The 67501-nt window shown below is 41.6% G+C and overlaps 3 protein-coding genes across 8 annotated transcripts in view; 2 read left to right on the top strand and 1 right to left on the bottom strand.

The window, feature by feature from the left end:
• The first annotated feature begins 7088 nt into the window (after window positions 1-7088).
• frmd4ba (FERM domain containing 4Ba) lies at window positions 7089-52152 on the top strand. 6 transcript variants are annotated; one of them, XM_035151265.2, is made up of 24 exons: window positions 7089-7390; window positions 27176-27241; window positions 27363-27457; window positions 27680-27772; window positions 28097-28181; window positions 29492-29548; window positions 29882-29904; window positions 35228-35311; window positions 36065-36130; window positions 36651-36708; window positions 37271-37357; window positions 42552-42628; window positions 43148-43286; window positions 44430-44571; window positions 44687-44820; window positions 44901-45017; window positions 45381-45609; window positions 46138-46194; window positions 46300-46435; window positions 47027-47191; window positions 47284-48032; window positions 48137-48272; window positions 48583-48831; window positions 51030-52152. In XM_035151265.2, coding segments are annotated over exons 2-24 (3045 nt in total). In that variant the 5' UTR covers window positions 7089-7390; the 3' UTR covers window positions 51031-52152. The 6 variants fall into 6 exon arrangements, with proteins under 6 accessions (XP_035007156.1, XP_035007153.1, XP_035007150.1 ...); XM_035151262.1 differs by lacking the exon at window positions 7089-7390 and adding an exon at window positions 22961-23300 and having other exon boundaries at window positions 48583-48821; XM_035151259.1 differs by lacking the exon at window positions 7089-7390 and adding an exon at window positions 22961-23300.
• A 4317-nt stretch (window positions 52153-56469) lies between these two features.
• arl6ip5a (ADP-ribosylation factor-like 6 interacting protein 5a) lies at window positions 56470-60371 on the bottom strand. Its single transcript, XM_035151258.2, has 3 exons — window positions 60108-60371; window positions 57149-57366; window positions 56470-56798 (listed from the first exon to the last, which is right to left on the bottom strand). Exons 1-3 carry the CDS (start codon window positions 60332-60334, stop codon window positions 56623-56625), a joined length of 621 nt encoding a protein of 206 aa, XP_035007149.1. The 5' UTR covers window positions 60335-60371; the 3' UTR covers window positions 56470-56622.
• Window positions 60372-66230: 5859 nt separating this feature from the next.
• Window positions 66231-67501, top strand: part of trnt1 (tRNA nucleotidyl transferase, CCA-adding, 1) — a 6018-nt gene continuing 4747 nt past the window's right edge. Inside the window, exons 1-3 of the mRNA XM_035152825.2 lie at window positions 66231-66368; window positions 66521-66650; window positions 67189-67382. Coding sequence (XP_035008716.1) covers window positions 66521-66650; window positions 67189-67382 — 324 coding nt within the window. The 5' untranslated portion in view covers window positions 66231-66368. The remainder of the gene's footprint in view (window positions 66369-66520; window positions 66651-67188; window positions 67383-67501) is intronic.

Raw genomic sequence — 67501 nt, 5'->3', positions numbered from 1 at the left:
TAAAGACAAATGTTTAAAAAGATAATATTCACGTGAAAATTAATTGTATGAAAAAAATGCCCTCAGTGTAAAGAGACACTTTTTTTCTAAAATTACTTTTCTTATTTTTACTTTCCCTTTGCCTCACTGTTTTGTTGTATTTGCCGGCACATAAAGCACTTATAGTCAACTTATGTTACTGTCAGGTTTGTTTATAACTAATTTTTGACGTCACTGAGGCCGTAGTTTTTAATTTTTAATTTTATTTTCCTTTTTTCCTCACAAATAAAAGGTTCTGCTGTTTCCTTTGTCTATTGAATGAGCATGAAATGTAGAATAGATGTCAGTTATATTTTGACACGCTGCATGTTTTTGTAATTTAATATGGATGAGTCACATGATTGCTATTCACTCTGCATATGTATACTGTATATGACAGAGAAGATGTGAAGATGTCAAACATGCAACATCTTATTAGGGTCATTGTAGGGTGAATAAAACATTCATAAATATATATATATATATAAATAGCAGCTGGTGAGAGGGTATTTTTCCAAGTTATAAATTCATAGAAAAAGTACATATACACATATTCTCTGTGATTATCAAGTCATAAATTTGTTGTTATGCCTTGAGAACAAATCAAATATTAAATTATTTTGATTAGCTTCACTATTTGTGATTGCTGTGAATCCCATTGGTTTTCCCATGGATCGAACTCATAACACCAAAGATATAACTGTCCAATTCACTTAATGTACGACCTGTGGAGAGAAAAAACTCCCTCTGTTGCATCGTAGGCTCCTAGTTCCAGCTTCCACTGAAGCTATCATCTCATCCAGACCAGCTTGTTGTTCTCTTGTGAATAGGCCTACTTCACAACAATATCTCTTCAAAGTCTGGATTCTTTGTGAGTCTGGACTAAAATCACGAGTATTCCCTTATTACTAAATCTGTTTTTAAAGTATAATTTGATAAGGTCATCTCCTGCAGGCATAATAAACAGCGAGCGGCAGCGTGTGTGTTGAGGTTGAACTAACTTTGCAAAGTGAAGCAATGTTCCTTGTCAAAGGAAAAACATAATTTTGATGAGGGCCATGATTTTGGTGAACACAAATCCACAGGTACACACAAGTAACATAAACTATGATATTAACAGGTACGTGATTTGGTATATTTCACTCATTCCAGTAATACAGGTTTTATTGCTGCTGTATGAATGGTTTGAGTGCACGACAAAGTGTGAGCCACATTACAGTTGACAGACTACCATGAAGCTGCAGGGCATCTCTGCAGTGCCTGGCTTGAAGCCATGTGATCAAGTTAAAGTCTGTGTGTGGCTTCTTGGCCGCTCCACAGAAAACTTCCTTTGTGTAAAGAAACACAAACACATATCGTGTTGGGATTTCTTTAACAACACAGTCAGTAAGACTTTTGTGGCTTTTTCAAGATTGCTATTGCAGTAGCTGAAAAAGTTCACCAGACGGCGCTAAAGACAAATGAAAAGCCAGAGGACCATCAGAGTTAACTCAATTCATATGTTTATTTAATTAAAATAAGGATCAACTGTGATTTATCTTTTCTCATTTAATAATAATTGCCAGTAAAATTGTTTAACCTATTTTTTTTCTCCATTTCGTGTATGGAGCAAAAACTGTTGACCTAAATTTTCTGGAAGAAAAAAGATACCTGAGATATTGAGTCTTTTTACCCTCTCCTATTGCTCTTGAATAATGTTAAGATGGCTGAAATGGTAAAACAAAGAATTTTTCAGAATTAGTTATGAGGGAGAAAAATAGCTACAACTTTGTGAAACTCTCCTCTCTGCAGTAAAAACAGGGACTGGTCAACATAGTGGTACTACAAGAGCTCCTAATGGCAGTTTCACTCATCACTGACCACACACTGTGAGTGAAATATAGCTCATTACATTTTAGATTTATGTAAAAAATATATAGTGTCTCATGTAACAAAGGAAAAAGCCAATTAAATGTGTACAGGCAAATTCTATTTATTATCCTGTAAATTTTTTTTCGATAAATATAAAACATGTCATAAAAATAAAAAGGGTATCATTCTCCTTTTCAAAAAAAGGCTGATAAAGGTTAAAGCATATTAGATATTTTGTCAGAGCTGTAGTCTTCTGGTTGATTTTTACAAGTCCTTTCCAGCTGATAATCCTGAAAACTCTTTCGACTCTCACGGTATTATCACATTATGTTTTTAGGTAAATACTTAAAAGGGAAATCAAAATCATGAGACTTATATGCTGGGAAATTACAATCTTAGTACAACAGTACATGGTCAATGTGTTAGAATTGGCCAACTGTCAAATTCATACTTTACACTAGAGCACATACCTCCACCGAGGCCCAAAAGGCCCCTTAAATCCAATTAAGCTGCACCAAATTGCACACATTCATAGATATCAGTCTTCTAAATATGTCGGTTTTTTTCATCAAAATCCATGAATTATTCCCTGGGAACACAGTGAAAATGTTGAAAAATACAATGTTAAAGAAAATGTGAAATAAACATCTGGATCTATACAGACATGTAATGGGTTCTTCCCTGACCCATTCTGCATCTTTCCACCAAGTTCTGTGATGATCCATTCTGTTATTTTGTATAGAAAATGTTTTGGGCATTTTGCCAGAAAGTTGATGTGTCCTAGGAAACTAGGAAAGTACTCTGGTCTCTTTTCCTCATTCTCTGCACATAATCAGACAATATGTACCAGGATCAATCACTGTGGGCCACTGCATCAGTGGGCCATTGGACTGCAAAAAAAACATGACATTTTAATTGTCCCTCGCTGTTTACCAGGGTTCACATGAGAGTGTTCACTGGCCAATCACAACTAAGTTTCAACCCTCACACTGAGCAACCATTAGGTTGAACAAATCTGAACTCAGCATCGGACAGTTGTTGACATGTAGCCAGACCTGCATGGGTTGGGAGATAAAGTTTTCCCTCACAGGTTGTTAGACCGACGATGATCACATCCTGTCTGGTCACATCCAGTCAGAGAGACAGGGAGGATGTAGCGGTGACAGGAGATGAGGTCGAGCCACACGAGGGAAAAGGAGAGAAGCTTGAACAGCAGCAACAAAAACTGAGCTGGATGACAGAGTGGAGGAATATAGTGACTCAGATTTAGAGCAAAATCATACTTTCTACCTCTTAATACGCCTAAAATGACTCGACATTGCCTCTTGGGGCACAAAGTGGTATTACGAGATGTGTCTGGCCAGTATGACATCAATATAAATGAAAAAAGAAATGCAAAAATTATTAATAAATACATTAGCCAATGGGAAGAAAATAATACAGTTTGCAAAGACCTTTTCCACACTTACATTTATTAATTTATTTCTGTAATTTAAAATGTATATAGTAGTCTTTATTAGGCAGCAAATAAATAAATTAATTAATGAATTAATGTATGAATGCAGATATAGGGTTATGGTCTGTTTCATCACAAGTTGTATTTATTTTTTCATTTATTTCTGCATTTAATTATTTATTTCTGCATTTATTTATCTGTCTATCTCTATTTTTATACTTACTTGTTTTTTGTCCTTCATAGGCTATGGCTAGCTGGTTAGCATGCTAACTTCAGTAGATATAAAACAGAAAAGATAGATATGAAAAGATGTGTAGTCAATTATAGGAAAATATGCAAATGATTTAGCAAATCCATAGTTTCCACCCCTACAATGAAGGGTTGAGTAAGTATTGTGCAGTGATTATTTGTTTCACATTTACATAGAAAAAGGCTTGTGGGATGTATCAATAATATTTTACATATCAACACATTCTCAGGTTTGAAAGAAAATGTGGGGGAGGAATAAGGAGCAGTGAATTGAACTTCTGAATCCATTCACCCTGACCTGGAAAATACTAAAGACCCGGTGAAATGACCAAGCTATCAAGAAGAATAAAGGCTGGTCGCACAACAGCTGACCTGCTTACAGGTCTGATGAGAGGATGAGCTGAGATGGAGGGGTCAGTGCTCACTTATTGTTAATGGTACTTATTGTCATCCATCCTTTGTTTATCCCAACTAATCATGAATGCGTGGAGGTTGCTTCAGGAGGAAGAATGAAAGTTGGCAAGAGCTCACGTCTGTCAAAGCACAAAAGTGGATGACATTAGGAGCCCATCAAGGTCAAAGCTGATGGTGTGGGGTAGAGTTAATCTGTCTTGGATGGGGGGTGGGGTGGGGTGGGAGAGATATGCAACCAAAGACTGAGAAGAGAGGATGCACATTGACAATGGGCCAGCGACTGCAGGACAGTGTGTGTGTGTGTGAGGGGCCGCTCTCAGGAGGATCAACCTCTCCATGTTAACATCTGTTCCACGAGAACAACATAATCCCCTTGTCCTTAAATTTCATAGTTTCCTCCCTCCGCACAGGCTGGTTGCGTTCTTTGTTCTCTTCTCAGTTGTTTAACTTAAGATTTAAACCTGAGGTGTCATGTTAATAATGATTAAGTGAGGGCACTATATGACTTCTGAGATATAAAACATCTCATCTGAAGCATCTTGGAGATACATAAATAAAGGTTTGCTTCATTAGGATCTTGGCTGGAGTTTTTTTTTGTGCTTATTTTTCTGTGCTGTTTTAATGTTTGATTCCATCATATAAACCAAATCTCAGCGTTTGCTACACACATTTCATTCTTTAAAGTCACCAAGTCATGCAATTCTGTCTTTGTATTATGATAATGAGAGTATAGCTTAAATGAAGTGTCATCAGAACAATAGCGTGTGGGCTAATCTCATTGGGAGCTAAGGCAAGGCAGAGATTGGAGGGGATGAGGTGGGTGGGTGGGGGGTACTTGGTGCACACATGGCACTGGGGTGAGCCTAATCACGGCCTCGCAGAAATCCTCACAAATGGGGAGGGGGATGGGGGCCGTCCCTGCGGTGACTCATTTAGTCTTTGAAGAAAGCATTTTCCCTCCTGTAACACAACCGGCCTTTGCCTCGACACAAAGACTCATCTTTTGTGTGTCTTTTATATTCTTTCTTTTTCTGCTCTGTGTGTATGCACAGCTGAGATAGACGAGGGAGTGTCACCCCGTAGACCACCTGACACTTGGTTCAACCGGTTTTATAATAAACTGGACAGTTTTCATCCCTCCCATTTCCTTAGCCCCTGCAGTTTTTGTGGGCCTTTCCATTGTTCAGCCTGCCACCGAGCCACAACAGGGTGGCACTCCTTTCCTTCCCCTCACACTGGAGTCATAGGAAAATCTCCGAGATGTGACATGTAATGTTCCAACAAACCTGTGCACTATCATCATCATGTCCATTTTCTATTATTTCTACTTCAAAGTACAAATAATAGCTAATAACTCCGGACTTTTCTGAGAACTTTTTAAATATTTAGTTAAGTAAAATCAGATAGATAAGGGATCGGGTCCACTGATTGTATTATTTGTAGCTCACAGCAAGATTGCTGTTGGCTTTTAAAGTCACAGTAATGGTACATTGACCATAGACTCACAGGAGGTCTATTTGGCTAGAGATGTAAAGGACATGGGATAATACTGCAATTCAACCAACCCATCACTAACATACTGTTGCCATAGTAATTTGATAAATTAATGTATTTCCAAAGACATATAGCAGACTCAGAGCAACAAAAGTCTACATATACAGTCATATGTTTCTGGTCAACTGGTTAATTAATTCCAGTGTTCAACCTCCCTTCAGCAGTGTACTGGCTTTAGCTGCTAAATACTCTGCTGTGTTTAGCAGCCTGTAAATCATTTTATCTATATGCTGTTTGGTGCTAGTGTAAGTAACGCACAGTGGGTTTGTTGGGGATTGACTTGAAGCTAGTGCTTGACATGACACCGATAGAGAGAAATGAGACTTTCCAAAAACATTAAAGCTGCTGCCCAGACAATATCAAAATGAGAGATGCAAAAATGCTTCAGTGAGCTGAGGGGAACTCCAGTTTTTCATTTTTTTAAGGGTTTGACACTATATATAGCACACTCATTGTTTACTAACTGTGAAAACACTGTAAAGCTTGTTCTGTAAGAGGGTTTATGGCTGATTTTGGGCAACTAGGCCACCTTCTCGAACCAATATTATCTTCTTATGTAATGGACCTCAGGGCAGTGCTGCTACTGCTGGCAATTCAATGTAGCCTACATACAGCAACTGTCAAATGAGGAGCACATCAGACGTGCTCAGGCAAAAACCACACAGTTGGACCAAGCTATATATTTGCATTGGAGTATTTGTGTAAACAAATTTCCCCCCTGATCCACACATAATAATCCACACGTGAGCTAAGGTTGTTTGTTGAAATGCTTACAGAACATTGTATGAAATATAAATGTAAAACTATAACACACAAAAACTGCCCCTTAAGGTTTCATCCACCAGGAGGTTTGTTTGGTTGGTTGGTTGGTTTGGTTGGTTGGTTTGATTTGGTTGGTTTGATTGGTTGCCTGGTTGGTTGGTTGGCCAGTTGGTTGGTTGGTTGGTTGGTAGTAATAGTAAATATGAATGCATACAAACAAAAACAATGTACCAGGGATATGTTATTATCAATATATGGCATAATTATGTTATTATTACCAGGAATTTCCCTCAAACCTTTGAAGGTAGCTAGGTTATTTGTTGTTAATGTGGAAGCAGAGTCCCAGAGATGTTGTAATTCAACTTAAAATAACACAAAAATATTGAATGTATCACATGTCCAAAAAGAACCAACTTCAGCACTAGGGATATATATATATATATATATATATATATATATATAATACACATACACAGTGTGAAGCTGATAAGATGAATAGTTTGTGAGATATGTGTTCCACAGACAGATTGTGGAATAAGTAGTAGATAGACATTGGCCATTGCCACTTTTCTCGGGCATTTTCCTTTTTTTAGGACATTTTCACAACTCATGAATCTTGATGGGAAAAAAATCACACATATTTAGGGAACTGATAACGATGAGTGAGTGAAGCTTGATTGAATGTATGCGCTCTGCTTGAGAGCAATGCTAGTTCAGTTCAGGTCTCTGCTCAGCTGTACAGCAGGGAGAGCTCCTCCAGTGGCCAAACACGGCGCACGGAGGCAGCAGCAGCAGCAGGGGGAGATCCATCTGTCCCATCCCGAATCTGTGGAAGGTAGACGAGAGGAGAGGAGAGGAGGCGGGGACCCGGACCGGACTGACGCTCAGTGCCGACCAGGCAGCAGCAGCTTCCCTCGCTTGACTTTCCATCTGAGCCCTGCAGAAGCAACTCTCCATTCATTGTAACAAAAAGCAGCTCTGGTGCTGTGGGGGACAGAGGCGGATTTATGTGAACACCGGCGGAGACGCTCTGCGGACAGACAATAAAAGTGGGAACAATCAGATCACAACAGAAGACAACAAAAGGTGAGAACCGTTTCATTAGATTCCTAAGTGCCTTTTTATTTCTAAAAGTAAAACAAACAATAACAATAATATAATGGTGCGATCACCTGTAAACAGCCTCTCCAGTTTGTTTTGTTATCATGCATTAACAATAACGTGCGCTTTTTGCTCTCATTCGCTATTTTAGAGCGCATTTGGGTTCATTTGGAGCTATAAATGCGCTATTTTACGCACAATCCCCGCATAGAAACATCATGAGTAACATCATCACATCAGTTAGAAAGTGCATGCATGTGTTTAAGTATCAATTAATCCCAGCCAACCCTAAACTCAACATGGAGCCACACAGTATTTTATTTAAGCTGAGTGAATGTCAGCTGGTTTTTGAGCTGTTGACATGTCAACATGAGTGGGGGACCCTGCTTGTCAGAAAGGTGTAGTGGAGTTGCTCAGGACAGATTTAACACAGTAACCTGGAGTGTGGTCTCTTCAGTGATACCTATAATGCACCTTCAAGAGCATGTATTGTAGTGTACTTTATTTGTTAAAGTTAAAAACACACACACACTCTTCATTCTCTCTGGGTCTGTGGTCAGCTGGTGTGCTGTCCTCTGTGTGAATATCCTGTTTCCTGGACCAGACATACAATGGGCAGGCAGGCATGTGATATCCTGTGTGGGTCTTGTGTCACCTCACACCATGAAAAAACCCACAACAACAGGGGAAGGACTACATTTGAACAGATCTCCTAAATGTCAGGCATATTTAAAAAGTCCTGTGATCTTCAGTGTCACTCATTTGTTGTCACACAGCAGGTCTGACATGAGGAAACCCAGTGACAGGACGTGAGTGATAACAAAGGCACAGAGTGACTACACTGAATTTGTGCCTCACGAGAGAAACATGTGCTGCCTCTTTCTCTCTCTGTGACACACACACACACACGCGCACACACACAAAGTGCAAAGGCAGCGCCGCTTTGTGTTGACTTTAGTCCAGGATGTTCAGCTGCTTTTTAATGGGGTCAGCGCTTCTGATTCAATAAAGCTATTAACCGTCACAGAATTTTCTAACGCCGCTGTTCGGCACAAATAGGAGTATATTTGCCAATCAGGGGCCATTAACAGACCTTATCTGTGTCTTTGCAAGTGTAAACAAGATTTAAACAGCACATCCAGTCCACCTGGGGAGTGGGACCTCATGTGATGGTGCGTTCCCACCACACTCATCCGAGGCCCTGTTTTGTGTAAAAAGTGGTTCATCAGCATTTTTCTTTCTTTTTCCCACACGTCTTCATTATAACGCTCTGTGCACAGATTTGAATGACAGCCTTTGCGGTTAGGTTACGTGATACTGTTGTCATGCAGGCTCGTATAATTCAACACTTCTGCTAGAAAACAAGTTCCTGCCTGACTGGTTCTGACAACAGATTATCCCCACGCTGAAAGATCCCAGTCAGAGTCATGGCACGTGACAGGTGGGAATGTAAATGGGAATGTTTGCAAGTTAAATCCAGGCATTGTGCTGCCTTTATTTCCAGGTGACAGCATGAGTTAAATACAGTATGCCTAATATGAAGAAAACAAACTGTCAACGTCTGGTTGGTGTTTCATGGGTGGAAAGACGTCAGTCTGTCTAGAATTTGCATGAGTAAAGCACAATAACACTGCATCCTATAATACTGTTTATTTTTAAAGACTTACTTCAGGGCATAATAGGACAGAGAAGAACTCAGGAGTGAGGTGGATTGTCCCTTCAAAGACTCCTAACCTATTGTTAGCTATAAAATAGCTTAGCATTTTGGCTAAATATAGCATTCAGGAAATCTAGCATTTTAGCTACAAAATTTGCTTACCATAGACTGCACAGATGGACAATGACTGCCCCCAAAAAGTGAAGAGTCTTGATCATCGCCTGGTGGCTGGCTGCAGTATAGCTCATAAACCTCAACTCATACATGTTAGTGGATGGGACATGGACCAACCTAAAAAGTCAAAGTTCACGTTTATTATATTTTTTCAAGATGGTTTCTGTTCTTTTAGGTAGATCTTATCATGTCCAAGTGCTCACTTTTCTGGTAAGTTTGGCTTCAATTAATTGTCTAATGATATTAAAAGGGGGTGAAATGTCCTGATTGACATTTGAGACTGACTCGCAATTGGTCGAGCCTGTGTATCGGTGGGATAGTGACAGGAAGTGGACACACATCGAACATCCTTATAAACAGTTTATGTTGCTAACCAATTCAGGACTGTGCGTTTCATGGCAATGCCTAAAGCATTGCTAACATTAGCCACCACAAGCTAGTGACATACCAGACTGTAAGGCCTTAACAGCAAAAGCTCTGAGTATATGAAACTGATACACAACACATAACATTTTCATAGTCTCACTTTACTCAGCGAAGTCAAAATATGTCACATTACTTAATGGACATGTGATTGGGCAAAGCAAAAAAAGCAGCGGGGCAGTGTGCTTAGCTGATGTCACATTTAGAAAAACATGGATGTTGTGGATTAGCACTTTAATATAGCTATGGTAAACAGGTTTGCTGCTGGAGGCCTAATTCAGGGACAGACACTGGAGTGTTTTCTAGTAAATGTGTTTGTGGGTCAACAGTAATCTATAGGCTTTACAGTGCAAATCAATTTAGATCCCAAAGGGAGAGGGGACATCAGCGTAGAGAGGCGTTAGTGAGAATGATTTAGTCCATTAAAAAAATGTTCTTCCCCAAATCAGTCCTGCCACGTTTGCTGTAAATGCCCTCAATGCTGCTCGAGCCTGTAACATAATCACTGAAAACATGGCTCACTCTGAAAGTTGTGTCAACAGGAATCTGTGCCTCGGCTGTGGACCAGCTCAGCAGGCACTACATCTCTTTTCCTTGTTTCATGTCTGCTTTGTCCCGTCAGACAGGACATCCTGAGTAAAACAAAGAGTCTAGACCTTAGTTTCACATTGAAACCGCAAGAAATTGTGAAACATCCCACATTTACGGTTCCTGCTTACAGGAAATATTGCGCGCAAAGAGGTTGCGGGCGACAAAAAATATATATATATTTTTGATTTCTGAGGGATTTGGGTCCTTTAATGTGGTAATGTAAAATTTTCGCTGTTTATTTCCCTTCAGAATAAAGCAGAAAACACTGACAGCAGCCCTGGAGAGTGCCTCTCGGCTGTTTTGGAATTCCTCTGGGAGCCAGTTTGTCATTTAAATGAATGCGACTGCATTAAAACAAGCCCCAATCTGTTTAAGGACAGGCACTGGCCAGGTTGTGGACAAATCCCCCTCAAAGTGCAGCGCTTAAGCTCACGTCCTTATGAATTATTTAAAGAATGGACACTAGGATAGATTTATAGGTTACCCATGTATTTCCGTGGCTATTGACTTCACTGCACTTCAGAGTGAAAGCCCCCTGTCTCTGGGGGATGTTAGTGGGAAATGAATCACCATTCCAAAGGTGCACGGTTTGCACGAGTACAACAACCAACAGAAATTAGGGGAAACAGTCGGTCGGTGATACATCATTATTTCCCCCCCATGAAGACCACTGTTTTAATGAGAAATCTGGACAGAAAGCAACTGTTTTAACTATGTTTCACTCTCTAGTGGCAGTAGAGTCGGTGAAGTGAGAAAATTAACCTGCAACTATTTTGATAATTAATTGATCATTTAATACAAATTTCCAGCACAAAAGGTTTGATAGTTGCAAATTCTAAGATGTTACATTTCCTGCCCAACATTTAAATAGATTGAATTCACTGGTTTTTTTTACAATTAGTTTTCAAACCTTGTTTTATAGACAAAGAAATCGAGTCATCAATTAAGAAGATAATTGGCAGATGAAGCGCTAATCATCATTCAATACATTTTAAGTTGCCCCACAGTAAAATTATGTTAGTAAGTGAGAATATTTTATTTTCCTCATAGATATCTCTGTCTATTTTTGCAAGCATTAGCAAAAACAGCCTTATGAAAGACTTTAAGGACGGAAATGGTTCCTGTTTGGTCCTTGTTTACATCACATTGCATCTCAATCGTTGCTATGATGCCTTTTGCTTTGTGTATATTCTGTAAAGCACCTGTTATGGGTTTTCACGTGCCACAGTCACAACACACTGTGTAGTGCTGCTTTCAGACATGCACTAAAGTCAGGGCATTTTACCGAGTGGCTGTATGTGAGAATGCAAATGTCTGAGTCACTTGCTCCCATAATTTTCCAGAACCTTTCCTCCCAGCCCCCAAGTAAAATGTGCAGAAACATTTAGAAATTGTGAGCCCATACATGTCTTTGTTCACCTAGCTCTAAGTATTCCTCACACACTCAAAATCTTGTAGGCCTACACTGCTGCACAGGTGGGCAGGTGAGATGTAGCCAGGAGGGTCTTCCTCCTTATGGCAATGGAGGGGGCCTTAAACCCAACGGATTCGTGCAGCGTTACATTCCAAAGAGGAATATTCCTCCTCTCTGTCTGTGTTTACCTCCTCCTCCTCCTCCTCCTCATGCGTCTCTCAGACTGGGATGTAATTGCTGTTAGGCTGAGAAAAATGAAAATAACAACAAAGAAAAGGCTTCTACCACCTTCCTCTCCGTCTGTGCTGCTGTTGGCTTGCCTGGGAGGTTTTTGAAGAGAATGAGTGGTGGGTGGCGGTGGGTATGGGGTAGTCCTCCCCGTAATTATGCTGCTTGTGTGACTCTCTCCATCCATCCATCCATCCATCCATCCATGCCTCTTTTGTGATCACTCTCCATTTCTTCCCATTTTCCTCTTAAATACACAATGCAGAGATCACATGAACTCTCTTTCACCTAAATGCATACAACCACACACACACACACACACACACACACACACACACACACACACACACACACACACACACACACACACACACACACACAGCTCTGAGGTGAGGATGTTGAGAGGATGTTTGAAAGCCTGAACGATAATGACCAGAATGAGACTCCAATCACCATGAGTGTGTATGAGGTAGAGGAGGGGGGAGGTGGACGGAGAGGACCTGAGCTGCTATTATTATCCTCTCAGGCGCAAACAGAGGTACATGGTGTCGAGTTTAGAAAAAAAAACACACACACACACACACACAAACAAAAACAACCAATGCTCCTACAGCAGATGTACCCCAAGCCTTGGATCTACAGTGATCAATACTGCTCAATGCTTAAAAAACCCCATGTGAGTGTTTCACATGTTCAGTGCCAGAAGGGGTGGGGGCACGGCAAAGAGACACACAGGAGACTTGAATATGGGAAAAGACTGAATATGTGATGCTTTGGATTTCACCAGCCCCCCACAAAGTAATTTCCTGTTGAGCGGTTGTGCTAGATTTTTCCTTTTTTTTTTCAAACCTTTCCTCGTGCATTCATTTATTTTGGGTTCTATTGTCTGTTAAATTTGTAGTTTTGGAGCCATGGTGGTGCAGCGTGCTAGACAATGGAGATGGAGGATGTATAGGTGCTGCACCCATTAGAGCTTAGCATTCATCATTAATGGAGTGTTATGTGAGACTCCTCTTTTACAGGGTTAATACTGGCAACCAATACCCCCCACCTCTCTTACACATACACACAGACACACACATACACACCAAATCCCAGGCACCACTCACCCTCCAACTCACATCCCCTGCAGTTTAGAAAGAAAGAAATCATCCAGCTGCAGTCACCTTCACCGCTGCAGCTCGGCATGAGGAGGATGAAGGGGAGGGGGAGGAGGGGAGAGGCGAGGGAAGTCATCACCTGCGCCATAGACCAAAACCGAGCACCCTGCTGGTCCACTCAGACAGGCCAGGCTGAGCTCTGTGACAGGGACAGAGGGCAGCGGTGAGAGACGTGTTAGCAGTAAATACGGAGAAGATGTAGGTGCGTGGTGATTAAGTGACGAGGAAACCATGTTGATATAAACCCAGTAACTCAATAGTAGCTGCCTTTGATTTAAGGCCTTTTCAAAGGTCCATTGTGTTGCTAAGAGGCTCAGCTACTTCCTTTTCAAACATGTGTGTTGTCCCATCTGAGCATGTGTACATCTTTTCCACTACTATACTCTACTGCAGCAGCACATCTCATATAGCTAGATTTGCTCATATTTACAAAAGCATGCAACAATGTGTTGTGTTGTCTATCAGCAACATTAGCTTCTTCAGTTATAGTCTGTGGGCAGAAGTGAGTGATGTCAGGACAGTGTTTGGTGAGCCTGTGGCCTGGTAGAAAGTTGATCCTCTGTTAGTGTGCAGAGCACAGTTGTAACAGGTGTCAAGCACAGTGGGAGGAAAGATGATAGTGTATCCCCAGGGGAGGGCAGTGGTTGTTAGACTGGGGGAAATGAAAGGTGGTGTAAGCATGTGTGCTAATACATTTATGTACAGCGTACATCTGTCTGACAGTAGGGCTGAAAGGATAAGTTCATTATTGGTTTAACAAAGATTGACATTTGACTAATCAATGAAGTCAGTTCTCAGGCAAATTGCCAAACTTATATTTTATAAGTTTACTGCTTTTTTTCTGTTTGAATGAATTGTTCCTTGAATATATCTGGTTTTTGGACTGCTGGAGAGACAAAACTAATAATTTTTAGAACTGGGCCTTGGAAAATTAAGGTTTTTTTAAATGTCCTAACTTTTAAGGACTAAATGACTGGTAGATTAATTAAAGAGAGTCATCAATAAATTTGTTCATATTGAGAATATATGTAGATTATCACATTGTCACATAAAAATCAAAATTTAGAGGAATTTTACATGTTGCTGAAAAGTAGCCTAATAATTATTTCAGTTGTTATGTAAATCTCTATTGAACTCGGTTAAGCCTCATCGCTGCACTGTGTTCGACATAATGTGCCACATCTGTTGATAAGCATGGAACCCTGTTAATTTATTTAGCTCTCCAGATGACTGATGATCTGTGTCCATGGAAAAAAATGAAATTACAGGCATTCCCTGGTAATACTAAAAACACCCATACAGCTTTTACAGTACATGGGATACTGATCTGAAGAGAAAGCTGTCTATTGCAAGGCTGCCACTATAAAAATAGGAGAATCAGTAATTGCGTGGCAGAAAAGGAAATGTTTCACTCTCAGTAAATAACAGTAGTTTCAGTTTTCTAGCTGGGGCTACTTCTCTGTACAATGTACACTCTTGAAATCTGAACTGCAGAGGTAAAGAGAAAACACTAAAAAAGCAGAAGTGAGCTCATGTCATAAAGTTAGACTTCTTTACTTTATATTACATTTTTATCTTAAACTGTAAACACAATATGTCAGTCAGTAATACGGCATGTTAATAGTAATATGACACGAATATAAACATGTTAGCAATTATTTGCCCGAACATTCAGGAGACATTGGAAGACATGTTTCTAAGTCCAACATTCACATTTCTTTTACCTCTGCTCTGGTCTCCTCAGACTCCTGTTATAATCGTTTTGCTTGGAGTGTCCACTTTTTAAACTCCCAGACGGTCTCTGCCACCTGCCGTCCAGGTGGTATAGTGTGTTTCAGGGATTTTGTTTTGCTTTTTGCTGGATTTTCTGGCAAATTGAAATGATCAGATCAACTAATCAGAGCTGCGGGAAAAAAAACTAATCAGTAAAGTTGTGTGCCTAAAAACAAAAGCAATTAGCTGAAAAATTCTATAATGATACGTTACGTCAGATGAAAATTCTCTTTTGGTCATCATTGCAATCCATGCATTTCATTCATCATATATTAACTTGGCCTATTGGCATTTTGACGTTTTGGTATATCTGATCTGGGTGTAACTTTTACATGGTGCCTCTTTTGCCGTCCCTTCAAATATTTGGCTTCCGCCACTGAGTTTTTTTTCTCTCCACAGTAACTCTGAGGATATTTGCTCGGTTAAAAAATGTATTTGTCCGTGTGATGGGGTAATGAGACATGTTTTCCTTCTGCAGTGTAGCAGCTGTTTCAGAATATCCGATGAGTTAAAATTATTGAATAAGACATAGCAGCAAACCTGGAACAGATGCCCAGCTCTGAGGCTCTTTGCTCCACAGGCTCCACCTTCTTATAAGTCCCCATTTGACTCTGAGTGAAGGCCTCCTCTCTTCAAATCAAAGCACCTCTTGAAATCGCTCTGACAGAGCTGGAACCTTTAAGAGCTTTTAGCCCATTGAGAGCTTTTGTATTTATACATCAGGATGAAAAAAGACATATTTTCGATTTGATACTGAAAGACAGCAGCAGTATTCCTTTACGACCACTGGCTTTGTGACGCCTGTTTGAGCCACACAGGTTCTGCTTTCTGTCTGCACACTGGATGTTAGCATGCAGAGAGCGGTTTTCTGCATTCGGTATGTCTGAATCAGTTGTGTTCTACCAGGCACGTGTTGTCTGGCCAAATAAAGCCATGTAACTGATCTGATTATCTAGTTAGTTATGTGGATCTAGAGTGATAAACCAAACTGTACATCATTTTAATGCAGATATCAGCCGCCAGAAATCAGCCTTTTGTTGCCACAAATGGATTTAGACTCGTAAATAAATGTTCATAAGAGTTAATGGCACCACATGCTGCACAATTTCAGATTAAACTCGGAGCTTGGAGTAGAACCGTTGCTCTTTCATGTTGAAAGCGGACTGTTGAGGATTATTATACTGTACATTATAGGGGTCCGATTTCTCCAGATCTAAAACCAGATAACAATCGTCACTGGGCAACATGTCAGATATGAAGTGAAGATCCACTAATAGGATGTTAAAAAATGTTGGTGAAGCAAACAGATAGTATTCGGTTATTATCCATGGTAACAGTTTTGCTAGAATTGGTCTTTTTTTAGCTAAAGGTTGAGGTTTCGGATGCACGGCTCTTTAACTACGATATTAAAAAGCTTATTATGAACTATGACCTTTTCCTGCTTCTCCACATGCTTCCCCTTGAGCATTTTTCACAATTACGGATGGAAACTGAACACGTAATTGTCTTAACTCATTTATATGTTTCCTACATGGCCAATAATTCTTGTATGTTCACAGAGCAAGGCCTGGTGTAATTCCCAGCGTAGCTCTGAGCTGATGAAGACAGCTTTGTGCACATCCACAGTGTGAACTATAAGTTAACTGGTTGTTTGTTGCCTGACAGATCATTAATAAAAGTCATAGAATATAATCATGTGGATGCTTTTTAACATGTCAGAAACCCTTTTCATATCTATTTGTTCTTCCTGAAAATATGTAAATTAAATGTTTATATCATATTTATATGAATTATACAATTTTTTACACATCTCAAAAGCCAAACCATGTTAAATTACTCTGTATTTTTTCTTCCGTGCAATAATTGAACCCCTTCCATCGCCTTGAGGCTCATAACAGCCCCTCACTTGTAGTGTGCACCCCCCCCACTCCCCCTCATCTTTGTTGCTCTCTCTTTGTTTCATTTCGACGCCTGTGGAGATGTCCACAGTGGCCATTCATGTTTTCCATAGCTTGACTATGATATTGAAAACTAATAACACAGGCGCTTTATGCTTCTTCTGAGAAATGTCTGGGCAAATCTAGAGACCCTCAATCCCTCAGGGCAAGATTTTATAGCGGCAGCCAGTGCGGGGCTGCTGACTGACACCGCAGCCTCTGCCTCCCACACGCTTACCCCGGTCTGACCTCCTCCTCTTCGTAGCATCTGGGTTATACACACACATGGTTTGTCACAGCCTGTGGCCTCCAGGGTGGCCCTGAGCGCCGTCCCATGCAGCAAGAGGAGCTGGCCCCAAATCCCCAGACACAGCCTGACAAGCCGATAGGTGGATGGTGGCAGCATGAAGCCCTGAGCCCTCTTTCCCTGCCTTCTTTTTCTTTCTGTTTTTTTCCATACCCCCTGCCTGGCCACACAAAGCTGGGCTTGACTGCGCCACCTAAACTCACACAAAAAGCTTTTCTGTCTCTCCATTCATTTGCCAAATGGAGCTTTATCACATGGTGTTAATTGGCTGTAATTAAAATGTCTTGTGGTTGCTTAAACAGAGGCAGTGACAATTTCAGTCATGAAGGATAATGGCCGCCTCTCACTTACTGGGATGATTGTGAAATCTGAAGGCCTGAGGGCAGACGTACAGTTTATTTCATTGCAGTTCTTCTTGTTGTAATTTACGGATGGAACATAAAGAAAAGCAAGCTGTATGTTAAGTGGAGAAGAAACAACTCAAAGATAAAGAAAGAACAAATTAATTGATTATATGATTTTCATTTCACTCATATTGTGTGTGAGATATGAAGATGCAAAGCCCATTAAAAAGTGGGGCATACTCTATGCATGACCAGAGATGTCCCTCTTTCATGTTTTATGAACGTGATCTCTTCATGTATGATGCATGACGACAAATTGCCCTCATATCAAGTGTCATGATTTCTGACAGCTGTGTCCACCTGCTCCATTTCTAACCGAGACTGACGGTCATGAAGCTACATGAGCGTGTGGGCAGGGTCCTGTGAGGCCAGGACATTATAAGTTAACCATTCAGCATGTGTGAGTGGGCCGGGCATACTGCATACTGCATACTGCATGTGTCAGCTGCAGACTCAGTATGTGGCATAGCTCGTCATCTGCAGGCCCATGTGGAGGACAGCTGTTTGCCTGCTCCGCTCCGGGTCCGTCACATCCACAAGGAGGCCTTCCCCTTTTAGACAATTAATCTACCACTTACTGTACACGGTAATTGCTATCCCGTGTTGAAATGAGCCGGGGGACGGGGAGCCTTGACGAGCTTGGCAGCGCGGCTGCCCCCATCATGCCCTGCCGTGTATTCTCAACAGATTCAAGCCTATTAATACTGAACTTCTGGGACTGAGCCGAGCAGGGGGCTAAATTGCAACAGCCTGTCTGTCTGGATTCTTATTAAACTTTCGATCTAGCCATCACCAATGAGATGAGGCCCTTATCTTAGGAGAAAGGGCATGACATTGGCATAAAGGTAATAGGAAAGCCCTCCAGACAGCATAATTTACCACACAATTTCCAGGACTAAATGTATTTCCTCTCTTTATTCCTCAGGGCTTTGGTGCCATGCAATTTCCCCATCTGCTGGTCTCAAAGGGGCATTGCAGCATGAAGAGTAAATATGTCAGCCTCTGCTGTCGCACTTCCACTACAATCGATTGTTCTCGGCTTGAGGGACAAAGTGTAACGACAGCTTGAAAAGAGTGAGCCTTAAAGTGAACAGAGTCTTGTGTGCAGCACATGACATGTGTAGAGAAATGGACACCAGAGTGACATCAGAGAGGGTGACGGTGTGAGGTCATGGTGTGTGCGTCTGTGGTGCCAGGCTGGAGATAGGGAGAGGCGGGGACTGTTAGACAACAGTTATGCTGACGTTGTTAGGTTAACCAGGCAAGAGGAAGTTGCTGGTGAAAAGATGTTATCTCAGAGGGAAAATAGAATGATATTTTACCCTTTGAAATAGAAAAAAACATCTGTTTGGCTCAAGAGTTGACTGCATGTGATTCTGACCCTGTCATATTGACCTCATTGTGAGGTTATTGAGTTGATTATTTAGTAAGAGTTTGTAGCTGCTATAATCAATATTTTTTAAGTATCAACAGATCACATTACCTAATGCAAATGGACGTTTCACTTCAGTCTGCAGTTCCTTGCAGCTATATAGAGCATTTTAGCACCTTTCAGCTCAATGTTTTGGTTTTAACAACCATGTGTTTTGTTTCACTCTCATCATCTCAGCATCATTTCCAGTTACGCCAGCAAGGGGCTTTTTAAGAAGAAGCACTAATAAACCCTCTGTCGTACATTCCCAACACCAGAGCCTAAGTTAGAGACTCTAGCTAGTGAACACGATGGAGCGTTTAGCTGCTAAAGAGCCAGATGTTTCCAATGAGAGCTGGTAGAAACCATATGAAGACTAAAATACATGTTCATTTGGGAAGCTAACCTAGTGAATGGAAACACTCCAAATGAATGCTACTGTTGCTGCCATACACTGTAGATAAAGATGGACGACAGGACTGCTCCTCAAAAGTGAAGCCAAAGTGTCTCTATCGCTACCTGGTGGCTGACTGAAGTATGGATCACAAATCCTGCCAATTTTATCACACTGATGTATGTTCAAGTGTTAATACCTCCCGTAAGTTTTTTTAATTAGTTATTTTAAAACTCAGGCTGACTCAGGATTGGTCAAGTTTCGCGACTGCACAGACTCTGGCTCCAGAGTTCAATTCTGGGATTTTTTTGCTTCCTTTCTGGATAGAGGCAGGAAGTGGAGACACATCATCCATATTTATATACAGTCTATGGTTGCTTCACGTCTGCTGGATGTGTAAATAATATACTGTTTGCTCACATTAGGTGTATAAACATCATAAAGTGATAATATGTCAGATGTCGTGTTTACAGCTTGTTCCACTGTCTCCAAATGGCCAAAATAATCTCTGTATGCATGTTAGTGCTATACATATATTATCCATATTATTAATGAAAGCTACTACTGAGATATATGTTCGGATTAGATCAGGCTGCTTATTGTATATCGCTCCGATTGTACAACTCGCAGACAGTTAATTCCCACTTTCCCCTGGGACGCCCCCTAGACTCCCACAGATTGATTCTCACTGAGGTCGTTGCCTCTTCCTACATGTTCACCTCAGCGAACCCCCAGCGTAGGGTGTGGAAATCAACTGGGATTATTAGTTGCCTGCAGGCGTTCCACATGTGTTTGTGTGTGTGTGTGTTTGTGAGTTTTCACAAATGTGTATGTGTGTGGCTCCCAGTAGACACAATGCCTGCATGCTTTTACATTGAAAAATAACCACTGCTGACTGGTGCTCCATAGTAAGTAGTGGTTATGATCTGGTAGGCTACTGAATATTAAATTAGAGCACAATTTATTGTTAATTCATGTTTTAGTTTTACAATATTTTAAGAAAGATGGCAACTTGTTTTCTGAAGTAAGTGGAAAGTTAACGTCTTTGTACCTCTGAAATATGTGCCACGCATGCCTCAGTAGCCCTGTACCCTGTGTACTATAACAATACGTGGACCAGAACACGCTGCTCTCCTTTATACACGTGGCGATCATGTGTGTGTGAACAGCGGCTTGTGTCCACCATATGCTTGGCTGTCCTGCCCGCTGTCATTCCAGACAGCCGTGCATGGCCTCACATGCCTGTCCATATTTATCATGGTAAGCTGGTCACGGTGCATCTATAAACCTCCAAATGGGTCTCAGATGATGAATCCTGCCCTCCAGAAATAGAACCTTCTGGTTCATGCATTGGTGGATTACAACGTCCGTAGTATGTAATCCTGTTAGGACCCATGGAAATGAGAGGAGAGCAATTGAATTTTCTCCCTCGTGTCATTATTGTATTATTTTTATGTTGATCTAAATTTCATCCCAACCACCTCAGTATGTGTCAAGTAGCTGTGATTGTCTAAAGAGCATATTAGAAAATTGACAGCTGACCACAAAGAGCCTGCTATTTATTTCCCACTGTCATCTTTTCTTGCCAAGAATAGAACTCTTTTTGAAATCATTATGGTTTTTCCAATTTTCAAAACATAGCGTCTTGAAATAAGGATATATGTATTCTGTTAACAACAATAAACCAACCCCACCCCACCCACAGTCCAGGGTCTTACAAATACAACAATAGTAATAACAAAGAAGAGAGTTACAGACATTAACATACAAGTATGCATATATACATATATACATGCAGCTAAAATAAAATAAAAAATATCTAAGTATTATTTAGGGGAAATTATAATAATAGTTATGATCCATAAGTTAATAAGCTCTACAGTCAGAGTAATGCAGTCCTACCCAAGCATCACAATATGAGCATTATCAGTTTCAGTCAACCAATTTATATGTGTAACAGCAACAGATTAATTCCTATTTAATTAATTTAACAAATTTCTAGTACAATCCACTCACAGCAATTTCTGCACAGCACTTCCTGGATGAAATCTTTTGTTGGTAAGTGATAAATATGAATTTTAATTCAGCTGTTGGTAATATTAGTATATAAACTGGAAGCACAGGGAAACACTATAACCTGGCTCTGTCCAATCAATATCCCTGAATGCTCAACTCATACTGTAGTGTAAACAGTGTGGATCTTTTTGTGCCAGAATGAAGACGTACATTAACACAAGCCCCTGAGAATTGCACATAATCCCATTTTCTATAAAAGCCCATTGTCACAGCTGCCTGCCGCTGCTCATGCTTAGTATAGCCAGTTCACTGCCTGTATACATGCAGTAAATGACATGATTATAGCCAACATGTGTGTTTCAGACACATTCATGCAACTGCACACGTTGACTGACACATGCCTGACTGATAATAAGGCCAATTTCTTTTGATTATTTGTTTTTGTAGCCCAGGTTGACTGGATGGATGGATGGATGGATGGATGGATGGATGGATGGATGGATGGATGGATGGATGGGTGGAGAGACAGACAGACAGACAGACATCCACACAGATAGATAAAAACATAGAGGTGCAACATTCTATGCCCTTAAACTTTGACTAGAGTGAGGAACAACTACCAAAAAACCTTTTAACAGGGATAAAAAAGGAAGTGCAATCGATATCGCATGTAACACAGCACATAAACAAAATAACATTCATGAGAAAAGCTGAGCTGCCTCACTGGCCTCAACAGTAGATGAGGCAGAAAACAGCATTGCTCATTTACTCTATATGCTTTGTTTTTTAATTTTATTATTATTATTCCTGTAGATGTGGAGGTCATAGTGTTCCTGCTCTGCTCTGAGACAATTATGTTGATCATGTTCAATGAAACAGCTCCGTGTTGACAGAGGACACTTGAGCATTCTGGGAGACCAGGGTCACATAAACAAACAGCGTGATATTGTTTCCAGCTGAACTGCAACACATCGCTGCTGAGAGCTGCTCAACTCATCTGTTCTTCTGCTTTTCTTTTTTTCTCCTTTGTTTATCTGAGTCAGGTGTACGGCCTGTGTGTGCAGCTGTACGAGGGAAGACGTCTGGCCGTGAGACACAGGCACACTTAAGTCCACATATTTAATTTTTACATCAAAAACTTTCTTCAGAGGTTTTCCCACGCAGTTTCACTTTTAGTTTTGCAGACAAACACAACCAATTATCTTTAGTGTTCCTGTATAATATAGAGGGTGGAGATGTCTGGCCTCCTCAGGAAATTGCTCCCACATCCCAGACAAAGTGTCACACCATTCCCACACCCCTTTTTTCCGACAATGGAATTACAATACTTGCTGAAATAATAATAAAAATGATAAAAGATGAACTCATTCGCCTTAGCGTAGCAAAATTATATTACAATGGAGGAAAAGAAACCTGCCAAACAAAACATTTTCACCACTGTGAGTCACAGAGCTGTGTATTTCTGACTTTAGAGGTTGAGTGGCCAGCCGGAGCTTGTTTCTGTGTTTGTATACAAGAGTGTTTATGTGGAGGGGAGTTGGAGCCTCTGCAGCAGGGGCCTCGTGGTTCTGTCCTGCCCTCCCCTCGTGCACACTATGAGGCAGTGTTTTGGACCCAGGCCCAGGACCGAGCCTGAGGCATGCCGCTCTGCTCCAGCCTCTCCACAGCGCCGACTCTCACTGACATTACATCAGCTGGGTAGACATAGTAGACGTTTGTGCATGTGTAGATGCTGCTTTCAGCTTGTTGCTCTGAAGCAAAACAAAGTGGTCTGCAGATCATCTCGTCTCCTGGCTCTGAATCTGTGAGGTGTCATCAGTAGCAGTAGAAAAGAGCCCTCAGCCATGGCCGTGCGCATCATACGTGGAATGGAGGACCTGGTGGCATCGGGCAGCCAGCTCGTCTGGGGCCTGGCACATCAGACCTTGAGGAGGTGGTACAACCGTGGGGTGATGCCATGCAGACGCTTCCTAGAAGCCTGGTTCAGGATTGGGAAATGCTACCAGGTATGGCAGCTCTTTTAGCAGCGGAAGCATAAATGCTTTAATTAAAAAGGAGTTTTATTGATCGCTTTCTCGACAGCAAGTGTGATTAATTCCTGGATGGCAGATGGATTTCTTTGGTTGAATTGTTGTGTGTGTGGCTTATATTAACTATAATCTCACAGGAACTTTGCGCCGTGTGAGGTGAGTGGGTATTTTCTCTCACTTGGCTCATTTGCTTATGCTCGTGTTTATTTGTGCGACTGTGAGGAGGCTCAAGCTGCCTCTTAGTGAGTCACAAAGCCTGTTTTTTAACAAGGGTCTCTCTCCCTGCACATGTGGCAGCCATTAGAAAGCAGCATGACCGGCTGTTTGATCTCACTGTCTGGTCGAGGAGGAGAACTTTCAGAGTTGGTCTTTGAAATGAATTGTTGCTGGAACACCTGTGTGCTGTCTGTTGGGTGAACGCATCCTCCAGATAAGGTATTTAGAGTCAGTCAGCATTTAGTACTTCATGTTCCAGGATGTTAGGGTTAACAGTTATTTGTAAAGATTCTCTGTTTCACTCAGATCACAGTCTTCTGAGTCACATCAGCCGACACAGTGGTCCCTCTGTGACACCTTTTCAAAGTGCATAAAAACACCTGGCACTCACGTGTTCTCTCTAACAGATTCCACAGAATAACAAGTATCAGAGCCTTTGAATTTTTAAGCAATATACCAGGATGCTGTTTCTTCCCCTCAGAGTATTCAAGCTTATTTATAACAAGTCGAGTGAAAACCCTGCCTCACATTTACACTTTAAGTACTTATTACACGGAAAATAGAACATTGTTGAATTCCCTCAATTCGTAAAACAAAAATGAATTAAGGTTTTTTTTGTAATTATCCCACATCAATTTGTGTAATATAAACTGTTACATTCAGTAGAACAAACTTTATTAATTTGTGTGCTACCAATTGATGCAATTTTTTAAGTTGGTCCAACAACTTATTTCAGTGTATGGTAAATTGTGTTATTATGTAATTGTATCTGATTCAATATGGTGTGGAAGCTAATTGTAACAATGTAGTTTATTTTTTTCTATATAAACTGATGATATGTTTTTGATAAAAGTCTTGATTTGAAAAGTAACGTGTGATAAAACGTTTACTTAAGAAGTATGATGAATTATGAATCGAATCTGTTAAGTCTGCTTCCACAAAGTATTGAAGCCAAAGTAATTTGTTACTTTCCACCACTGTGTGTTTGCTGTTCAGCCCATAGCTTGTGGTTTACCTCTGGTTGACGGGTGAAGTAGTTGTCGACCTGATCAAAGCGGCAGGGTGGGCCCGTCTCAGCATGAGAAGGTCAGTGGCTGAAGGTCATGTGAAGAGTGCGCCATTATGAGCTCTGTGCCCATAATGACAGGGCTGCAGGGGGGGGACGACCTCCCTGACACAGATGTGACCTCTCAGCGACATCACTCAGGTCTTCGCTGTGGACAGAGAGCAGTTTCTGTCAGGATAAAACTGTCTTTTAAATCTTCAGAATACTTTGTCACTTTTATATACTCATGAGGGGATGCTCTTTATATTTGTTTGTGAACATATTTGAAACTGATAATGTATTGACACAAGGAGAAAAGACAGAGATAAAGAATTTTTAGTCGGATGCAAAGATTTTAATGGTGAATATAAAAGTCATTGTCTGTCTGTGAGCTTGAAATCAGACTGTAAACTAAAGGCCTTTGTTCTTTTCTCCATGTTTTGACTTCAGTGGTTAACAACAATGCAGCATTGATTGATTGGCTCTTAGAAGGATTGTTCCCTGGACAAGCCACAACACTTGGGGTTATTAATCCATGATTAAACTCTGTGACATACTGAATGTAATTAGCCAAAATCATATTTCCTACAGAAGCAGTTCACTTGCAGGTGCGGTTTTCAATCTTTAGTTATCTTCTTCTTGCCTCTTCTAGACCACTAAGATATGGAGCTGTAAAAAGTTCCTGCTGTGCCACTCACATCATACTTGGATGTACAGTAGAAGGAGTGGGTATGGCGTTCAAATCCACGGTTTCAGAGCAAAAGTTAGCACGTTACCAAACTAGTGTGACTGCAAATAAAACCATTTGTTGAGGACTGAACTCACAGCCCACAGAGCCGTAAATCTCCCTGAGGTTCAGGGAGTTGGAAAAACAACACAGTGTAAAAGCAGCTTGTACAGTATAAAAGTGAAATGACGGCTCTGTTGTGGCGCCGAGGACAATGTGTCCTGAAGTTAAATGCCGTGCCGGAGAACGTCTTCTCCGCCTGCGGTCACGCTGGACGTCAACATGACCCTCACTTTTCCAGCACAGAGGCCAAACAGTTGGATACCACATGTTTTTCATTGAAGTCGCAGAGAATGTAAGGCGCCCGTGCAGGGACACATTCCTGAGCAGCAAAAAGCATCAAGTAAACACTAACACACACTCCTGCCAATGAGGTTCTGCATCATGTTTCTGCAATTTAACAGTAGTAAGATAATGTCGTTACTTCGGTCAAATGAACAACACAGCGATGGAATAAAGAAGATTTCTAATGGAATGAGAGCGCCCCTTTTTCTGACTTTGTGCTAAAATCCAAAGCAACAAAAATCATTTTAACACATTAAAGCCACTTTGTATGAGATCTTAATGTGATCGTCTAGTTATTCTTACAAAAAATATTTCTGTTTTTAGGAAACTAAAACAACAATCTGGCAAACTGTAATTGTCTGCATTGTTTTTTTGTTTTTTTGTTTGTTATTTGTCTTTTATTTTACAGTTTAACCATAAGCTTTACTATAAATAACCACAAATAAAAATAAAACAAAAATACAACCACATATATACAGAACTTGAAAATAATATAGAATAAATATAAAATAAAGTACAACGTAAACATAAACATAAACGCACATATTTTCCACATCATTTATTCTTTTAAATAAAAGTTAACATATCAACATATTTAAGTCAATATAAATTCGGACGTTGGTGACGGCTTCGTATCAACCGATATTTGTTTGTCTGCATTGTCTGCCACAGTGTCTTCTTGATTCCACCACTAGTGGGCAGCAAAATCAGGAATTATAATCATTTAATTGATAATTAATAAATGATTCTTTATTTAAAAGATTATTTAAACAGAGGGTGATCGGAATGTGTACAAGGAATCAATCATGTTTTATAGTAACTGAACATCGGCCTGAATGTTGGCTACAGCTTAACAGACTGAAATATGATTTGAATATTGTTCATCACCACACAATAGTATTCCTACCTTGTCCTGTGTGAAAGGCAGTTCTGCTGACTGCAACAGATTGACTCTTAAAGCTATTCATCTTAAACAATGGAATGGAAATTCAATTAAATTATGCAGCCGCACTTCATTGTCCTTCAGTTTGATTACTGTGCTGGAGAGGAAGACGAGGGCTGATGATGACATTTCAGGGATTTTCAACAGACCAGTGTTGATGCAGAGGAACGATATGGAAGAGTGAAAAAGACAAAGTGTGTGTGTATGGGACAAAAGAACCTGAGACTCTTTGTTTATGATTCATGCAGCACATGCTGTAAATCACAGCTTATTTATGACTCTTCTCCGCTTTGTCTAAAATACACTAAATAAGGATGATCAACTTTCAATGACTTTGATGTTTTGGGACATGGCTCCCACATGGACATTTGCCCGGTGGCTCTCTTTACCTATTCATTCAGCACAAAGTCAAACATGACACTGAGGTGAGTCATTCCAAAGATACAGCCATTTTATCCCGGGGGCTAAAACAGTGGAAGGACGGCTGTGCGTGTGGGGAGGCACAGGTAGAGGTGGAGGCTGTGTACTCTTACTTTTGCAGCAGTTGACGTCTCATGTGGTGTTTTTTCCTCTAGATGACCGAAGGACGTCTTTGCCAGGTTCACCTCCTTGACGGCAGGAATCTGGAGCTCCTGGTGCAGGTAGTTTGTCCGTTCCTGTCACGTGTTCCTCCTTCTTTACCTGTGTTTCAAGCACGTTACATTTCATTTTCTACACAAGTGATCTCAACTCCAATCCTGTGTGTCTCTCTAAACTCTGCAGCCCAAGCTGTTGTCCCGAGAGCTGTTAGATTTGGTGTCGTCGCACTTTAACCTGAAGGAGAAAGAATATTTTGGATTGTGCTTCATAGATGACACGTAAGTACCTTTCCTAATATGGGACACATATTAAAGACAACAAATTTGTGTTACTGTCTTACATTTTATTTTTAGTAAGATGATTTGTTGATTTAGAACCAATCCTTGTTTACAGAAGGCGAGAGAAGCCTTTTGAGAGTAGAGAAGAGAAGAGAAAGAAATTAAGATAGCAGTATCACAATTACATTTCAACTTGTGATTTATTTGTTTATTCCTGCTCAGTGGCCAGAATAACTGGCTGCAGCTGGATCGTAAAGTCCTTGATCATGACTTCTCCAAGGCCTCGGGGCCATTGGAGCTCAAGTTTCTTGTGAGGTAAGTGCTCTTGCTGTTAAAGCTTTCCAGATCTGTAATACTGGTTTGCTTCCTCCATGCACATCAGTCTATAATATCTAAACTCTCAGTGTTTTACATATAAAACTGTGGTCTGAATGATTAAATGATAGAAGCAAATTTGTTGTGTCAAGAGTTTCATGGCCTGTCCTGACCAGCAGGTGGCAGTGATGGAACACTGCTGTGTGACTACCATGCTTCATTAGATGACACATGATGAAGTCTGCTGATACTGCTGCTGAAATAAAAATACAAAATGCATTGACATCACATTCCAATTGAACCTTGCTGTTAAACTGTCCACAGGTTTTACATTGAGAAGATCACCTTCCTGAAAGAGAACACCACAGTGGAGCTCTTCTTCCTGAACGCAAAATCTTTAGTGTTTAACGTAAGTCTGTTTCAAGCATTTATTTTCTAAAGGCATGTCTCATATTTTTCTTTTTGAATCTCATAAATCAAATATGGCTTTTCCTCTAGCTCCAGATCATTGCACCCAGTCATTGATTTCCTTATGAGCAGACTCCCAGTCCAACTATTGATCAGCCTCAGATTTCAATCAACTTGGGGTTGATGGTCAGATGGTCGCATGATGATCAATATGTTGTATGCATGTTGTTGTTCATATAAGATTCACACATTTTGTAACTTTGTAGTTGGGCCTATGTTATGCAAGACTTACCAAAGCAATCTTTGCATGTACATTGTTGTAGCACATAACATACAAGTATATTACCTCAACGTACAGTTATTTTAATACACCCTCTTCTATCTTATTTATTCTACATTCATGCAAGATTTAATTCCTAATATGCTATTCATTTATGCGTTTCTAAATTTCTTAAATTCTTAATAAGATCTACTACTTACAATATTTACATGTTAAAAACTTTTTAATGAGTCCACTCGTACTTTCAGAATGCTGCTTTCAGGTGCTGTTGGGAATTCTACAACATAACTCAAATGGCTACACAGCATTCACAGTTTAGTGAAATTTTATAGACACTGACTTGAAGTTTATGGATGTATTATATATATATATGGTTGGCTGTAAATTTAAATTTCGTAAGTAAAGCATCAACTACCCGCAGTCCGTAGACGTTGTCAAAGAGATCTTTGCATGGTATTGATCGTATATTGACCATTAGGAATGTGGTTATGAATGGTGTTTTACGTTATGTCAGCAAATACACATATGGGTGCGTTACTACCACAGACTGTATTACTACAGTGGGCAGATAGATGCTAAACGAGGACTCGGAAATGTACGAGGAGCGGTGAACGCAGCACGTGATCAGACGTTGCAGTGCAGTTTTTTTTCGCGCGGGGAGCAGACTGGTCGCCATGGGAGACGGAGACTGTTGAACCTGCTGTCGGACCGTACCACTTCACCGAGAGGGGCCGTCACCTCCCGCAGGACCTGCAGCTCGGCTTTCCACGCACCACTGTGAATTGTTCCCGTTTGTAGAAACCGCGACGATAACCGTGCGTGTGGAAAAGATAGTTCAAAACACGCCGCGGTGAGTTTGAAACACCGTATCGTGCGAGCGGCGGTGGTTGAGTCGGTAACGGTGGGGCCGAGGTACGAGGATTTCCTCTGAAGTCAAGTGTTCGGAGTGTGGCTCAGTCAGGCTCAACTCTGTGTGTGTGTGTGGACGGTTCTCTGGAGAAAACACGCTCATTCCCCTCTTTCTATCGCAGGAGACCATCGAAGTGGAGAGTGGGAATGTTTTCAAGTTAGCCGCGTTCGCATTGCAGGTAAGAAAGAGTTCTTGTCGCAGGCATTCCACTCTGTAATGTCGCCTCCCAGCCCGAACGCGAGTGCAGACGGTCCGGGACACGCAACATTTGAAAACAGTAGTCCCTTGGGGGGGGGCTGCTTTACTCAGCCATTGTATGTATGTGACCCTTTATTATTCATATTGTCCTCTAACAGTCAGCTTGTGCTTCAAAGCAGTGTTAAAAAATTAACATGGGGTCACACGAACTGTGTTTAATCGTGTAACTTTGTGCAGATAGCTAACATTAGCATGCTTAGTAGATTTAGGGTTTCATTTGCTTTTACCAACGGCATCCCTTTCTCCTTTTCAGGAGGCTAAAGGAGTTTACACCAGGTAAGAAATCCTTTTTATTAAAAACCTAAAAGTCATTGTAGTGAATGAAAGAAAAATGGATTAATCTAAAAGGTCTTCGCCACATCAGGGGGGACCGTTTATTTATCTTTACAACACATTTTAAGTTATAGGATCAAATTTAGCTGAGTGAAATCTACTTACACCAAGTTTTTGCCTTTTCACCAGCATATCTTGCATAAACATTTTAATGAACTAGATTCTGCAGTTGAGTTCAAACTACACAATCTAAATAGTCTTTGTCACATCAAGTACACTTTATTTAAAACACATTTTGAGTTGCAGAATCATTTTTACCTGATGAGACTCTGCACATACAATGTTTTTGTCTTCTTAAAAGATACATGCACTAGCTTATTTTCTGCTATGATGGTATACAGAAACATGCATAAACAATTTGAATGATCTAGATTCTGCAGTTAAATGCAGAATACACCACCTAAAGGTTCCTTTTCACTTCAAGAAAACATTTAATTTGAAACACTTTAAGTCACAGGATAATTTTTAGCTGGAGAGGGAGAATGTACACACATAATGTTTTGTCCTTTTTAAAGTAAAATGTACTTAAACATTTTTATATTTCACTAAGGGTTGTAAGTTACATGCATAAACATTTGAATGATCTGCATTCTACAGTTGAATGCACACTTCACCATCTCAAACACATCATTTAAAACACAATTTGAATTTGCAGGATGATTTTTAGCTGGAGAGAGTATACACAAACGTTGTTTTTTGTTCTTTAAAGAAACATGCACCAGCATATCTTAATATTTTTGCTGTATTCGTGTTAAGAATTAGAAATGCAGTAACAATTTAGTGAACTAGGGTCTGCAGTTGTATGTACACTAGACAATCTACAAAGAGTGTGTCGCTTTACTCTGACAAGGAAGCAGAGTTAGAATTTTCTTGCTGTTTGGTCAGTGCTCACTGAGTAAATATTCACTGTGTACAGCCAGTTAATGCTCAACTTATCAGGTTCAGAAAGTATTTTTTACACTGGACTTCCCTCAGTGAATAATTTCCTTTTTTATTTTGCTCTTGTGACATTGAACTGAACCCCTGCTGGCTTGCTGCCTTCCACTCGGTTCAAAGGTTGTGTTGAAAATCAGAACACTTGTTCTTTTGACACACACTTGCTAGTGAAGGCAGACAGCGTACTCACAGTTTAAACCTCAAAACTTTACCAAGGCCATTCTTTCACTAATGTGGTGATTGTGTTATCTCTCATAAATGTCACACCACTTGACAAAAACAGCCCATGTGACACGAAATACTACACAATCTGGTCACTGACACTGATGGGAGATTCTGCACTAAAGCTTCATAATCTTTTCAATAGAGAAGATGATGTTTTCATAGTGGACCTTGCTCTCAGAGGCTTTACCTGCTGGTAAGGTATGTTGTTTTTTTTACCAGCCACACGAGTGAAGGGCTGCCATTTGTTAACATTACTTGTTGGAGTGAGTGGCTGAGCAGGTTGAAGCAGAACAACCTGTGTGTGTCCCTGTGCTTTGCCTTTAAAGGCCTCTCTCTCTCTCTAGCCTTTATGTGGACACAAAGATTTGTGCTCTGTAAGGAATTGTGTGTATGTGTGTAGTTTGAAAGGTGAAATATGCAATACAGCGTAACCTCTTGTCATCCCACGCCATTGTTCTCTTGCAAAAAAAGTGGAAAGCAAAACTTGGCCGTGTCTGCGTGTGCTCATTAATTGTGCTGCACCATTGACCTGATACATGTTAATTATCATCTATAACAGCTTTGGTACAGATTTATGCCTCAAGTGTTTAAATAACTTCACCCTGAAGTGTAGTGCAGTACACGTGGGTGTGGGGATGGGCCGTACTTTGTCTTGACTCTGAAAGCACAATAAGAGACAACCTGCCAACAAATCTGGTAAAATCAGGATGAATGGGTGTGTGTCCAAATCTTTTTTCTTGTTTGCAAAGATACTATTTTCCCCCTTTTCACTCTGATTTCTAATAAGTTGTAGGACATTTGGAGCATTTGTATTGTGTCAGTTGACAACAACTATTGGGAAATGTGTTTTCTACTTTTGAGAAATGTGTAGAAAATGGCATTATCCTCAAACGTCTGGCTCCAGGATTTAACACTGTTTTTGTACTGGTGCATCCCCCGCTGTCCTGTGGCTGCATTTAATCATTCCTTTGAATGATGTCCTTTATTTCTTCTTCTTTTATTGAATCCCCTCATATACTCAAACAATATAAATGGGTCTCCTCTACACTGTATCACCAAAGGGCAGTGGAGTAGTGAGATTAGCTGTTGAGGAGTTAGGGAGACCTCCTCCTCCTTAAGAAGGATGAGCCAGACAAACTGTCCAATGGTAGACAACTTGGCGTCGGGAGGACTCGCTGCAGTCGTGTTATTGTGGTGGTGCAGGCCAACCCCCTGCTGTGCGTTGAATTAATGCACCATCAGGTTTCACATTGTACTTGGAGTGTATCTGAATTCCCTTTGCTTTGTTCACATTGCATCTTCTTTTACTGTACTGATTCGCACACTATTGCTGTTGTTCTCATCACCTGCAGGTATAACTAACAGCCAGGTTTTCTCAAGTTGATAAAAGGGGTTGTGGAAAACAGGAAATCACCTAAATGATTGATGTCTTTAAAGATCTCTAGCTGTTTTAAGAGTAACTGAGAGGGGAGTTTTTATTGCTGTTCAGTTGTCAACAGCTTCATCAATAAGCTTAAAATGTTCCGGCTGTTAGTAATTTTAAATTAAGTTTGATTTACACATTTGTGTTCTAATTGTGTCCACATGAGCCCATATTACACCCAGACAGTTTTAGACTTCAGTTCTATTTGCAGGTGTAGCCTCTAGTTAGTGGTTCATTCACAGCAACAGGCTCTCATTTTGCTCCCCCCATAGTCACCACGTCTCGGCCCTGTGGAATAGCTGACACATGAGTATTATCTCTCCCACACTGAGTAGGCCGTGTTGGGCTGGGCTGTACTGGGTGTTGGATTTGCCCCACGCTGCAGGCTGCTGGGAGATAACAGACGTAGTAATGAATTCCAGATTGCTGACGGGGCAGTACGGCTGCAGAGTAGATCACCCCGACCGCACCAGGCCCCGGCTCCCTATAAAATGTATGCCATCAAACACACAGCGAGGTGCCATGGCAGCAAAACCCAGTCAAGCTAGGAGAGGTAGCTACGGGGGAGAGCGATTCAAGTGCCTCTGCCCTTGCGGCGGCAGTGGCTCACCTTTGTTTTTGTTTAGTAAGCTGTTTCAAGTAACTGGATCATTATGCTTTTGTACTACCATGTTAGTGGCAGTGAAATGCCATTAGAGTTAAATTGACGTTAATAAAAGGCAACATAAGGTCAAATGGTTTTGACCTAAAATTGGCTTACAACTTATTTTCTTATGTAGAGGATACTGTCAAAGACTTAGCTGGTACACTAATTGCAGATGTTGTAATTGCTTTAATACTACATAGGGTCTGACCTGCACATCTGAGTTGTGTCTCAGTGATTTTTAACAGCCGTGGGGCTCGTACAGTACTTTTCAACACGGACAGAGGCTGCCAAGTGCTTGTGAATGGCTTTTGTTCAGGTCTCTAGTGGACTGGCCCAGCAAGCTAGAGCTCTTTTTGTCCAGTAGAAACTGAAGTCCCTGTGCTCCCTCCTACATGATGCTGGAGTGACTCATAGGTCACTGTCATAGACCTTGACAGGGACAAACACCACAGTTTGTCTGTACAGATAACATGGTCAGTTGCTGTGTTTATTGTGACACTTGAATTCTGTGCGTAATAGAACGGTACCTGCTGCATCTGTCATGGTTTGATCACCGGCTGTGCTGTGAAGATGAATCAGTATACTGTATTTTATCCACAGAACATCAGATAACTGATATGTGCTGTTGAGAAGCTGCATGAAATGGCTTTCATATTATTGAATAGATTTTTTTCCAAGTCCTTTAAGAGACTTTCTTTAAGTTAAAGGCCCTGCCCCGGCTTTTATAAATGAATTCTGGCAAGACATAAGTGAAGCTCGAGTTTAGTCTTGGCAAGCAGCAATACTCTTTATAGATAAGAGAGATGAAAATAATATCCTGACACTGCACCTTCTCTAAAGGTTTGCAAATATGAGTTATTGCTGCCATGACTGAATTCAAACCACACTGTGAAAGTACTAAAAACATGGTGAACTGTTCTCTACATACTTTTCAACCTTGGGTTGAGATTCTTGTGTAAACATTTACCTTACTTTCCTTATGGCCCACATGCTGGTATGGAACATTCATTTTAAACACACAGTAGTATTTAATTTTCTATTGCTATATAAGGTCTCCTAATCCAAACAACGAAAAACTGTTCAGTGACTTCGGTGGCACTAAGCAAATCTAAGCATTAGTGCGAGCGCAGGGTTTTGAGTGAAATCTGAACATAAAATAAAAAAGTCCTAGTCATAAACTAAAAGACCACACTCTTTGAAAGAAAAAAGGCTAAAAAAACACAAGGTTATGCTAGGTTGCGGAAGCGAAATTATGTTATGTTACACTGACTTTTGCTAGGGAGCTTGCAGGGTAAATATCTGTTTCATTACCGGTTCAACTTCTTTTTGGAAATACAGTCAACCACAGAATGAGATTAAATTTGTGGTGGTAGCTAGGGAAGGTTCAGGTTGATGACGGTTGATTACTGGGAACATGCACACAGTAAGCTGTCATGCACATGTGTGCATGACAGCTTACTGTGTGCATGTTACTGTGTGCATCTGTACCTATCATGTATGTACATGATAGGTACAGATAGTTGTTAGTCTGAGACCAGCCTGCCCATCGTTGTAACACGCACAGCTAAAGTGGAAACTACCGATTTTATGCTGACTGATGCATGCCTGCCGAGGAGGATAAAAAAGTTTATGGATTCATGGAAATCCCACCGACGTGGAAGGTTAGACTCTGACAGATGTGTCAATGTGTTTGTGAGAGAGAGACAGATAGAGGGTTAAACACAACTCTACAATGAAGCAACAGCAAAAAACACTAAGAAATCTTTTTTATGTTAGGAGGGTAACATAGTGTAAAAATTGTATCGGATCGTTATGGAGACGTTGTGGGACAAATAAGACTGTTACGAGCTGCCACAGTCTAGGTAATTAATGGGAAACTGGCGTTCACACATACAGTACAGCCCCTCTGGGTAAAGAGTAATAGCAAGCTGAATCTGTTCTGAGATCAAAATGCCTCTTAAAAGGACTGTTATTGTGAATGACTGTATTTGCTGTTTGTAATCTTGTGTATGATTTTTTTTAAATTTTTTTTTTAGTGTTGATACTGCCAGATCAGACCTGAAGCAGCTCCCAGTTCTGCCAACAAGAGTTTTAAGGGAGCACCCATCTCTCAATTTCTGGTAAGATATCTGATGCTGTGGGTGGTTGGGGAGAAGAAACACCCTTTTCTATTAATACACTTACAATTTTGCTGCCAGATTTCCTGGTTGTACAAAGTGGTATGTACCCCAGAAGAGCAGTTCTGGGCAGTATGGTGCATGCAGTCCTTCCTGGTTCTTGGCAGACGTGTTTTGCCTCTAATGAGGTGACTAATTAATGCCTGGGTTTTGTTAATTACGTTTGCCCATTAGCCCTGAGAGTGCACAAGGAGGTGCTGACAGACACTGACTGTGTGAAGGATTGCTGTCTTTCTGTTTCTTCCCTCCACACTGCTGTTTTTGCTCCTCTTCCTGCCCCTCCTCCTCTGCTTTGATAATCGTCTGAGGTTGCTGCAGCTTCTGAAGCAGATGCATTGTGTTTAATATCCAAAGTAAAATTACAGTCTTACAGGGCATGCGTGAGCACATGTGTGCCACCATGTTTGTCTGTCTCTCTCTCTCTCTCTCTCTCTCTCTCTCTCTCTCTCTGCCTGTTGTGAGTTTGCTGCCGAGCTATGCAATTAAAAGTGATGATTACAGTGGCAAGTAAATGGGATGCATCTGCAGGAGAGGAGGATGAGAGCCATCAACAGGCCAGTAGGCCAGACTGCATTTTCTGCATGAGCAGACACAATGTGTGTCAAAGAAAGGGCTCTCTCACAACAATCCCTCTTCGGCTGGAATGTGTAACACTTGATGGATTATTCATTTAAAGTTTTATTTGTTTATTTGCAGTGAGGACAAAGTGATTGAACATTACAGGAAATTGAAGGGACTGACCAGAGGACAAGCAGTTGTGCAGTAAGTAGCGAAATATGAATACACTATCTTTATGGTTTTTAAAATTAGTTTTCAAAATGTACCCTCCATTAGACATTACTGCCTCTGATTCCACAGTGCTCTACACCAGGCTTCCTCTTTAACCTCGTGTGCCTGGCAGTGGCGGCTGTTGTTATAAGAGGTGGCTGCTGTCACCATGCCAGAATGTGTCATTAATTAGAGGAGGTGCTCTTAGTTTAGGCAGCCGGCCAACATAGGGAGGATCACAATCCTGCACTGTATATTTCCCGGCACTGTATTTCAGTGCATCCCTGGGTCATTTACACTGGGATGATTTGTGTCCTTGAACTGATCAATGGACTCTCTCTCTCGCTCTGTCACGGCCCTGAAACAAATCGATCAACTTGCCACTGCAAATAACTGTGGCTTCTCATTCACTGTAGCTTAAATCCCACTCTGTCTGTTTTACAAGAGCCAGCGGTTGACAGTGATGAAGTGACAGTGGCTGCATTTCTGTTAAACTGTTCCTCTTCCTCTAAAGGTATCTGGCCCTGGTGGAGTCCTTGCCGACATACGGAGTCCATTATTACCCAGTGAAGGTAACTGCCCTGAGTATTCTATCAATATCTTGTCTTCATCTCTTTTTCTGCATTTAATGATTTCTCAATATCACCTTTATTCTCTTAATTTTAAACGCTTTGCTTGAGGATTTTTCATGAGACAATTTCCTGTTTAAAAATGTCCTGTAGCTAAGCAGCCACACATGTATGTTACTGTAGAAATACACAGACCTGTACTGAGTCTGCCTGGGTGGGATAAGGAGTGCACTCAATCATTACTGCAAATGTTAAGCTTAGCATGATTTAAGTGATTCCTCCAGTTTTCCTTTGCTAACTTTCTCTACCAAACCCTATTAAATCAAGGTGTCTGAGGAGATCAAACAGTGATGTTAAAATGACTCAGTCAGGCTCAGAGATTTTAAGGCCTTAAATGTATCTGATCTCTTCTTTGCTGTGAACCTAATGGGGTAATTGCCTCAGTAACAGGCCTCTGTTTATTGTTGTATTTTTTGGGGTTTTTTTTTTTTACTCCCACCAATAAAGCTACCTCTTACTGCTCTAATGAGCGCTGGTGTGTGTGTGTGTTCATGTTTTCATGCAGGATAAGCAAGGACTACCGTGGTGGCTGGGAGTCAGCTACAAAGGCATTGGCCAGTACGATTTGCAGGATAAGCTGAAACCAAGAAAGGTAGACTGACCTCTTTTTACAGCTGCCCTTTTTTTCATTAACTAATTTAGTTTTGATTTGCGTTGTTATTATTTCAAAGCAAGTATACTGCTTGACTCATATTTCTTATTTTCTTATCTTAGTTTTTCTACATCCATGTCCAATATCTAAGGATACAGGGTTTGATATAATGTACATGTAAAGCCCTCTGGGAGTAACGTGTGTGTGGGCTTCATAAAATTATAATTGGTTTTCTTACAAACTCAAACTAAAGCAAGTTATTTTAAAATACTTTTTTTTTAAAACTTTTTTGTGGATGTATACCTTATCAATGAGTGATGAAAACTTAGTTTCTACTGAAATCACATTTGTATTGGTATTGGAACATGAAACTAATTCATGAGACAAGAGTGTAGAAATGTGGCTTAAACTGACCTGTGGTCCTTATCATGGAGTTAAGTTAATTACTTATCACAGTAGCCTAATTATATCTGAAAAAAGCAAATGTCAGACTCACTGATAACATCTCTGTCTCCTTTTTCACCTCTGATGAGTTTACACCCCTGTGTTAAACTCTACTGAAATACATAACTTAACCACTTTTCAGCCCTGTGCTTTTTGTTAGCTGGTTAATGATCCACCCAAACAGTAAATAGGTGTAATTAGGACCCTGTTTCCCATGCTGGTCAGGAGAAAGAGGGACACAGATGGGAAAATACTTTGGAGTTTCAGTACAGCATGTGCTGTGTGCAGTCAAGGCTGAATGTTTCACAGCAAATACAGTAACAAACCAATATTAACAACAATGGAATTGAATGTTAGGTATTATAAACAACACGGCTAACACATTTGGAGGGAAAATGGACAAATAAATACTTGCTCAAATTAAACATATTCACAAATCAGAGTTTGCCAAGGGCCTAACAATCTGTACAAGATGTCCTTAACCCTTGACTAGGGTGAAGAAAAACCTCCAAAAAAGAAAACCCTTTTAACTGGAGGTGAAAAATCACAGAAATATCAGAGAGAGTCACAAGTGAGGGACCCCTCTCCCAGGTCGGACAGAAGTGCAATAGGTGTTGTATGTTACAGAGCACATCAACTAATTAACAATGGTGTGTTTAAAACACTCAAAGGAAAGAAGAAGACAGACATAAATGAAGAGTTGAGGCTCAGAAAAAAGTGTATAACACATAAAAGTAAGTAGAAAAAGTAGTTTCCACAATGACGTTAATGCAGTTGGAAATCTGACCTTTCGTCTCAGGGAATACCTCTACATACGTCTACCTAATTAACTGAAACTTTGGCCATGTTTGATATACATCTGACATTGTAACATTTTTCACTGTACATAAAGATGCTGCTCCTGAGCCAGTATTTCTGCAAGTGCACTTGTGTCTGTGATTACCGTCTCTTTTGTTGTAACAGTGTTATTTAGTAGTGACCCAAGTGTGGATTTCTCCTCAACCTCTTTCATTGAACTCGTCATAGCTGGTGTTGTAAGGCAGGAACCTGTTGACATAGCAGGGTGTGCTGTTATAGTGAATACAGAGGCATTAATAGGCACAGCCACAGTGTGTCTCTGCCCGGCCCCTCGTAGTGGAAGGTGTAATTATGGTGCTCTGTGGGAAGCTGTGGGCCTCAGGGACTGGGGTTGGCACTCTGCCAGCTGGGTGGGTGGGTGCGTGTTTGGAGTTGGGAGAAAGTTATGAAGGTGTTGGGGTTCAATAAAACTAGACTCTACCTTCCCCAACTCCTCCACACAAGGGGGGACTGTCACATGGGAACCTGACAAGAGCTTCGTGCTCTGGGAAAAAACTTTGCCTTTCTAAATGACCTTTTTTGTCACTCTTGCTGATAGTTGGAAGTGTGTGGATACTTTCCCTTTGCCTTGGAGGGAGTCCTCTCTATCTGGTAAATATTGATAGTGTTTCCTGTCTTGGTTCACAGTCCCTGCTTTCAACCCAGCCCATCCCTCCCTTCCCTCTGCAACCCCACTCAGCATACCGCTGTGTGTGTGTGGTCTAGGTATTCATGTTGGAGTCCTAAATCTGTTTACACAGTCATGTTATGGGGCTTGTCTTTCTTGTGGAGACATTAAGCAAATCACTTAATGTGTTCAAAAGATATGTTTAACAATGTTTGTTTGTCTAAAGTAACTACAATAGTATAGTGTCATATTATTAATATTATTATTATTATTATATCTTATTATCTTCTCTGCATGCATGCCAGTTTCATCACTGTGTATAGACACAGTGTGTGTGTATGTGATCTAAACATAAAAGGGACCATATGTATTACACAGATCCAGAGGGGACTAGGGAAAGCGATGCTAAAAGAAGTGTTGTATTTAGAGAAGATGATTTGCTCATTACAAACTATTAGAAAGCTGGGTTTCCAGGTCAAACAATGGGACTGAAGCAGATGGCAAGTCAACACTTAATTCATTGAATTAAACTGGGAAACTGTTCTGTCTCTGTGTCACTGGGGCTCTCTCCCAGCAGGTAACAGGACACTCTTTAAGACCACATGCTGGTCCTCCTATATGATGAGCCAACAGAACCAAAATAAATGTTCAGTTGATTGTGGGTGACAGTGTCTGCTTTGGGTTAATAACAACATGATGTAAGACATGAAGGGATTGTAAAGTTTCTTTGTGAAAATAAAACAAAGTTAAAAGTAAGTTTAAATGAAAACTGAAAACATCCTCCCCCCGTTGACTTATCTTTTAATTAAACTCACTCTATCATAAATCAAAATAGGATGCAGTTCCTTCAGCTGTTTTCCTGTTATCATGACTTTACAACTTTAGCCATGTGTCATGTTGTGGAAACGTACAGTGTTGCCAATCAGCCAGTGCCGGTATGTGATATGTTACGTAAAGGGTGGGGCAGATCTTTTTCTGCACGGGCGTGTGAGTCAGAGCCTTTGACACATTTTCCTCCATGTTTGTTCCTGGACTCATGGCTGTAGGGGACATTGAGTTGTCGGTGTGAGCTGGAATTGAACACCCTGATCCCATCTGAAACCACAGGCATTTCTGGAAAACTTCCACTTGCTTGTAATGAGACATTTGGTAAAAACAAGACAAGATGTAAATACTGAAGATACAGACATTCTGTGTATAAAAATCTAGTTTTCTCTTCCTCTGAGTTGTATTGTTGGGGCAGTGAATGCAGAGTATGTCAACATGCTAGCGTGCAGAATGATTTTTCTGGAGTGCTTTACTACTTGCAGTCTTGTGATTGTTGAGTTTAAGGTGTGTCACATCCTTGACATATTTTGTCTCCATGTCTTAGTTTCATCTGTGTGCTGGCACTCAGGTGTGGAGTTTCTCTAACAGGGGGCATGATCCAGTGAAAGTGTTTATTGCCTTGGCCCTTGTTATCTTTTGTTACAATGTAAATGGTGCTAAGTGATAGCGACTGGGTGGATTGGTGTGGGGTTCCCTCCACAATGGGATGAGGTTTTGGATGCGTCCTGTTGGCTGGTTCCTATTGTTCCTTAAATACCGTGCTCTTTGTTTCACTGCCAGACAGACTGTGATTGATAATGAGTGCAATATTGGCAAGAACAGTATGTGGAGTGCTCCGCCATGCCCACACCCAAAAACTTTATTTTTATACTAGAAACCTGTGCATTTGTTTTAATGGGCTACAGTAGTATGATCAAGAACAATAGCAGTATGGTAGAGCATTTTAATCCATGCAAAATTAGATTTCCTCTGGTTTATCATGCTTGTTAGCTTTTATTAGACCATATAGTACATGCTTTCTACCTGGTTAGAGGCTCTTGCTATGAATGATTAGACCATAGTGACAGATTCCTATCATGTTTGCCCGAGGGGGCGGGGGTGGTCATAGTGAATTCAGCTACACAACAGTGCTTTGTGTGGTATTTATAACATGAAACGCAGAGAACTTCCCAGATTCCAGTGAAGTATTCAAAGTCTGTATAGGTTTGATGGCTTATCTGTGAGGGACGGAAAGCAAAGTGCAAATAGTTGTAAACAACCTGCTGATCTGGTCTGGCTAAAAAGGATGTGAGCTTTGTGTGTGTATGTGAGAGGGAGAGAGGGAGAGTGGTGCAGAGCAGGTTAGAGCCTTGAAGGCGGTGTGAGGTGTCAGTGATGTCAGGGGAGGGAGGGAGGGGGTGGTTTAAAGGGGCGTGGTCAGCTCAGCTGAAACTCTTGCAACACCTATCTGGCTCCCTGAGAACAGACAAGAGAGAGTATTGTTCGAGCAGGCTGCAGCCCTGTGGGAAACTCCGTCAAAGGATTCAATACAAACCCAAGAGAATCCTACCAGGGATTTGATAAGAGCAAAAAAAACCTTCACGGTAAGACCTTGTACAACGTCCACCTATTACCTGTTCTTTTCAACAGGGTTTTATGTTTCATTTTCCTTATGTCCTCCTGTAAATGATCTGTCTGGTGTGGTGCTGTATCTGCCTTCTGAGATCAAGATACAAGCAGTCAATGTGTGAGTCACTGCTGTACAGGAAGATATGAAATGTTCTACAGTTGGTTTGCTTACTGCAAAGTATGTTTGTCCTCGTGGAATTGGAGTAATGTCCGTTTTTGGGATATCAGCTAATTAAAAAAATATATGTTTTTGAATGTTCTGCAGCATCTAGTATTTTCTTAAATCAGAGCAGGGAGGAGTTGTACTCAGGCAAGTGGCTCCAGATCTGTTTAATGAGCGTACTATCCGTGGAGCAGATGTTCCCCTCTGACACAGAGAAGTTCTGCCTCTGTTTCCCTCCACGGTAGAATGAAATGAGAAGCTGGCCTGATGCCTGGCACGATTTTACTCCCTGCAGTTGCAGCATTATAATTGCTCCTGTGTTAGCCTGGACTTACACCTGACTGGCTGGCCCTCTGAGCCCCATTCATGGCTTCAGCTGTTATATGCTCTTTCTGCTAATGTTGCAAGTCAACCAGTCAAAAACTTTGCTAAAAGGCAGGGTGCTTTGGCAGAAACAAAGCCAGTTGTTTTAATACTTGCCAGGCCATTGTGTTCTGTTGGGAAGATTGTAGCTTTTCTAACCAAACTTATACAAATGTGTATTTGTACAGCCTTTTGTTTATGAAGTGATCCCTCTGTTAACGTACTGTAAATCAACATTTCAAGTCCAGTGTTGGCTTGTGTACTCAGGGGTGTAATTTCTCAATACCCATCCCTCCCCCTTCTCTGTCTCATTCTCCCTGCAGTTGTTTCAGTGGAAGCAGTTGGAGAATTTGTATTTCCGGGAGAAGAAATTTGCAGTGGAAGTGAACGACCCGCACAGGTCAGAGAAAGCAAACAACCTTATTTTTCATATCAGTTTTAAAAGTGTTCCCATTTTAGCTGCTGCTTTCTCACCACTCTTGTCCTTAACCTACAAATAGTGAAGGGCATCTGCAGCCCTTGGTGCATTTAGGACACCATGTTAATGGCTGTAGCCTGCCTGTTAAATGACTGCTTCCTACTGGTCAAGGGCCACTTTATTATTCTATGGTTGTTGTAGACCTCTGCTCCTCTCACAGCGTTAATGTGGTACTCTCAGCCTTCAGAGCTGTCATTAAATCCCACAGTCTGTTTCAAAGTGTGATGTCACTGCTTGTCTCCTCTTCAGTAAATTTACTACACAAAGCCTTACAAGTTTAATTGTATAAAGATTTTCTCTTTCCCAGTCTCTGCTTACTAAGATATTTTATATTAATGAAAACCTTGTTTATCTACCATCAATGTTTTTTGTTATGTAGCTGAAAAGATTTTCCTTCTGGATCAGTAGAAGTACTTAGTGTCTGTTTATTATCTTCCATAGAAGAACAGTGACCAAGCGAACCTTTGGACAGACTGGTCTGGTTATTCACACATGGTATGCCAGCCACTCCCTGATTAAAACCATCTGGGTGATGGCCATCAGTCAGCACCAGTTCTACCTGGATAGAAAGCAAAGCAAAGTAAGTCTCTGTTTTCTTGTTTCACGTTGTTCACATTTCCCACCAACACAATCAAACTGGCCAATACTTGTCTTACACTGATGCTTGACTTTTGTAGAGAGAGCTTGTCTTGTGTCTGGTGACCCACATACAGATCAGGGTCAGTGTGTGGAAAAAAGCCCACACTGGAAGAGTAAATGACTGGCTGACACATGCTGCGTGTTTTGTGGTCTTTAAACTGTTTATTAAACTCTCTGACATGATTTTGGAAAATAACTCCAGTATGAGCTTAAGCTCAACATTATCAAAACCCACAGAGTTTATATAGTTTGAACATTGACTGAAAAAAGTTATTGTAATGTGCCAAGACTAGTGCACCTGTGACTGTTCATCATGTGATGCACTGCCTGATCCGTGTCCCATGTTTATGACTTGTGTAAATAGTTTGACAAAGGGATATGACAGGTTTAATAACAATGGGTCCCATGCTGCTAGTCAGCTTATGTTGTGCTGTAAGGCTCTCGTTTAATAGAAATAAAACTACTGTAACCTACTGAAAGTAACACATTAAAATGCTCATAATTGCTCTGAGGGTGTTTATTAGTATATTCAGAATGATACAGTCAGAGTAGTACCTATTATTATGGCTGTTTTTGCTTTGTCTGCGGCTTAATGGGAAAAGTGTTTAAGTGTTATAGTTGTGAAGGGATACATGTGTTTTATGACTGTGCCATTGAGAATAGGAGAAGGCACAGTGTGTTTACAGCGCAGGTTGTAAAGTGTTAAAACTTGTCCCAGTGCCCCGAAGACATTCAGTGCTTAATGTGTTTTTGTTTATGGTGCATATTTGCTGAGCATCAGAGCTATTACAAAGTATTAGTGGGCTGTGATGTGCATTTCGTGGTGGAGATGGATGGGTGTGTGTGGCTGCAGTCAGATGAGGTTATTCATCCCCTGTCTTGCTCAAAGGCAGATGGTGTGTCAGTGTTCATCCAGGAATAGAGCCTTCACTGATTGATGAGAGAGCAGTGAGCTCTGAGTACAGAGTATGCAAATGGAGCCACTACTATCGCAGTGCGCTATCATAAAAATGAAATACTCCCAAACCTTCCTACACCACTCTTTCTTGTTTCCTTCTCCTAACTGTCATTTTGTCCCCTAAAGTCGAAGATGACCACAACCAGGAGTTCAGGAGACATCGCTGTCGACCTCACAGAGATCTGCGCCCCGCGGATCACTAAACTTTCCAGTATCGAGATCAAAGACCAGCTCATCATGGCCAGCAGTGGGAGCCTCATCTCAGCTGGTAAGCAGAGAGTTAATCAGCTAATGGCTTCTGTTCCACATCAGACTGATGACAACGATGATTTATGGCTGTAGTCTTTTTTTTAAGCTAATCAGATGATGTGTGCTTATTCCAGGTTCTGCTGATTCAGAAGTCAGTGAGGAGCAGAAGAAAGAGAAGATTGTAGAGTTAAAGAAGAAAGAAAAAGACCTTCAAGACAAGCTGACAAAGAAACTTGAGGAACTGAAAAAGATCTGCATGAGAGAAGCAGTGAGTGTCTCTCTCAGTCAGTTTTTTTGACGATGTGAAGTTTTTTAACTCAACTGACGGGTGGTTGTTCTTATTTGTAGGAGCTTACAGGCAGATTACCTCAAGAGTATCCCCTGGCCACGGGTGAGAAGGCTCCCCAAATCCGTCGCCGTGTTGGTACGACCTTCAAGCTGGATGACCTTTTCCCCTATGATGCGGTTAGTAAAGCTATGGTTGTGATGTATTTCTACCTTTCCTGCTATTTAGCATAAAGAGAGTTTGATTACCTGGAGATCGTTCAGATCATTGGACTTTTGGAAATGAGGAGTAAAAGTTGAACATGTGCTTTGAGGCTTACATAGCATGTTTTGAATTAAACTGTTGTTGTGAGACGTAGCTGGCTTACATCTCTACAAGTCAATGTGGAAAACTGAATATGAACGAGAATATGTGAGCACATTGAAAATGAATGTTTTATCTGTTTCTAATAAATGGTGTTTTTGAACACGTAGATGTTTAAAGTCTGTTCCTTTGTTCAGAGGACTGCTGACAGCTTCTGATATGTGTATGTGTGACTACAGGACCCACATTTGAGGAATCTGGAGAGCATGTTTGCGCTACAGCAGAAGATTGTAGAAGCAGCCATCAAGTTAGCCAACGAGGGCGACCTCTGCAAGACAGTTAGGAAGAAGAGGAGAAATAACTTCCTGGACTCAAGGAGGAAACTGGAGGATATTGAGAGGGAGATCAACGCCTACAGGATCAAGAAAGGAAAGAAGCCCACCCAGAGAGCTTCACTGATCTTAGCAGGTACTCACACACCTTTATCAAAGCCCATTGGCTATTGTCTTATGATTAATTAGCCTCTGGCGAAATGGCAAAATGTTTTTGCTTCCAGTGTAGACATGCCCACATGAGTCTGGAGTTTCTATACATAAATCACAAACAATGATTCTTTTTGTAGATGTTGTACGTTGTGACAACATTTTGGGTCATCTCTATGAACAGCTGTCTCTATATGAATGCAGAAAAGCCAATAGCCGATGGATTTAGGTCTACATGCTCTGCCTCTCCACAAAGACCTACGGGCAACCAAAGCAGCCACAACCGGGATTGCTCAAACTAGAAACGGAAACCATAAGGCTTCTGGCCCGAAAATCTTGTCCTTCGCCTAAAGATTCTGCACGTTCCCATGTAGAATCTGTTCATAAAAATGAGTCGCACTCAGATATCACAAACAACTACAAATCCATTAACACATAGCAACTGATTTTAAATACTGCCACTGTCTATGAGAAGAAGCATTTGTAAAGGACCATTCCTCTCCTCTGTTATCAGATGATGTCAACCCTTCAGACCTCAGTTCTCTATCTGACAGCCTTACTCTGGATGATGGTAAGTGTCCAAGCGTAATAATGCTCAGTGTGCATGTATTTACACCCTCCTCACAATCCTCCATTATAGATGAGTTATAACCAAGTTATTGCTTTTATCTCCCAGATGATGAGTTTACTTCCCAGAGGCAGCGGTCCAGGTCAGTGCAGTATTCTCCACGACCGCACCACGCAGAAACCCTGGACCTCCACTACAACCAGGAGAGACGTGTATCTGCCAACGAGCAGCACGCAGACAGCAGGTACACAGCTAGCACTGACACGAATGGAGTGTATTTATGTTTTTTTTATATTTTCCAGTGTGTGTGTGTGACTGAGCAAGGAGCGAGTTCAGACCTGTAGAGCAGATCCAGAGCTACATTCCTGCCAGTAATCTCCTCCCTCTTTCTTCTGCCTCTCCAGCAATCTCCCTCTTATCAGCCCAAATGCACTTGCTTTAAAAATAGATGTAGAAGAACATGTCACTGCCTGTGAAGGAGCAGTCAACAAGTCCAAGTTGAGAGGAAAAGAAACAGGAAAGTGGCTCTGGAAACTTAGTTTAGATGGCAGCCACTTCACTACTGTTTACAAAACGATAGAAGCAATGTGTTGCTATAGGGATTTCGGTCACAATGCTTACTGTTGCATGAAAAGAAAGATCACTGGACTTTGAAATTACAGCCATTCAGGTGGAAGGGGTGACTAAAGTCGAGACTAAATTCAAGCACACGCAAGGTGTTTTTTTTTTCTTCTTCAGTTTTGTGAGCAAGGGTAGAGGTGTTTACCTTAATAAAAAAAAGCTCTGGCCTGAAGAGGCGAATGCCCTGAAAACACTGTTGTTATTTCTGTTCCAGATTAATTTATGGACAAGTCCAGGAACCGCTCCATTACAGTCACCGTGATGCCTTATCAAGCCACAGAAGCCCTTTTAAACCGGCTTCCAGACAGCCACGTGACGCCCGCAGCATGCCCCCTACCCCTCTCCTCACCCGCAACGCCTACAGCAGCAACCAGCTAAGGTGAGGCCTCAGAGATGGACTGTTTATTCCTTTATATTTTCTTTCAGCAGCAGCTCTTGTGTCTTTTGCTGAATCATGTTTTACTCTTGTAGGACAGAGGATGCTCCACAACATTTCCGCCAGCGTAGCGGGAGTCTGGAGTCCCAGTCTCAGTTCCAGACAGAAACTGAACCTCCCGTGCCAACGTTCACCTTCTCCCCAGCCCGACGCAGCAACAGCACAGAGGTCCTCGATGACGGCTCCTCCTACACAAGCCAGTCCAGTGTGGAGTACAGTGTTCCTGGTAACCACACCCACAAACGCAGAACCCGCGGTCGCCACAGAAAAGACCTGTACGCCAACACAGGCAGCATGCCCAACCTGGCTCAGCCAGATACCCGCTGCTACGCCTACCAGCCTCGGGCCCGACCCACCACAACAGCTTATTATGTCACAGGTTACCCCAGCTACGCAGACCCAGAGCCTTACTCCAACGGACACTACATGTATGACAACGAGATGGAGGGACACTATAATGTCAACCCCTCCTACCATCCCGCCCCGACAGATTATCACGACGTGCACAGTCACTATGGTAACGACGAGATAGACGGCATGTCGCAGCACCCATATGCTACGCTCAGGCCACCAAGAAACCGTCAGGTGGCCCACAGCAACGAGCATGTCACCAAGAACATCCAAAAAGCCTTGGTGGCTGAGCACTTGAAAGGCTGGTACCATCGCAACGCCGCACACAAACAACCTCCATACTACGACTTCGACAGAGGCTCCCAGCAGAGCCTGGGCTATCAGACCATGCCTGCACCCTACAGCCACAACAACAGAAACATGTTCTCATCAGGTCAGACCACTGCACCCTGTAAACACAGTCTCTAGCAAATAATGTTGACACAAGTTTAACACAAAGGTCGATCATTACTAAATTGCACCATTTGTTTTCTACAGCGTCCTCAGCATCCTCCACTGGAAACTGGCACAGCCACATGAGTGGTGGCATGTCGGAATATGACATGCCTATGCATGCGCCGCCGCCGACCTACTCTTACAGCACAGCCCCATACAGCCACTCTGCCCACAGCAGGTGAGAAAGAAAAACTTGGCCTCAACTCAGCTCCTTATCCAATAAGACACTCCCTGATCCTCCTTATCCCCAGAGCTAAGCACAGTATTTAATTACCTGGAATGGTTATCCCTTACACACAACACTTGTGTAGCCAGTGTTACCTTTTCTTTAACTTCACCTTCATGTTATGTATGTATTTAATGTTACAGCCTGGTTCAGCAGTAGGATTATAGACTCTACGTTGGGGCCGGCTGTCACATCCTCCTCAGAACTTCAGAATGGTTCTCTTCTCCTCCTTAACTCTCCACTGGGCCCTGCTTTCTTATAGATATGGTGCCTCACAGGTTTTAAAGGCCTCCTGGCACAGCCCTGACGGTCGGAGGCGCTGTGCCTTTTTCCCTGCTAGTTCTTCCTCCTCAGCTTCCTCCTCCACCTCCTCCCTGCCCTCCTCCTCCTTTCCCTCCTCCTCCTACTCCCCTGGCTGTCGAGCCCGACAGGTGGCCTCCAGCCCTGCGCAGCCTCAATCCTCCAGAGGGCACAGGCTCAGTAAGGTGTCCTTTGCTAAAGGTAGTTCATAGTAAGTAAACAGCGACAGCTGGAGCCTGTGCGTTTGCTTCTTTGGGTTTGTCTGCAGTGTAAATCATAGTCTGCTCGTCCATGTTGAAGTGAACTTTGCATTTTTGAGATGTTTTATTGTGCATTATCATGTATGATAAGGTAACTGCATGGCTTCTATTAAAACATGCCTGCCCTACTTCCTCTTCTGGCAAGCATATTGCCATCCAGTGGTCACATTTCTCTTTTTTGTAGTTTGTTATTTCTCCTCTGCTGTTTGCCTTCCCGGCCCATGCAGAGGCTCCCTGCCCATGAGCTGCTATTCACCCTTCACCTTTGCCCCCTCTCATGTGCAGATGTCCCACAGAGTTTGAGTGGCGGAGCGGTAATAGGATGGCGCGCCCTGCGGGGCCTTTAGAGAGGTGTGGTGCTGCAGCCTATGCTACTGACCAGGGAAATTAATCTTTTCCCCCCAATAATCAAAGTCGCAGCACAGAGGAAAGGGTGAGAGATGAGAATGTAAAACTACCCCACTTGGTTATCATGGTGATGGGGATCTTTTTTCAAACGTGGCAGGGCCTCACAGAAAACTCCAAATCATTTTTACCTTCATGATTTCGGGCTTCTTTTGGTGGTGGGAGAGCACTTGTGTGGCAGAGGGAAAATGTGACCCCTGATCATTGTCGCATTTGAAGGCTGTGTGTGTTTTTAATTTCTGTGTGCATCTGCTGCATTGTTGCGTGAGAATGTTTGACCCTGGGTTTGAAACTGAGTTTAACATTAAAGGTGGAGTAAGTGCAAAAAACTGTAAAACAACATCAAAGCAGAAAATGGCTCTGAACAAGACAATACAAAGATTGTTTTGGTTGGTTAGGAAGGACCCAGTCTGGTTCTGACATGTTTACCATGTGTGCCATTTTCTGGAGAACGACTCTCAAGAGCAAAACAATACACCCCCTTCAGTGCTCATCCAGAAGCTCTGCACCTCCTAAACGCATGGGTGCATTGAGACAGTCTCATGGCGTGAAAATGAAAATAACTCTATTCCATCAGACTTAAAACTAGCAAGACAAAGAAGTCAGTAGTTTAGTGGCTGTAAGCTAAAAAATAAGTTAACATTACCTGGAAGAGTATTTCAGTTATTGCATCAATCCAAACGATCCCACTGTGCACGCAAACCTGTGTATATAGTTGTTTGTGGCTATAAAAATTAACATACTCGGACAAACATCATGATGTAGAGCAAACAGCAAGATGACAAACTGTTGTTGCAGTTGCTGCAGAGACAAAGTGAATAGACTATCCGACTTTTACCCGGTTCCAGAACAACAACTGCAGACCACGATAATTAACTGTCTAGCTACTGTAACTAACATCACACTGATAAAATATCTCGTCAAGCTACAAAGTTCAGATGTCCCTGGGCAGGTCATTTAAATTTAGTGAACTGGGCCTGGGCTGAATTTCCTACTTAGTCTGAAGGTGCAGTCTCCATTGTTGGAGAACCTCACCGATGCTCTTCCCTATTTCCTTATCAAAGAACTTTGTTCTTCTGACCTCCTCTTCGACTTTGCCATCTTTCTTTCTTGACACTGTGGTTATATTACTGTATATATTGCCGTCACGACACACTCTACTCAACATCGGCGCCGGTCTCTCATCTTCAATCAATACTGTCACAAACTCCTCAGGGTCTGGTGGTGATGGAAGGGTACATTGCTCTTTCTCTGTCCCCTTCCCTCCCCTTCCCCTGGTAATCCACTCTCCGTCAGCAAGTGTTTTACTGTCCCATGCTATTTTTTTTTACCTCTTTTCATTGCCCTGTGCACAAGCACGAACGCCACCTGTTGCCGACAGAATGGAATCATATTAGTGTGGCTCAACCCAGGCTACTTTGATGGTTTCCCATTTACATAGCCAGTTCTGCCAGGAGCACATAACTGGCTCTGCTAGTGCTTGTGGACCATGAGGAGATGATCACTGAATGGGATGAAAAGTGTATTGGATTAGAATCTCTTACTCCACCTTGAGCAGATCTGAAACACATGGTAACTTACATTAGTGTGTGTTTTTACATTCCTACTTAAAGTGGAGCTCCTGATCTTGGTATTGGGTTGGATAATCACAGCCCAGGGTTAATTCATTCTAAACCCATTCTTAACCAGTCACATTCATTTTGCCAGCTGTCTAATGTGTTTCGATCTCCTGTGCTTATTCCAGATCTTACATAGATGTCAGCAGCCAAATGCACACAAACATGGAACCAGACGACCAGATTCAATGGCACGAGGACTCAAAACCGGGAACAATAGTGTAGTTGCCTCACTTGTCGTCGCGCTGTACGAATCTCTCACCTTGACACGTTGTCATTGTGCCTTAGACTGCACTTACCCATGTTTCTGTAAACGGGATCCAAAGAATGAAGGAACTTGTTTGTCACAAACACAGTTGCCAAACCGACCCACATCCTTGTGTTTTAAATCATAACAAAACCCAAGAGGAGCGTCTACGTGTGTGGAATTGCGAGTGTTTGTGGTGATGGCAGTTGTGCACTGAAACCTTACCAGGACCTGCTGTGGACTGAAACTCTCCAGTGTTTCTCTGAGGAGATGCCGACTTCACTAACCAAGGACTAAGACTGTCTCTGTAAGAGGATACTGAGCCGTTATGAACAAGGAGAAAAGACTACTGCTTTGCTGATGTTCTCCTATTTACACACATGTATGAATACTGTTACCATGAAGGATCAGACATGGATTGATGAGGACATCATCAAAATGAAGGATTGAACTCATTAAAAATGAGTCAGAAGAGATGGCTACTTCCTGGAACGATGTACAGCCGCCAGATCCAGTTTTATCAAACAGCGTCGTTTCAAACTACCACTGTGCTTCCTGTCCTCCTGTGTGTCATTTACTGAGTATTTAGTACATCTCGCTGTCAGTACTTAACAATACAATTGAGCCAAGTACTTCTACTGCATCACACCACTTGAGTATTACTCAAAGTCATCAACTTTAATATTACTGCCACATCTGATCAGTCACTGCAAGAAGACGGTTCAGTTTTGTTTATCTTATCTTTTCTTTATTTTATTTTTTTAAACATGATATTTCATCCATGCTGGAAATCATGGACTGGTGCTCCCAATTTCTCTCAGAGAATGAAGCTGTATATAAATGTTGGTATTGTAAATACACTGGGTCTGTCTTTTTTTCCCTTCTTTTTTAGACATTTTTATGTATTTGAAAAGCATGTAATATATAGTAAACAACTGTTGTTAAGCTGGTTCTTAGTCATTTGTATAATTGCATTTGTTTGAATAAAAAAATCAGCGTTTGAATGATTTGTGTGGTTTGAAGGCGACGCTTATTAAGTTATAGAGACTTAAAGCGTCTCTGGAAATTTCAAAATCCTCATCCCTTCTCTCAGTGCAGGAAATGCAGGGTTTAAAACCAAATCCCTTAAATTAGATAAGTGAACGTCTGTTGATCCACTTCAATTAATGAAATGAGGGCTTGAAAAGTAGCACCGCTCAAGAGGAAAACAGCTGAATAACCTTAAGTCTGAAAGAGCAGCCTGTGTCACTGATCCTGGACAGCTTCATTCTGTACGTACTAACAGTTGAGAAATGGATCATGTGGGGAACGTTCAAGGAAGCAGATTATAGTTTGAGAGATAACTGGCTACATCCCAGCTTATCTTACTTTTTTTGGAGCCTGTAAGAATGAAAGCAGAGCAGCAATCAGTCATGATGATAGCTAATTATGAATAAATGATCTGTTTTTAAAATTGCTCCCCTGCTGCAGAGCTCTGTCACTCTGTTTTCTCAACGCCTTTGCAGTGCAGCCAGGCACTTTTTTGTTTGGTATGTGTCTTAGGGCCATAAACCGACCAAACCAGTCTTTAAAAGCTGTCACACCCTCCGTGAGCTAAACCCTCCTCTTCTGTCCTCCCTGTGAATGACAAGCCAGTGTTTATTGCACCAAACCCTCCCTCCAGGCATCCACGCAACACAAGTCTGCTGTAGACATGCATTGAGCTTCCTCCACCCTCCCAGAGATAATGCTGTAACCCTTCACCTCATTCCCCTCCCTCCCTTTCCCCACTTTTCTAACCCTTGAAAGTGTGTATCCTGCCACCGCTCACCTCTTCAGAAGGCCGCAGTCGAGCAGCTTCACTTGCTCGCGGTGCCTCTCGGTGTTGTGCTTCCTGAGCGAGCTTGGGGGAGGTCTCGGATACCTCCCAGCTCCTCGGCTGTACCAGAGGCGGTGAGATGGGGCCGGAGTGTTTTGCATCCAGCTGTCTCGCTGTGTCTCGGTTCCTGCGCTGCCTCGCACCAGCTGCAGCCAGACGTCAGGGCGACTGCTCCAGCTGACACGCCACTACATAAACAATGGGCTCCTATGTGCTTTCGTCTCATCTTAACTACAGACGAAACTACAGAGCCGATTAGAGCTGGGTCTCAAACTTTATAGTTAGATGGCAGTAATTGTTGTCTGGAGCGCCAAGTACCAAAAACCATCAAATACTGAGAGCTGGTATCAACAGTCTGGTCGGGAGTAGGCCTTGTTTATAATCAGAAGATTCCCGATTTAAAGCTGCAGCGATCAATATTTTGTATGAAATATGTGATTCTCACTTCCTTTTTTTGATCGTACAACCTGTTATTAAAATGTTCTGGTTAAGTATCACCAACCACCATTTCTAGTTGACATCTGTTTAAGAAGACACGTCTCCACCTCCTCTCACTGTGAAATAAAATGAAGCCAAAATATCCTAGTAATGGGTGCTAACAGATACATCGGCACAATCAATCCTGTATCAAACTCAGCTGTAAATAATAGTGTCTCACCCCAATTTTATTGCATCAAATAATTAATTGAAACCAAAACTAACACTTAACAGTGATAAGTACTACCAAAAATGACAAAAACATTTATTTATTATCATTTTAATGTATGTGGTGAGCACTGTTGCCTCACCGCAAAAAGGTTCCCGGTTCAGCAGGGGTCTCAGTGCATGTTCTCCCTGTGTCTGCGTGGGTATTCTCCCGTTAATCCAGTTTCCTCCCACAGTCCAAACACATGCAGATTGCACCAAACTGCATGTGGACAGATAATGTTAGCAGCTACCTAGCAGGGTTGCCTGCTCTCTTTGTGTTGCAGTGGGTTGACATTTGTTCCGCGGGTTGAGTAGAGCTGCCTTGCATAAAGGACTCTAAACACAAAATATGGTATGGCAGGGATATATTTTGAGTTCTGGTATTGGGCAGTTTTTTTGGGCTGGTTTTGTTCTGCAGAACCTGGCAACCATACCCAGTAAACAAGGCATAGCATCTAGCAGGAAAAGAGCCAGATATTTCCTTCAGGAGTTAGTTGCGATTGTATGAAAATGTAATTTAATCCTTTGGCTTAAGCTAATGTTGCTCTGCGACTGCTGGAAGCTTAAAGGAAAGTTAATCATATTGACTTTATGAGCTCAGTTCAGTGTTTATGGATTGTATTTGCGTTGCCTCACAAAATAAGTATTTTTCGATATTTCTCAAAGTAAGATATTGAAAAAATATATATATATACACTTTGGACACTGGCTCAGAAGCTTAGGTATCAAATCTGCCCTTGGGTCAAAAACTTTCATGACTAGACCCAATTCTTGAGCAGGTACACTAGGTGTCAGACATGAACAGCTAAGCTACGACAAAATCAGATTAAAGTGAGAGTAAACCGTCCCAAGGATCAGCACATTGCACCTTGATCCATGCAGTAACGGCTCTGACAAGTTATGCCTGTTGAATGGTTGGATTAGCCGACCGGTCACATGCACCGAGGCCCGGGTTCATCTGCTAACATGGGTGAGCTCTCAGGAGGTGGAGGAGAGCAGTGTGGGCGTACGGGAAGGGTTGAGGAGATCACATGAGGATGCAGCAGACTGTGGAAAGGTCACAGCGGGTCATCGTTAACGCGTCACGTGATCCGCCGCCGCAGTGTTGGCCCAGGCGGCCGGATCTGCTGAATGACAAGTCGTCTTGAGTTCTGAAGCTAGTTAACCAGCTTAGCCAGCAAAGAGCCAAAGCCTCTCGGGCAGGCCGAGGAGGAGGGGCGGGGACTGAAAAGGGTCAACCCGAAGGCAGTGTGTTGTCAAAGGGACCGAACAGAGTTACGTATTATATGATTGCAAAAAGGATTCCCTGACCCACACCTATGTGTTGTGGAAACTAAACAGGTGGAGGATGTTGTAACTTGAAATCCTGCATAAGGAGTAGAGTTGTTACTTAGCAGCTGGAGCCAAAACAGTGCACAGCTTTATTTGTCACACTACCTTTGGACGCATTTACAGCTGTTTCAAAATGACAAGTTAGTGAACTGTTGCTGACTCATGCAACAACACCAACAAAGCATGAGCGTTGTTTTGCACTGTGCAACTGTGTCTAAAAACACAGAACACACACACCTGTTGTGCGAGCGGCAGCACACACGTGTCAGTACGTTCCTCACGGCAGCTGAAGCAGAGAGAACAAGGGCCTCCACTGTGCCTTCAGGGACATGACTTTAGTTCTAGTTTCTCGCCAAGTTCCACAATATGGATGAAGATGAGGCCCCGCAGTGGGGGACATAAATCAATACTGTAGCACAGCCGCGGGGGTTAAAGCTCGGAGAGTCACTGGAATACTGTTTCACCTGAGTGTGCAGAGGTCATCTGTGGAGCTCGCTTCAAAAATATCACACATTCCTTACAGAGGAAAGGAAGGATTTTAGTTATTCTGAAGGCAAAGGGTTAACATGAACACAGCTTTCTCTTTTTAATGCCCATCATTCTTATCTTCATGTTTCCCCTCACATCCTCACTCTGCCCCTTAAAACCAAATAACAGCACGTTATGTTCCAGATGGATTCTCGCTATCTGCAGTCAATTTTAAATGGAATCCAATATGAAACAGCCAAAGCAGCTGACGCTGCAAAAACTAACTCGGATTTGGAGGTGAGTGACTGCAGATGCACTTTGTCACCGCGCGGCGTGCTCAGCTCTCCACACTATAATCTACTGCAGCCCATTGATTAGCATTGGGGGTAAGTGGAGAGGAAAGCAAAGTTGGCCAATCCATCACCCAGGGGGCACTGTCAAGATTAAACAGAGAGAGGTGCGGGAGGAATACTGATGGGTGCGGGTTAAGACCTCTCGATGCTTTGAAGTTCTCATTTTAAATATTGCCACTCATCTCACTCCCTTCTCTCTTTTGTCTCGCTCTCTTTATTAGCGTGAACATGAGGTCGCTCTGTTTCTGTGCTCGAGTAAACTGTTACGTTTTATGTGAGCAGACAACCCAGCCCTCGGTGCCTTGGCAGTGATGTGTGTTGACTGTGCACTTTCGAATTCTTTGTTAAAAAGGCAACACTTGCATCGCTTTCACAATTTTAGTCGAGGGTTAACAGGCAGTGCTGACACTGTGATTAAACACAGATCTCTGTACCAAGGAGAGGAGTCTGCAGCTGTGTGCAGTACTGACATGCCGCACAGCACAGATGTGAGGCAGCGTAGAGGTGCACGCATCGCTGTCTTTCAGAAAAACTGCCCTGACAAGTTCTAGGTGGAGTGGCAGATAACCCAGAGGTAAAGATAACAAGGCTGCTTTGCAAAACACACTCGAGTAAACACACTGTGTAGGAAACAAACTTTTAAGGAGGTTTAGACAGAGAGATGCAGACATTCGTTAAATCTAAGAAAAAAGTCAAAATCTTTGGCCAAAAAGATGGACGTTTGTGTATATTGGTGCATGTGTGTGCATATTTGTGTGGCTCTGTTCCAAGTCCAATCAATCCTTCAGTTTTCCCTCCAGGAAGCTCTGGATCTTTTGAAAGTTCTCTTCTTGTTGACCCAGAGCCTCCAGCAAAATACCCATGGGTGACCTCTTCAGGCCGGCGCACTCGATCTTGTTCTCCAGTTTATTCTTCATGTTGCGCAGGCGAAATGAGGAGTGTGCAAATATCACTGAAAGGCAGACGGGAGAGCGACTGGTTACAGTTGAAACGTTTGGCAAAAACAAACCTATAAACTTTTCAAACTATGATAACATCAGTCTGTGAGAATCTGTGACAACACGTTTGACTCATTTAAAACGAGCTAAGATCATTTTATAATTCAAAAGAACAGATCACTGTACTCTAAAAAGACATTTACTCAGACGTAAAAGGTTTTTATTCAGCTATTAAATTATTTTTAGTCTCTCATCACTTTAATGCCTGAAATTATATTGCAGTAACATGCATATATTAACTTTATGTGTCATTTATGGTTTAAAATCAAAATGTGACCTTCAAGCATTCCTGTCTTGAACTTACATGCCAAAGGTAAAGTGATTGCCGACATGAACACCATGACACTCCCCAGCATGGAGATGAGGAGGTAGCTGGCAATCATGACGGCGATCACAAACGCTGTGGGGCTCTGCCTCTTGAAGTTGTTGATCACTGCTCGGTTCTCCCCGGCCCACACGGAGCCCAGGAACACCCCCGACACCACGGCCATCGCTGTGAACATCCCCAGAGGGTTCAGGAACCTGCAGGGTGGCAACAGGAGACGCAGCAGGGAGCAGGGGGTCAGTTTACAGCATGAGCAAAGGAAGGGTTCATGTGTGTAGTCACTGGCTCCACCTAGTGTTTAGATGCTGTCAATACAACAACAGCACCCCTTAAAGTATCACAGATTGTTTTTTCTCAACTGAAAGAACTAACATTTTACCAGTAGTGAATTTATTAATTAGTCAATTAGCAGAAGATTAATTACAAACTATTATGATAATATAATAATATGAAAAGTTGCTTTTCTTTACGTGGTGGAAAACTCTTTCGATTTCATACCGATAGTAAAATAAAACTAGAACGTCTCCCAACACCTTAAATTCAATCAAGCTGCACCAAATTTCACACTCTTATTATTATACGTCCCCTAAACAACAAACAAACATTTTCATCAATATCCATTAATTACTCCCTGCGATATTTGTGAAAATGCCAAAAAAATATCTCTATCTATCTTTATCCATGTTAAAGAAGCTGACAAACAAATGAACAGTGGTAAAAACCTAACCTCCTTGGTGGAGGTAACAAGGAATTGAAAGGTATCACTTCTTGGGCTCTATGGAAATATGATGGGGATTTTATCACATTTTTCAGAGAAGATTAATCTGAAACTATTATGATAATATGAAAAGTTGCATATATCATATATCAATAACCAAAACAACAATTTTCATCCTCAACTGTTGTTTTCTCTCTGACCAGACGCCTCAGATACAAAAGCTCTGAGACAAATCCAGGCCTGGCGGCAGTGATGTCATCACGTCAAGTTCATGACCTCAGTGCGTGATCAAAGGCCTGTCTCGCAGTTACTCTGCCAATCTTTGAGGTTTAAAGCCTCACATTAACAGTGGTGATCCTGGATAACTGGGTAAAGTTTCCTCAATTGTAATATCAATATACTCACCACAGTTATATTTTATTACATACAAACTAGGAGACACTAAATCCGTGTCCCTTTAAATCCTTAAATTCCTTTAATCCTTAAATTCTAAACAGTTCAAGTTACTTTCCAATGCCCTCTGGTGGACAATTACTTGAATTACTATTCAAGGCTATTACTATTCACTTGAAATTGTATTTTCTCCTGAAAAAAACTGTGGTTTATTTTTGGACACTGAACTGTGAACTTTAACTGTATTTAAGTCTAACAGATTGCCTCGAATCTAGAGATTTGTTGAGGATCTCCTGGAGAAAACCTGCTGTTAGAGCTGAATGAAGAAGAAGAAGAAATGTATGAGGAGGCACAGAATCATTTAAAGTTCAGTAGACACAAATCAATTTGTGATCACAGGATTTTCAGACCTTTAGACCAAAGTTATCAGTCAGAAACAACAGGACACAATTGCAGTGTTATAAGGGCAGCGATAAACCCAGAGCATTGTCTGTGTGTGCAGTTAAGTTTGTTGAGAACACTTAGGTTTACCAATAATGTTCATGTAAACGCAGAGATGTGGGTGAGCTGATTCCAAACTGGATTAAAATGTCATGATTTAATGAAACCAGCAAAATTTTACATGTCAAAGTTCAGCCTTGTTGCCTCATGAGTCGGGATCGACTCGCTGATGAAATGTTCAATACTTGTGTTTTCCCTCCTCAAAGATACAGGGTCCATCCAGCTGATTAAGCTGCTGCTCTCGTGACTGTGCTATCTGCAGTGCAGCAGCTGATGAGACAAACCATAGCAACGATATGTCATCACACAGCTCAGCACACAGAGCGTGACAGAGGGCATCACTATTTTTAGTAAACCAGGCTTAAGTTAGAGCAAAGTGCCAACTAAAGCCAAGATATTTCATAACGTGGACTGTGATGAATCTGCCTTGTATGGACTCATCAGATAATAGACTGGAGACATGGAGAAGCTTGCAGTGGTCAGAGGCTGAAATCTGATTATGGTTCATGGTACAGAACGAGTCAGGACCAACTTTAATATTATTATTATCATTATTAACTTGTGCTGCCATCATTAATATCACTACATCTATAAATATCACTATTATTATTTACACTATAACAAACCAGTCTTAGCTTTCTCCACTCCCCCCAACCTGTCGATGCAGATGGACGCCCACATTGAGTCTAGTTCTGCTTGAGGTATCTTCGATCGATCAGTTTGCCGATATCATCAATCAATATTAGCCTCTCAGAGTCATATCAGTGAGTAGCGACATCGGGGACGAATTTGAAGATTTCATCCATTTCAAAGTATTATCTGTAACAGTAGTGGAGAATTAATAAGACAAATAAGTTAGTTCAAAGTTCATCCAGGAGAGGGAGTTGTTTAAATACACTTCTATATTTAGTCTCTTCTGTGACACAGAAATTTGGGGATGGATGCTTTGAAAGTAACTCATGCAAATCAAGTTCGTGGTGAAGAAACTCCATTCATATGTTGGATGAAATATCTGTATCAGAACCTGAAACAATAAAATGTCTGAATCATATCCCAGCAGGAGAGGGAACTTTTTGACTGTACTTCCTGCTGACAACATAACAATAACAGTGCATCACGTTGAGGCAGGAACAATAATAACGGTTTGAATAATCCCTTCAAAGTGGCAGCCTACATCCCAGCTCACACCCCACAGCCCCACAGATACAAACAGACACGAGAAGATAAAAAAAAACTTCCTAAAAAGTGAGCAGCATTTAGATGCTAACACCTAATCAACAAACACAGCTGCTGTGTTGACACCATAACTTCCCGTATGTCACTGACCCGACAATGAGGAAGACGACGACTGCCAGAGCCAGATAGTTGGTCTGGTAGTAGAGCAGGTTGCTGACCACCCTGTTGTTCCACTTCGCCAAATCCTTCACGTCCGGTTTGGAGAATCTCTCGGAGCCGGGGAAGAAGTCGTCCCACGGTCTGAGCGGCGTCAGCTCCACCTTCGCCATTAGCCTCCTCCTCAGCGTGTCTTCTGATCTGACAGCAGCTCCTCTCATCCATGCAATTCTTCTTCTTCTTCTTCTTCTTCTTTTAGTTTAACGGGGGGTGGCACCTAACGTTAAAGGTGCATTACCGCCACCTACTATACTGGAGTGTGAGTCAGAGTGTTTGGTCTGCGCAAATACATCAATAATAAAAACAAATAGAAACAAAAAAACAAAACAAAATAAAATAAAATAAAAACCCCAACAACTTAAAATTCAATCCTTGTCATTAATCCAGTTTCTTTTAAAAACTCAAACAAGACTTTATATTTTCTTTCAAGAATACTGAACTATTTCTTCAGATTAAACACTCCCCTCCCACATGTCCTCAGCTCCTTCTGTAGGTTTCCTCTTTCTGTGTTATATTTCTGACAGTGACAGATGACATGTTCCACAGTTTCTTCCCCTAAACCACATTCACACTGTCATGATGGATGTTTCCCTATTAAGTGCATTGTTTTATTTAGTCCTATGTGTCCTGTTCTTGATATAACTGTTTGTTGTCTGGTGTTTTCCCCTTTTGTTTTCATTCCTCCCACTTTTTGCTTTACTTGATATAGATGGCGTCCTTTTCCTCCCTCATCCCATTGTTTTTGCCAGTCATGATGACGATCCACAACAACAGGAGTTAACTTAACGAGTTGATAACCAGCGTCATGTGACCACATAGCCTGACTGTGTTTGTTAGGTTAAGTTGAGCTGGATCTCAGACAGATCTCCTGGATATGTTGAAGTGGCTTCGTAGTTCAGGCCTCAGTGTTTCCTCAGTGAAGCTGTGAGAGGAGAATGATGACAGACGTCAGGATTGGAGAGAAACACAGAGAGACAACAGTCGGCCAATCAGACGAGCCACAAGCTGCTTGGGATCATTTGATTGAGTTGATGTGAAGACGACAGTTGTTGTTGTTTTCATGTGAACAGGAAATGAAGCTGGACCACAGCTGACAGCCTCACACGATGAACAGAGACGGTGTCGTCTTCATCTGATCTGAGACAGTTTGTTTTCTCACTTCATTCTCTGTAAACACTGATGTCTTCTTCTCTCAACAGGTGGAGGGAGAGATCTTGGTGGAGCTGAGTGTGAAGAGGACAGTGTGTGTGGACGGAGGCTGAGCTGTGTCCTGAGAATCCACAGAGGCTGAAGCAGCAGCAACTTGTGTGTAGAGCGGCTCTGACTGGGCCTTGTTGCTGGGAGGCAGAGTGGAGACAGAGCTCCAGAGGAATCAGAGGAGGTTGTTGTAATATGTAACGTCACCACTAGATGGCCCTCGCTACCAATTGTGTTTATTCACATGAAGAATGTGTTTATTGAAATGACACAACACAAGCAGAATATATAAACCCTCTATAAAGAGTCACATATATGTGTTTAAGTTTCCTTTATTCTTTTCCACCTTTGTCCCTCAGTATGTATCCATGTGTGTATAACCACATTCTGTTTGTTTATGAGCTGAAAGTTCCTGGATTCACGTCAGAAATTGATTTAGTTCAACACAAAGTTAAACACAATCAAATCACTTTGAGTTCAAAATCAGAGTTTTGTCTTTGACACAAAAGATCAAAACTCTGGACTTAAAAATGGGACGTTTTCATTTCTGCATCAGGTGCAGAGCGGTGGTCGCTTTTCTACTTTTGACCCACAGGTGGCGCTGTAGTATAACAGCAGAACATCCCAGTCAAAGCCTTTATATTCAGTCTATGAGTCAAACACATGGATCATTTCCTCTGTGACAAACCAGATGTAACAAGAAGAAAAACATCTCAGAGAGAAAAGTTTTGTTTCTACTTGTCTCTGCTTTAATGCACAATAAACATCCTTCCACCGACTTCACTGGAATCATGACTCTGGTTTTCTTTCCTCTTGCAAACAAACAGGTGAAAACATCACGTCCTTGGTGCAGGTAATAGAACAAAATCACCAGTTTGACATAATGGAAACAACCAGAAGAAAAGTGAATGTCACATTTACAGTATGAAGAAGAGTCGATGAAGAGCAGAGCATTTTTAAATCGCTGAGGAAACTGTTTAATAAACATTTTACCATATTTAAAAAGAGCCGAGGACGTTTTATACAAACGTAGATGAAGATTCTTGTTCTCGACCACCACCTCAGAACAACCACAAGGGGGAGACTGTAGCAGGCCTCTGGGAACAGCAGAGACAAGTGACAGAAAGTGTCTGAGAGATGATGTCCTGAAGAAAGTGAACATTTTGGGCCTGTTGTGTTGAACAGTTTGTGTTATTTTGTGGAGACACTTGTCTCAACATGATGATTTCACTTCATTTTCAAGCCCATCTCAGTTCTTTCTGACTTCAGGATAAGAAATGTTTGACAGAGTCAGTTCCTGACAGGCTCAAGTTCTCATCATGTGACTTTGTTATGATCATCAACACACGTGTGTCAGTGTAACATGTGACTGTGACGCCATGTTCATGAACACGCTGCTCTAACATCTGTCCAGCAGATGTTGAAGCTCTGAGGTCCAGTTCACTTCCTCTGCATCAGAGTGAGACCATCATCTCTTCATGGAGCTGTGCACGAGGCTGTTGTCACGGTGACAAAACACAAAGTGTGAACAACACGTCGTCCAAAGGATCCGATTTATGGGATATACTTTGTACTTATGAAGAAAAGTTTGTGCTCCTAATGAAATTCTACATCTGATCAGTACATTTATTTTTTATAATTTATCAGTTGATTTCATTCATCCACCAAACAAAACTGTTTAAATGCAAACACACAAGGAGCAGAAAGAAGAAGAATCTGATCTAATCTGCCGCTGTTTCACAAGAGGTTCATTAACTACGTGGTTTCAGGTTTAGTTTAGGTTAGGTTAAAGTTTGAGTTTAGCTTAGAGTCAGGTTACGTTTAACCTCTCTTTTTATGTAATGGACCAACACAAAATGGACCAACACAAAATCGTCCATCATTTGGAAGTGGGGTGAAATATTAAATGGATTTTTAAATGGATGGAGCCAAATACAGGGCAATCCTTGAAGAAAATCTGACGCAGTCTGCAAAAGACTTGAGATTGGGGCGGAGGTTCATCTTCCAGCAGGACAATGACCCTAAACATACAGCCAGAGCTACAATGGAATGGTTTAGATCAAAGCATGTTAATGTCTTTAAATGGCCCAGTCAAAGCCCAGACCTAAATCCAATTGAGAATCTATGGCAAGACTTGAAAATTGCTGTACACAGACGGTCTCCATCCAATCTGACTGAGCTTCAGCTTTTTTGCCAAGAAGAATGGACAAACATTTCCATCTCTAGATGTGCAAAGCTGGTAGAGACATACCCCAAAAGACTTGCAGCTGTAATTGCAGCGAAAGGGGGTTCTACCAAGTATTGACTCAGGGGGGGTGAATACTTATGCATCCAACAGATGACAACTTTTTTGTTCTCATTATTGTTTGTGTCACAATAAAAGGTATTTTGCACCTTCAAAGTACTATGCATGTTGTGTTGATCAAATGGGAAAAAGTCTATTTAAGTCTATTTGAATTCCAGTTTGTAACAGTACAAAATGGGAAAAAGTCCAAGGGGGTGAATACTTATGCAAGGCACTGTAGATGGATGGATAGATGGATGTATAGATGTATAGATGTATATAAGATGTATAGATGATAGATAGATAGATAGATAGATAGATAGATAGATTAGCAACAATTTAAAAACTTAGAAAGTCACAAAACCCAACAATAGAACCTGTGGTGAGTACAGAGGCAAACTTTGTCCAGGAAATGTGTCCAGACTGAAATTTACACCGTTACTGTCAGACAAATAAATAAATAGAATATAAATTAAACGGAATTTGTGCTAATTACTCTTCTTGCACTGTCATGTGAATAAATAGGATAAAAAAACAAGCCTTATTCTTTTAGAGAAATATGATTAATATATAAGGATCATAACCCACAGCACATCGTGTTCACCTCATGTCATCTGACATCACTGTCACATGGCTCCTTTTTATTTTATCTCCTATAAAATAATATTCCCGTAGTGTTTCTAGTGATGTGTGTGTGTGTGTGTGCGGTGTGTGTGTGTGTGTGTGATGTGGTTTTTGCAAAAATGTTGTTTTCAAAATGCTTCGTCTGGTGCATCATGTGAATGTGCAGGTTTAGATGATTTATTGAGGATTTGATTTGAGGATGTTGTTCAGAAGGACAGACGGGAGGCGTCAGACCTTCCGCAGTCACACGATGACCTTTCACTTTCACACATCAAACCTGACGATGATGAACTTGTGTCATTTTCTCTCACTAAAGGGAAAATATTGAGCTTTTGATGTTAAACATCAGTGATTATTTGTAGAACGTTGCATGAACTCCAGTCTGGGTCAGAGGCAGTGAAGGAGGATGCTGTTGGAATCAATCGACAGGATGTTGGGACACGATGCTGTGTTTCTCAACTGAAAGAACTAACATTTTAACAGTAGTGAATTTATTAATTAATCAATTAGCAGAAGATTAATCTGAAACTATTATGATAATATAATAATATGAGAAGTTGCTTTTCTTTACTTTACGTGGTGGAAAACTCTTTCGATTGATACCGATACTAAAATAAAACTAGAACGTCTCTCAGTAGAGTGCAAACCTCCGCCAAGGCCCAACACCTTAAATTCAATCAAGCTGCACCAAATTTCACACTCTTATTATTATACGTCCCCTAAACAACAACCAAACATTTTCATCAATATCCATGAATTACTCCCTGCGATATTTGTGAAAATGCCCAAAAAATATCTCTATCTATCTTTATCCATGTTAAAGAAGCTGACAAACAAATGAACAGTGGTAAAAACCTAACCTCCTTGGTGGAGGTAACAAGGAATTGAAAGGTATCACTTCTTGGGCTCTATGGAAATATGACACACACACACACACACGCACACACACATGCACACGCACACGCACACGCAAACGCACATGCACACAGCTCCAGTGGTCATATATCAATAATCAAAACAACAATTCTCATCCTCAACTGTTGTTTTCTCTCTGACCAGACGCCTAAGATACAAATTCATCCCATTGTTTTTGCCAGTCAGTCATGATGCTACTCCTCATTACTGCTTTAGCTTCGGTCTTACTGAATGCTTCCTCCATAACTCTCTCCTAAGATGGTTTAGCGAGTGAATCCGCCATTTCATTACCCTCGATGCCGCTGTGAGCTGGGATCCACATGCATCTGACTTCTGTTTGTGTGTGATGTAGTCTGTATAGTATTTCGTATATTTTATACAGAATATCTGCTCTGCTGTAGGATGCCATGGACTGTATTGACACCAATGCTGAAGGTGAGTCTGAAAATACTATACCCTTTTTAGTCTTGTTTTGCTCTGTCTACTGTAATGTCACTGTTATTGCCAACATCTCTACTGTATATACTGTCAGGTGATCTGGTGTTCTCTCCTTTATATTTATATTTAACTCTGGGATAACAAATGCAAACCCAGTCTTTCCATTCTTTGGCTCCTTTGATCCATCTGTATATATTGGGAAGCAATGGGAACAGAGTATTGTGTGTAGTCCTTAAACTTAATTTTCCTTTGTCTCTCTTCATATTTTCTTCAATATCAAAGTATAGTGATACAGGAGGAAATAACCATGTTGGAGCAGGATAAGAAACTGTTTCACTGTATCTTTTTTCATGCAACCTCATTTTTTTTTTTCTCATTTTACTCGCTGTCCATACATAGCACTCTGTCTGAACCTCTCCACTCTCCCAGCATGGTCTAACGGCCCTCACAGTGAGTGGTCTTCTTCCCTGTGTGCTTGGAGGTTTGACCAGTAGTTTAACATGAACTGTTTGTATCGGAGATTCACTGCGATCTCGCCTGAAGCGTCACGATACAACATCTCGCGAGAAGCAAACTGCTGCACGCGCTCCCTAAAGCCCCTCCTCGTGAGCCTATTGGTCAGCAGCCGCACGTTAAGGAAACACTTCCTGTAGCCTAGCACGGCTAACGACAACTAATACAGTGTATTCTCCAACACACGTGATTGTGTTGTGCTCACTCCACGTGTGAACTGCCTGGTACGTACACGTTGACACGTCGCTGTTGCTCATGTGCTGCTTTTGTATCAACTACTCGCCAGGTGCACGCCGACATGCAGCGTTAGCTAGCTAGCTAGCTACAAGCTAACTGTCAGAAACAGAAGCACGTAACGTGTGTGCTGTTTGTGCAGATGTGGAGCAGGTTGCTGAGTCCTCGTGTGGTTGGCAGAGCTGGTGTCTGGTGGAGGAGTCTGTACACGATGCAGCTGAAGACCAGTGACTTCCGCTCTCTGTTCACCGAGGGGCTGAATGGACTCGTAGGTGAGACACAGAAACGTCCAGCTCCTCGTCTCCCACTCGCATGTCCACAGAGTCTGCTATGTATTCATCTGTCTTCAGAAACACTGCCTTTGTCACATCCCCACAGATTCCCAGATGTAATGCATTTATACAATGGATATAAATATGGATATTTGCTGATGTTATCTGATTCTTGTAATTCACAAATCAGTATTATTATGTTTTAATTCCATTCATATAAACAGACTTGACAAAGCTCCCCTGGTCCTACTTGTCTCCATGTGGTGGTTGTGGGTTACTACCACTGCACACATTCCCACAGCTATTCTGGAGGCCGAAATTATTTTTGTTTGAGGAAAAGTTGATTGACAGAGAGACACAGTCCGAATTTTTATGAAAGAAAATAATAAAACATGTTTTTGTTTTGATTCATGGAAATGTAATTCATCATCTTGGAAAGTTATTTTCCCCTACAGGTTGATCTCACGAGTAAAGTTTCTTGTGCTTCCGGCCATTCAAGTTACTAGACTCTTCTTAAATGTGTGTTTGGTCTTTGCAGAGATATTTGAGAAGAATAATCATGAGCTAAGGATAGCTGGAGGGGCTGTGCGGGACCTGCTGTCTGGGAAGCGGCCTGAGGATGTGGACTTTGCCACGACAGCCACTCCAGAGGAGATGAAGCGCATGTTCCAGGTGGCTGGCGTCAGGATGATCAACAATAAGGGAGAGGCGCATGGGACCATTACAGCAAGGGTGAGACATTTGTTCCATGTAGAGTCAATCTGATTGATTAGACAAGTAGTCTTAGGTTGCATGATTGTCTGTATTCCAGAGATAAGCAGCCCAGTAATAGGAAGTTCTAGTTTGATGTA

The sequence above is a fragment of the Hippoglossus stenolepis genome, chromosome 3 (genome assembly GCF_022539355.2).
Source record: "Hippoglossus stenolepis isolate QCI-W04-F060 chromosome 3, HSTE1.2, whole genome shotgun sequence".
NCBI lineage: Eukaryota > Metazoa > Chordata > Actinopteri > Pleuronectiformes > Pleuronectidae > Hippoglossus > Hippoglossus stenolepis.
The sequence above is the reverse complement of the archived record's forward strand: the minus strand, read 5'-3'. Positions and strand labels throughout refer to the sequence as shown.

Coding starts and splice junctions, on each gene's coding strand:
- frmd4ba (XM_035151262.1), top strand. CDS start 23,139: ATGGCCGTGCGCATCATACGTGGAATGGAGGACCTGGTGGCATCGGGC. Junction 27,242..27,362: donor ATCTGGAGCTCCTGGTGCAG/GTAGTTTGTCCG, acceptor TAAACTCTGCAG/CCCAAGCTGTTGTCCCGAGA. Junction 27,458..27,679: donor TTGTGCTTCATAGATGACAC/GTAAGTACCTTT, acceptor ATTCCTGCTCAG/TGGCCAGAATAACTGGCTGC.
- arl6ip5a (XM_035151258.2), bottom strand. CDS start 60,334: ATGAGAGGAGCTGCTGTCAGATCAGAAGACACGCTGAGGAGGAGGCTA. Junction 57,367..60,107: donor GTCGTCTTCCTCATTGTCGG/GTCAGTGACATA, acceptor GCCACCCTGCAG/GTTCCTGAACCCTCTGGGGA. Junction 56,799..57,148: donor AATCACTTTACCTTTGGCAT/GTAAGTTCAAGA, acceptor TCTGCCTTTCAG/TGATATTTGCACACTCCTCA.